At 40.4% G+C, this 72,089-nt stretch overlaps 2 protein-coding genes and 1 long non-coding RNA gene across 3 annotated transcripts; 1 reads left to right on the top strand and 2 right to left on the bottom strand.

The window, feature by feature from the left end:
- Positions 1-3,887: 3,887 nt before the first annotated feature.
- On the top strand, positions 3,888-8,092 carry LOC141013186 (uncharacterized). The gene is made up of 3 exons (XR_012180427.1): positions 3,888-3,988; positions 5,027-5,100; positions 5,219-8,092. It is a non-coding gene; the product is annotated as an uncharacterized lncRNA (long non-coding RNA).
- A 3,218-nt stretch (positions 8,093-11,310) lies between these two features.
- Positions 11,311-20,919, bottom strand: nod1 (nucleotide-binding oligomerization domain containing 1). Its single transcript, XM_073486793.1, has 12 exons — positions 20,866-20,919; positions 19,930-20,126; positions 19,617-19,791; positions 16,905-18,717; positions 16,698-16,781; positions 15,485-15,568; positions 15,296-15,379; positions 14,146-14,229; positions 13,978-14,061; positions 13,804-13,887; positions 13,627-13,710; positions 11,311-12,331 (listed from the first exon to the last, which is right to left on the bottom strand). Exons 2-12 carry the CDS (start codon positions 20,104-20,106, stop codon positions 12,259-12,261), a joined length of 2,826 nt encoding a protein of 941 aa, XP_073342894.1. The 5' UTR covers positions 20,107-20,126; positions 20,866-20,919; the 3' UTR covers positions 11,311-12,258.
- A 4,360-nt stretch (positions 20,920-25,279) lies between these two features.
- enpp2 (ectonucleotide pyrophosphatase/phosphodiesterase 2) lies at positions 25,280-66,727 on the bottom strand. The gene is made up of 25 exons (XM_073486457.1): positions 66,518-66,727; positions 65,492-65,597; positions 60,903-61,058; positions 59,359-59,484; positions 57,505-57,565; positions 57,265-57,362; positions 57,098-57,177; positions 55,433-55,552; positions 54,609-54,664; positions 49,957-50,022; positions 44,654-44,726; positions 44,365-44,473; positions 43,979-44,104; positions 43,558-43,589; positions 42,500-42,627; positions 34,040-34,115; positions 33,755-33,842; positions 33,446-33,615; positions 30,543-30,588; positions 29,981-30,120; positions 28,203-28,338; positions 27,644-27,721; positions 27,292-27,424; positions 26,620-26,773; positions 25,280-25,544 (listed from the first exon to the last, which is right to left on the bottom strand). Exons 1-25 carry the CDS (start codon positions 66,725-66,727, stop codon positions 25,374-25,376), a joined length of 2,739 nt encoding a protein of 912 aa, XP_073342558.1. The 3' UTR covers positions 25,280-25,373.
- Positions 66,728-72,089: the final 5,362 nt, after the last annotated feature.

Genomic DNA, 72,089 nt, shown 5'->3' with positions numbered 1-72,089 from the left:
GTCTACTCAAAGAAATAACTGACATGTTCATGCATGTGGATAAAGATGAATTCATCTCTAGCACTACTCTGAAATGGCTCACCTCATACTTATCTGACAGACACTTCAATGTTCACATTAACAACTACATGTCCTCCTCCACTCCCCTCCAATGTAGTGTCCCTCAAGGGTCAATATTGGGTCCAATCCTGTTCTCCATATACACCGATCAGGCATAACATTATGACCACCTGCCTAATATTCTGAAGGTTCCCCTTGTGCAGCCAAAACAGCTCTGACCTGTCAAGATATGGCCTTAAGACCTCTAAAGGTGTCCTGTGGTGTCTGGCACCAGGGCGTTTTATAGTGGATCCTCTGGGTCCTGTATGTTGGGGGGTGGGGCCTCCATGGATCAGACTTGCTCCAGCATGTCCTTCAGATGCTCGATCAGATTGGGATGTGGGGAATTTGGAGGCCCGGTCAACACCTCGGGCCCTTTATTGTGTTCCTCGAGCTGTTCCTGAGCAGTGTTTGCGGTGTGTCAGGGCACATTGTCCTTCTTGGGGGCCACTGCCATCGGGTAGTGTTGCTGTGATGAGGGGGTGTACTTGGTCCATAACAGTGTTTGGATGGGTGGTGCGTGTCAAGTGGCATTCACATGAATGCCAGCACCCAAGGTTTCCCAGCAGAACATCGCATTGTGATGAGATGATCAATATATTCACGTCACCTGTCGGTGGTTTTAATGCTGTGGCTGATCGGTGTATATGCTACCTCTGTGTGATCTGCTGAACTCTGCCTGTGATACATCTTATCATTGCTACGCAGACGATACGCAGCTGTACTTCTCGTTCAAACCAAATAACCTTAACAACCTTACCACAACTGTCTTGCTTCTGTTACAAATTGAGTGTCTCAAAACTTCCTCCATCTCAATTCCGATAAAACTGAGGTCCTTGTGACTGGCCCTGATTTTTTTAAGTGAGAAGGTCAGTCAATATAACCCCCGCCTTGCCAACAATATCAAGACCACCTCTTAGAATCTTGTTATACTGTTTGACTAACATTTGAACTTTGAGCCTCACATTACTAAATTTGTCCAGTCCTGCTTCTTTCATTTGAGAAACATTGCTAAAATCAAACCCATGCTAACAGCCAAACACATAGAACTTCTAGTACACACCTTAATCTTTTCTGGTTTAGGAGACTATAACTCCCTCTTCACAGGCATAACTCAGTCCTCGTTAACTCGACATCAGTTGGTCCAAAATTCAGCAGCTAGGTTGTTAGCAATTACTGTTATAAATATACATTATTAACTTTGTAGCTGTTTGTAAACAAATACAAAGTGTTGTAACTTTGTAACTGTGTTTTAAAACGTGCTATACAAATAAAGTTATTATTATTATACAGACTGTGTGTGAAGCCACAAACAGAGAAATAACACCTCCTGTCTCACTGTATCTCCCACTGTGTGTACTGAGGGGGTGTGGACAACAACAATAATGCTCTGCAACTAAATCAAACATTTTTAACAAAGCAAATATCTTGACCATTCATCAGTATTACTATCTTCACTGTCTGTCTGTCTGTCTGTGTGAATGAACGGCTGACCAGCACCGTCAGTACATTAAAGATGTTTTCCCCTCAGCTGAGCTGGATGCCATGTGCTGCAGCCCATAATAACTGGCTTTTCCAGGCCTATCTGGGTTAATCCACTGTTACATAAGGCCAGTTCTAATGACTCTCTGTGTGTTTTGCTGCAGGTGATGGGTTTAATGGTGCACACACTGACTTCCACTTTAGACCCAGACCAATTTTATGCATTGCAGGAAAATATGAATACTGCAGAGTGTACACACAAACACACACACACACACACACACACACACACACACACACACACACTCTGTTAGCACACAGACTGTATACATGGGCTGGCAGAGGTAGGGTTAGGCCATCCATACCAGACCATTGAAAGATTTAAAAGTGAGCTAACAATTGCTGCCTTCAGGGATCTTTTGGAAATTCCAAAATTACAACTTAAGCACAAAGCAATATAGAAAAGAGGGAAGTGGTGAAGACATACAGGATTTTCTTTTATCTTCATATACAACAACGCACCTGTACCTTATCCTCCATACCTTTATGTATTCTATTTACCATTCATAAAGACGCAGTAATGACATTTAATACATACACATTGCTTTATATAATTTATACCATATATAATTAGTAATATATAACAATACTATATAACTACCACATATTATGATAACATAGCATATGTAAAATTATTTTCAGTACCTATTACATGTATTTCATAGTATGTTATTATTACTGTATAATTGGGTATTGTGTATGTGTGTATATATATATATGTATATATATATATATATATATACATACACATATATATATACACGTATATATATATATATGTATGTATATGTATATATATGTATATATGTATGTATATGTATATATATATGTATATATATATATATGTATAGGCCTGTATAACACCATATACTTGCATGTATAAATTTATATTGTATTTATTCCTCATACTTATTTACAGTAGACTTAGACTTAGACTTAATTATCCGAAAGGGAAATTATTTTTCCCAAATAAATTGTACCTATACTTACATTTTTGAATTGTATTGTTATTGTTATTGAATATGTGCAATTCTCTTAAATAGTCTAAGGTTCTGTAATTTGCATATAGCTTTTTAATGTCATCACTCGTATTTACTTAACTTTTTTATTTGTATTTATACAAAGAGTTCTTTATGTGTTTCCCTCTTAGTCTGTCACTTGTGCTGCTGCTGCAGTTGAGTCTTACCTTAATCTGCCAGAATGTACATATCATTGTGTGCTAATCTTTTTCAAATTCTGATCTTTATTTCAAATAACTCAACAAAAAACAGTGGGTATCGTGAATAATTGAATCTCATATTTGTGTTAAATATAGTGTATAGTGGTTGAGTTTGAGTGACAGACATGCGTCTCTTCTGAAGTGCCCAGGTCAGCTTTTCAAGGACTATCATCCCCTGACCTGACCCATCAGTTTTATTCATTGCAACAAACTGAATCCAGACAACTGGCCAGATTCCCATAAATTTGACTGGTGTTAGTCATTGTCACCAGAGGAACTTCATTAGCTTTCCCCTAGCACCACCCCCAGGACAAAATGTGAACTTTACTATGAATTGCTGCATATAATGAACCTCCATGGCAAATATTATATTTTTAATAGAAGAAAAAAAGTAGAACCTGCTTGATACTGAATTTTTGAGACCAATGCCAATATTTACTAATATTTATTTTCCCAAATAAATCAAAATAAAAAATATTAAATATATGTTGGTTAATAAATTAAAGGCTGTAAGAAAAACATTTTAAGCTGGTGGCAAAAAATGTTGACAGTAATAGCAACTACAGTATAACCATGACTTTTAAGTAGTACCTCCATAGAAAGTATGATAGATAATAAAAAAATTTAAACACAAATTAAACTGAAGTGTGTTAAAGTTGATTTAAGAGAAATAAAAGTAAAATGTACATAAAATGTAAGGATATATAATGTTACGCAGGAGTTTACTCAGTTAAGTTCTTTCTATGTAACCAATTTCATTTTGTGAGAAGATGAAGCCTTTTGGGGACACCAGTTTAGAGTTTAAGTCTTGTTAACTAAAGACATTATATGTCCTGTACAGTACATCTGCAAATCGACATGCTGATCTTGTGTTTTTTTGGTAAGTAGAGCAGCAGCAGTAGTAGCAGCAGCAGTAGTAATGGCAGAGATCTTCATTTGTCTGTTTTTTTTAAGTGTCGTGTATTGAAGGTTCCTATAATCCTAACTCATGCCTATGGTGTGATGTGTCTGCTGTCTTATAGAGGACGTCCTGACCAAGGATGCAGGAGAATGTGCAATCTGCCTGGAGGAGCTGCTACAGGGAGACACCATAGCCCGCCTGCCCTGCCTCTGCATCTACCATAAAGGGTATGAAGCGCTGTTTAGAAAAAATACTGCATTACTTTACTTCTTTCCCTTAATATAAGGAAGATGTACTTGAGTGTTATTTCTGTAGTGGTAAAAAGAGAAATGTGTATAAATCCTTCCATTTACATCAGGGTAAATATGGTAGCATTATGTTAAGTAGGGTGTTCAGGAAAACTTTGTTTGATGACATGACTGGAGCCAGTGTTGCAGTCTTGTGTTTACCAAAGATTCAACATGAGTATTTGTTAAATCATGTCAATTTAGTTTTATTCATATAGCCAAAATCACAAATCATGTCGCCTCAGTGGGCTTTACAATTCCAAAGTGTACGGCATCCCCTGTCCTTTGATCACCTGTTGAAGATACTGTTCTTAATACATATATGAAGGTAATGTTTAAATGGTAGATCACATTTTTTACAAGTCTGTCTTTAAACAGTAATCAGGTGCCTATATGAACATTGGAACAGGTTTTGCTTGCTGTCCTCATTCCTCCTGTTTATACCGGTCATTCCTTCCATAAAGTACTTCTGATGTAAGTGATGGAAGACAAAATCCACAGTCCTTGTTCTGTGTGAAAATATTTTCCAAGTTTTTGTGAAGATGATATGAGGCTTCAACTGTCTGAGTTAAACAAATGTTTAGTGTATCTTGCAACGGTAGACTTGTTACTTTGTGTTCATTCCCTCCAACACACCTCGGCTCAGATGAACTGTCAGAGCATAAATGAAGAGGGAATTTTATACTGAACAGACTGTGACTTTGGATATGGATACTTGATTTGACCGAGCTTCTCCATTTTAAAATGAATGCAATTTTTTTTTTTTAAGTCTGAAACAGAGGTATTTACACTTGCAAGTTTACAGTAGTTTGACTTAGATCAGCTGTGACAAATTTAATATCAAACATTGTATGTATTATGACCACCCTTCACCACTAGGTCTCAAAACAAACATTTGTAGGACTTCATTCAGTCTTATTATCTATCATTCTGTTTCACACTTCTTACTCATCTCTTCTTCCTTGTTTTTTCTCCCAGCTGTATCGATGAGTGGTTCGAAGTGAACAGATCTTGTCCAGAGCATCCATCAGATTAAAGCTTTTTTTGCACAGGTAAAGTGTTTGCGGACATCCTAGATTGATAGATAGGTAGATAGGTAGATATTTAGTTTTCTCCTAGTCATTTGTGTATTGTTTTTGTTAATTTTCTCTGTTGGTTGTTTGATGACAGGTACTCTACAAGAAGAGTGATCTACTAAATGAAATGTGGATCCAGGGAGACTGCTGGACACTGTGACCACTGTGATGAGTTAACCCATCCCCCCACCCCCACCTACCCATTGATGTAGTACCACGGTGTGCCAAATCTCATTTAAGCAATCTTCAGGGATACAGATGTTTGAGTTGCACACTGTACGTCTGAGACTGGACCGACTGATCTCTCACCTCACATTCTCTCTAGCCCTGACACTGAGAGCCACACAGGACTTTATGATGGGCGGCCATTGGACAGCACGTTAGCTGATTCAGGAGGGGGGGGGGTTATCCCTCCCCATTTGACTCTGACTCCCCTTCCTTCAACATCAGTGTCTACCAGTGCCTTGTTGTTGTGATGCCCAGCCACAGCAGGGCGGGACAGAGGAGTCCAGACTGTGAGCTGAGTCAGTCCAGTCCAGGAGAAATGAGACAGAGACAGAGACATATCTGTCTGCATGAGCAGCTCGGACATATGCAGAAGTAAAGCTGCTGCTAAATTGGTGCCAATCAACTGTGAATATAATTTAAAAAACACACACACACACACACACACACACACACACACTCAATCATCAGTGCTTTTCAATCATATACCATGGAGGAGAGGTCCTCAGGTACAAAAACCTGCCCCCAATCTGAGAATGATCCCCTGTTCACCAACCTAAACCCCAAGAACAAAACAGTTTCTTGTTTAAACTAGATCCTTGTCATGTTATAAAAGATATGTGAATGAGCATATGGAAGGTTCTTATTATAACTACTTATCATGTTATGAGGAGAATTTTCTTCTTTTAAAGAAATACATTGAAATTGTGACATATCAAGATAGAGTGACATGTTGTACAACAAGAAACGTTTGTCTTAGAACTGAGTTGTTTGTGTGTAGGATTAACAAAACAGTATAACATGGAAAATCTAATTTTATAACATGAATAGGATCTCATAACAAGATACAACAAGGAAATTAGATTTGTTCTTTGTTGTCCAATTTGCTGTGGTTTGTGTTACTTCATGGAAAAATAAGTCTATTCAAGGCTGATATAACTTGAATAGGCTGCATTTCATCACACTTCAGATGCTATAGATATGATGAAACTGGTTCCCACTCGTGTTTTGAAGTTCACTTTTGCTGTATCTTTATTCTTTTGAAGAGCAGAAAAGTAACAAGCTTAAACCTCATAGCTCATCCTCCCCACAGTGATTATCACAGTCCACAGGTCAGCAGCATCACATCAGGAAACAAGGAAACCACATGGCTTTCATTGACTGAAATTAAAGTAAATTAATAAATAAAAGGAAAAAATATAATGCAATTTTCTATTTTCATTTCTTTTACTCTTTGTTTTTCCATAATCCCTTATTTAAATCTATTACAAAGAACTTTTAACTGGATATGAAACAGTCTGTATTTAATACTGATGCCTCTAAGTGACCTACACAAGCAAACTAGACCATCGGCGATCAGATTGGCTACTTTTGTATTGTTAGTATGGTTAGTCTTTTTTTCAATCTACTATTATTTATCAATTTTAATCTTGTGCAAACACACAGGGACACACATACAGTGATTTGATCCACAGTCCTGCCTATGGTTTCACACTCTAGTCTAGAGGTGGCAGTAATACACCAGGATATGCTGTAATGCACCAGCAAAGGCAGTGAAGAACAGCGCAAGCTAGCACACATATGAATGTAAGCAGCTCAGTTCAGCTCAAATATTTTTTAAAAAGAGGAACGAATGCAACACATCTGTTAGAGCTCACACAATATTGGCAAGTAAGACTGAATGCAAACAACTTTTTATAAATAACTCCTTTATAACATTGAAAAATAAAGCTACATATAACACCTTTAATGTGATCCCACATGGTTTTCTATGTGTCCCATTTGTGTCCTCCCAAGAGTTTTGACTGTGAAAATCACTGAGCTTTGTGCTTGTTACTTCTGTGCATAATGAAATAGTAAAGATAAAGCATACGTAAACTTTAAACACTGTTCTTTTAAATATTTGGGGATGAGATTTTATTCCTTTATAAAGAGTAGAGAGATGACGAAGCAAGAGACAGCAATGTGACATAACATGAATCAACAAACAAAAATCTTTAGTCAGCAGGGTGCATACCAGATAACTGTCATTTAAATGACAGGTTTTGCCGGTTTAAACACACCAGGTAAACTAGGGTGAGCGTAGTGATCCTTTATTGTAATGTTAAGTGCAACAAGCAACATTTGGTCCCCATGTGACCATTGGTTGCACTAAAACTCTTTAGTGACAGCAGGTAATGGGAGAGATATGTATGGCTGTTGTTATGCTGGAAGTCATTAACTTTCATGGCTAAAACTACAGCTGACTTGTCTCTGGTCCTGGTAGCTTTAATCAAAACTTAATTTAAGTGCTTTCCTTTACACAGACCCAGCATCAAGTAAAGTCAGCCCAGGCACTGGCCGAGGGGATGACTGGACCTGTTCCTTTGGTTTTCATGGGGTCAGGTTTGCCAGAAGACCTCTACCACGAGTGTACAGACTTCTATCAGAACTGTATCACAGTTAATTTCACTGACAAGCTCATCACCAATCAGAGAATATACATAAATTCATCAGTGAAATCAGAGTGTGGATGCAAAAGCTCCAATCGAACTTGTCACCTCATTCCTCCACAACCTTTTTCAAGCTTCAGAACCCAGTGCTTGTCCCACCACCCTGAAGACTATTTTTATACTGGAAAAACAAAAAAGCTGCTCACTGTTTCCATAATAGCAACTTTAAAAGCAATCTTATGTAATCCAAGCCTCATGTGGAGGGCATGATGAAGTTTTCATTCAAAAATGTTGGTTGCTCTCTTTTCTTACATTCAGTTCCTCTGTTTTTGTCTTTTAAACTACCTCCAGGTAGTGGTAGTGACAGTAAAGTGGTACTACTACTACCATTTTTTTATTCCTCCACTTCTGGAGTGTGTAAGGCTTCAAATCATGCTATACACATACACATTATTTGAAATCTAAATATCAGTCAATTCATGAATATTTAGGATAGAACATACAGTATATATCAGTGGTATCCAGCCACCCAGATGCATGTGTGTACAGATGTTTTTCTAGCCAATCAACAAAGCAGCTGATTTTCCAGGTCCTGTGAACTATGTGGGTTCATTATGGGACATTAGTACTCAGTCTACAACGTACACGCAGCGTCAAACTCCATTCTACATAAAGAAAGGTACTAGTAAACTGGAAGCTCTCATATATCAAACATTTTCCCTTTATATAGCTGAATGTCAATCAGTCACTCTATAATGTCAAAAAAGAGAGCTGCTAAATAAACAGTAAAATGGTAACTCCACCAATTTTACACATTAAAGTCTAATGGCTAAGTTGCGTTGTCGGTAATGTAGGCGCCACGTTTGGAAAAGCAGACCACAGCTCCAGCATTGCACTCCTATAACACTGTTGGACTCATTACAGACAGTTTAAAAACAAATGATTAAAATCGATACAGCACAACCAGAGATGTCACCGTTTAATCCATGCATTGTTCTTCCTTTTCAAAACCTGGAACCTACATTACCCACAATGCAAGTTAGCCACTGAGTGACATCAATGGAAGCCAATTATCAGATTATATGCAGATTCCTCTGGAGCCACAAAAGGCATGATACTACTTTTTTCACATAAGCAGTAGTACTCCCTAAGACTTGAAAACACACTTTAAAGTGTACAATTGGTGGAGTGACCCTTTAATACAGATATATAGTGAGTGAACCAGGAACAGTCGACAGGTCCATGGCTGCTGAGGGCACTATAATATTTTTACCCCACGTCAGATTTGAAATAATCAAAATAAATATGAATACATTTCGATCTTTTTGATGTAACTATTGTTTTACAATCAGCCTCACAGAGGAACAATGTAAAAGCCTCCCCTGCTCTCCCTGCTGAGATCCATTTCAGAGTTTGACTGAATGTAAAATCGGTTGCATGGACCATTGCTTTTCCCTTTTTTAAATCTGTCCTCCAACTTCATGGAAGTGCAATACTGAACGATTATCTGAGTATCCCTTTAAAAGATCTCCATCCTGTATGTATTTATACTTCACACTGTTTATATTTTTACAAGTGGTGTCATGCTCACGTTGGGATAACGGTGATGAATCTGTTTCTGGGTCACTGGAGGAAAAACTGGTGAACTTTGGAGTTTTTGCATCCACCAGCCACACAGAGATTAGTTGAGCCCTACAATACTATCCCACCACACGGTGGTGCTATAGAGTCATGTAGTTCTCATGTTGTTCTCTGCTGGTAGCAACAGTCTCAACATTTGGCTGATTGATGGACATCTCACAGGGCTGCTACTGTACCTCCATCTCTCACTTTAATCTGACAGCTATTATTACTGATCATCATTTTCATGACTGATCATACAGGTTATTTCTCTGAGCAGGTCTGACACTGACTAGTGATGTCTTTTCATTTCTATATGTGAATTTTAGAGGAAAGTGTAACAAATCCGGCCTTAATAGATATAATTATGACATTACACCTACAGTAGCAAAAGAGAAAAGATTAAACCGTTAAATTAAAGATAACAATGGAAAGGTATTGAGGAAAAGGCAGCTGTTAAATTAAACCATAACAAAAGAGGTGGAACTTTTGATGTAAGAACATTTTGGGGTGTCCATTTTCTTGAAAGCTTTTTGAAGCTTCCAGCCACATCACATCTCCTTCCTCAGTGGATAGAGATGCTTAGTTGTCATGGAAATATACTGTTCTTGAACCTGTCTCTCCAGGCTTTCACTGGACAATATCAGATTCCTCTGTTTCTACATGGTTTCGACACAAATGTCACATGATATTTTGCAACTACCACACATCAGGGCTTCCCCATTTGCACATACAGTAGGAAATCCCCTGTATACTGTGTTCTAGGTGTTTGAGCCACAGCAGTGATTTGAATGGAAGGCAGTGGTGTATTGCCTCAGTTCTGGGACAGACTGGTCTTTGAATTGTACTGGGTGTGCGAGAGACACTGAGGATACTGCCCTAAGAGAAGCCTTATATGAGCTACTTTAGAATCAGTCAAGCACTTTTTAGCATTGTTGTAATTTATTTGTTGCCAGTTCTGAGCCCCAGCAAACACCACCTAATGAAATGTAACAGAGAATGTGTGAATGTGACTGATACAGACAGAAAATCATAACAAATGTAAAACATGTTGAAATATTTCTTCTCTGTAAAACTATGTACAAAAAGCAATTAAGAGTGAATCCTTTGGATACCAATCATTCTCTTGTACTTGTTGCATTTTTATGTTATATTTTGTGTTTGAAGCTAATCCAAATTTTTTGAGTAAAAATCCAGCCGTCTAATCAGCCTTACAGTGTCATACTCTACTTATTTTTGCAAATACACATCTGTTAAACATGGAGCTTAGTGCAAGTTAAGTCAAGGCTGTTACTTTGTATATGAGCTCACTTTTTTTCAGTCAAGACAGGGTGATTTGTTGTAAGGACTGATAATGATTGTGATGGTGGTTCAATTATCTACACAAGGTAGGTGGATTATAGGAGCACTTCATTGGCTTTTACATGTAAAAGTCCGTTTGCCAGTCATTAGTAGTACTACACATCCTGTATGTGGGCATTTACCAGGGTGGAAGGTTCAAATAAATGATGCTATCAAGCATTATGGGAAATTGAAGGATCCAGTGTTTTTGGAGCCTGACCCATACTAGGGACTGTAACAGGGTGTCTACAGGTGTCGGACAGTTTTTATGCTATTAAAGACCTTTTCAAGATCATTTTCATCCAAATTCAAGACAGATTTTTGACAAATCATTTTCTCATTCAACCATTAAACTATGTGTGATCCCATGCAGAGGAAGGTCTTGTGTAGGAATAAGGTTTTTAAAATGATTTAGGTGAATCTACATTTTGCCAAAAAGTAAGTGCATTAGTTTCAGTGGGAGGTCCAAAAGAGCTTGATCCATTTAGAAAAAAAAGAAATAAAAAGTTGGATAAATAAAAAATTGATAAAAATATTTGTAGCAAATAAGACCTCACAAATTCAAATGTAAGACAATTTAGGGACTTTAATAAAACTGAATTTAAGACAATTTAAGGACCTGTATAAGTCAGGGTATCTTAGATCTGATATTTCTATTTTGATTTATTTATGTTGTCTGTCATAAGTCCCCTTACTTTATGGAAGTATGGGGACTTATGGCAATAGTTAAAAATAATAAACAACAAAAGTATGTTTCTGCAAAACCACAAATAAGTTGAAATTTTACATTTCTTCATTCTTCATTTTTCAATTTACACAGAATGACACAGATCAGGAGTACAAAGAGAGTATTGAATGGGAAAGTCTTCCTTATTGAACTAAGCTCAGTGTTTTGTTCGAGTAGAGTAAGTGTCACCGGAGGCCATCAGCCTTTTCACCACCATCAGGGGAAATGCATACACTGTCATTCAACAGAATACATTGTCATTGGGATTCACTGGCCAGAGGGTGTATATCTCTGCACAAACAGTAAATATTATAACAATGCTGTCTTCACACTGAAGTACATCACAAGACACATTCAGACAGCTATGTAAAAAACAGTACCTTGAGTAACAGTCATAATAAATAAAATAGTTAATATATATATATATATATATATTATTGTATTCAAACAAAAACAAAACTGGATACAAAGGTTCATGAAAAAGGAAGTCGTTTTCTTCCTCTGTTCATTGTTGCTCCCACTTCCTTTTCCCTTAACAGTCACGTAAACCTGTTCAACATTTTTCCACATTTCATGTAACACACAGGAACATGATACAGTTTCTTTTGTGTAAAAATGGCTTCATCAGCAATCAATGATGCAATCAATGTAAAGTGATTCCTGATAGTGTGACTTTGCGCAAGCAGACAAACACTTGTACACAGGTGAAACAATACATGCATACAGTGAACACACACTACACCTTTCTGCAATACTGAACACATGCACATTTCTCATTTGAGTGCCCAGTCAGTGGAACCGCAGCCTTTTCTCTGCCTCAAACTGTTGCTCTTCCTCTGTAGAGACCTGGTTTCCTTTCACGCTGCGGGAACAAGATCAGACATTCACATTCAAAACACATTTATACACTCAGAGGAAGAACACATGGAAATGGACTTGATCGATACTACCAATACACTCTGCCTTTTGAAGATCGAGTTTCTCTTTTCTACATTGTATCGACATATTTGTATTAACGAGTACTCTGATCGATAGAGCTGTCTAAAAATGTTCTGTTGTCTTGAACACATGCAAGCCTTCTTCTGTTCTGTTATCCTGTTGTGTGCACAACTCATGTACGCGCAGCTCACCCCGATGCACACCCTGACCACCAGTTCAATCCAACATCCGGCAATGATGGCTGAACAAAAGAGGAGCATCATTTGAAGCTTTTTTACAGCTGTAAATGAAAATGTTGCGCAATTTGATGCGTGTACAAGGCTGTTCACTACTGTGGCTACACCACAAACTTATTTAAAGGCATAAAAAAAACATGAGAAAGAGATCTTAGAGCTGCAGCAAAGAAGGGAGGAGAAAGAGGGAAATGCCTCATCAGCACCAAAGACTTTTCAGAGTCAGGAAATATCCAGGCATATACAGTGAAATAAATGTCGGCTGTGTGAAAGTTACAGAGGCGGAATGGGCGGACAGCCACTGGAGGTAGTATCAGGGCTGCAGCAGAGGCGAGACAGCGTCTGTGTGAATGGAAAAGCCGGCAGCGCAGGACAGGGGCGTGTCGGTCTGATGGTGTTCACAGTCTAACCGCTAAACAGATCCTTCACTCATCAAATTAAAGAGAAATGTCCCATACTTCAACCCACAGAGCAACGTTACAGGACCAAACAACAGTAATGTGGTAACTGGTAGTGTCTTTGGCAACTATGAGGAAAAAAAATATTGCAGTTATACTTGAAAAAGCCGAGAAAAACAGCGTCTGTCCCCAGCAGCAGAGCCAGGCTGACCGAGACTTCAGTGAGCTTTCCCCCAGAAAACAGCATCCCTCCTCATGAGAGTCAAAATGACTGAATGAATAGAATGACACACTGGAGCGACTTTAAGCCGGCGCTGCTTGGTTCAGTGTGAACAAACAAAGGTGGCATAATGGCGAGCCTTCTTTGTGGAAATAAAGCGGAATCTCTGTGTGACAAGGGCTATAGCCTCACTATAACTGCTAGGCTGAGAATTTTCTGTAATTTTCTGAAATGTACTAAAGACTGATAGAAATTAAGCACTGAAGGCTGCAAGACATCTGTATTTAAAGTTGCTCCACACCATTCAGAGGCCCCGAGAAACAAAGAAAATGCCTGAGAGTTGGTGTGAATTATAGCTGACCCTCACCATATCTCTTTGATTGTTGAGTTGTGAGTGAGAGCCTCAGCAAGCTGTCTGATCCCGTCCACAGTCAACTGGTTGTTGATTAACCTGCAGACAAACACAAAGCAGGGGAGTAACAATCGATGTCTGACTCGACAGGTCTCCTTCATGGTGATGTGGTCATGTGTGTGTTTTCCTTACCAGAGGTGGCTTAAACCTGTGTTCGCTTGGACCAACTCAGCCAAGTGTGGAGCTGCATCATCAGTCAACTCATTCTGCACCAGCCTACAACAGCACACGCATGTACTTATATGAAAAGAGTAGTACTGTTGGAACACTAAAAATCACTTGGCTCTAACAAAGTGACCTGCCTACCAGAATATCCTGAGGACGCTGTTCTCTTTCAGTGCTTCTGCCAGGCACTTTCCACCTTCCGAAGTGATGCAGTTGGCTGAGAGACTATAGACAGAAACCGAAAAGACTATTTAATCAATGAGTTTAAATCAGTATTTTTATTGCGTTTGTAGGTAGCTGCGGTCTCACCTGAGGTTGGTAAGCTTTGGGTGGTGCCTCAAAGCTCCTGCAAATGCTTCTGCTCCCTCATCGCTGATAGTGTTCCCCCACATTCTGCAAGAAAAAAACATCAAATCTGTCATCAGAGCTGCGTCAAGAAGCATACAAACACAGAGGGGTGGCCTTACTTGGGCCAGTGTTGTCCTCAAAGACACACACGTCAAAATTAAACAAGTCAAACAACTCCTCTCCAAAATACCCCACTTTAGCCACACATGTTTTTTTGGCTGTAGTCTGTAAAGTAAGCCAAAACGTGGACCTATTCTAATGTTTTGTCAAATTTGTACAGTCTAGTACAGTACAGTAAAGTACAGTCCAGTCCAGTACAGTACAGTACAGTCTAGTACAGTACAGAACAGTACAGCCTAGTACAGTACAGTCCAGTACAGTACAGTCTAGTACAGTACAGTCCAGTCCAGTACAGTCTAGTACAGTACAGTACAGTACAGTACAGTCCAGTACAGTACAGTCTAGTACAGTACAGTCCAGTCCAGTACAGTCTAGTACAGTACAGTACAGTACAGTACAGTCCAGTACAGTACAGTCTAGAACAGTACAGTCTAGTACAGTACAGTCCAGTACAGTACAGTCTAGAACAGTACAGTCTAGTACAGTACAGTCCAGTCCAGTCCAGTACAGTCTAGTACAGTCTAGTACAATACAGTACAGTACAGTCCAGTACAGTACAGTCTAGTACAGTACAGTACAGTACAGTCTAGTACAGTACAGTCTAGTACAGTACAGTCCAGTACAGTACAGTCTAGTACAGTACAGTACAGTCTAGTACAGTACAGTCCAGTCCAGTACAGTCTAGTACAGTACAGTACAGTACAGTCTAGTACAGTACAGTCCAGTACAGTACAGTCCAGTCCAGTACAGTACAGTACAGTCTAGTACAGTACAGTCTAGTACAGTCCAGTACAGTCTAGTACAGTACAGTCTAGTACAGTACAGTCCAGTCCAGTACAGTCTAGTACAGTACAGTACAGTACAGTCTAGTACAGTAAAGTCCAGTCCAGTACAGTCTAGTACAGTACAGTACAGTACAGTCTAGTACAGTACAGTCCAGTACAGTACAGTACAGTGTGATAAGAATAGTTTTACAGAAGCGACGTCTTACCCCACATCAAATATAGAAGTGCTCTTCTGAATTGCGCTGGCCAAATACTTCCCACCAACAGCAGTGATGTTGTTTTTACCAATCCTGAAGACAAAGTAATATCAACATCAATTTAAGAGACATAGGTCCATGATATATTACTTGTTTATAATTATCATAATTTTCGAATTTATCTTGTTAGTAACATACTTGACAACTCGCAGCTTTGGGCATTCCTCAATTATCTGAGCAACTAGCTTGGCTCCAACATCTGTGATGTTATTGCTGTATAGCCTGAGGGCAAAAAGATCAATTATGGTAATAAATATTCTGTTTTACTCTCAGAAAAACAAGAAAAATGAATTTTATGAAGCGCTGATGCTTTTTGTGTTAGCACTCTGCCTTTACTTGCTAGTGAATTTGATGTACCGCTAACATTTGCATAGAATAAAATCACATCAACTAAATACTGTATAATGATTACACTATAGAAAGCTCTATAGGAAACATTCCTCTTTTCAGGATGAAGGAGACAAAATCTCCACAGCAACTGAAGGCATTTATTTCACTAAAAACTACTGATATTAATACAACTTTCTAGTTGGATAAATAGCACTACAGGTAAAAGCAAAACTATACATTTTTTGATTTTGGGGTGAACTGTACCTTGCAATGTAAAATGTACAAGTGCAATTTAAGATATTCGTACTTTGCTTGAGTATTGCTATTTAATGCTAGATACCATGCCACTACATTTGTTTTACAGCAACAGTTAATAGTTACTTCTCAGATTAAGATAAAAAAAAAAAGGCAAATGTTAATCTTATAAAACACAAGGCATTTTTAAAGATATAACTAGTGGTTCCCAATGTTTCTAGCTTGTGATCAAATAGAAAAAGTTGAGGCAGCTAGTCACATTTCAGATGTCTAGAAGTTAGCAGTTTCCAAGACACATTTCCCAAAGATTAGAGAGAAGTTCATCAAATTAATCACATTGCAGAATCTTATTTTTTTTTTTTTATCCAATAATCCTCTCACAACAGATGTATCTCGTGACCATTCAGAGGGGCTCGTCCCTTAGGCTAGGAACCGGTGGACTAAACTGCATCTACAGCTCCACCTCAACCAGCTACAAAGGTAAAATGCTCTTGCACATTGATGCCTCATTGATGCATCAGTATTAACAATCAAATAACGCATATATAAGATACTACTTCAGGCACAGGAAACATGCACAAAAGTATGGGTGCTTTTCATACTTGTACTTTGATACTTGAATGTGTACATATTAGACTGTTACATTAGTTATTTTATTTGAGTAAACTATCTGAATACTTCTTCCACCACTGATGTATCTTGAAAATGAGTGGAATGCAAACTACCTAGTGTCAAGTACACTGTAACAATTAATATGTATACTCACCCCAAGACCTCCACAACTTTGTGCTTACATAGCTCCTCTGCAAGAACCTCAATGCTGCTGTCAGTCAGGCGATTAACACACAATCTGCAGAGGAGCAGTGTGATTAGTGTGATACATCAACTGTACTGTATACCTTATAAAATGTGTGTTAATATTCTTCAAAACAGATTAGAAGGTAGTTCAAACCATGTTTATATTTATACTTACCTCACTACTGTCATTTTACAGAAGGAGGGCTTAAGCTGCATCACCCCATAGTCACTAATGTTGTTGTTGTCCATGTCTAGCCCTAGGAGTTTCTGACGGTGCTGCAGAACAAAGTTGATGGCGGTGCAGTCACCTGAGAACACGTTACAGTAACCCAGCTTGATCAGGCCGGCTGTGATACCTCTGGCTGTCATCTGAGCAATATCTTTGCTCCCTGTCTCAAAGATGCACCTCAGCGTCCACAGGAAGTTAGGCATAACATGGACTTTCTTGCCCTCTCCACTGTCGTAGTGGGGTAAGCCACGGAGGCTGGACTTCACACTGGTGGAAAGGTAGGATTTCAGTAAGGCCTGTTTTTTCTTTAATAACACCGGAGGTACCAGATGCTCCATCAGGCTGCGTTGAGCCTTTGACAGCAGTCCACACAAGAACAGATTAGTGAACTGGAGGTGTTCGTTAGTTGCAAATGGCTGCTTTTCACTGGGCTTTGAAGAGTCACTGATACAAGAGTGAAAAGGCAGACAGGATGAGTCTCTTTTCCTGCTGCACTCTGTGAAGAACTTGAGGATGGAGCTGGCAGCAGCCTGCTCGTCCAACACAAGAGCAAACGCAGCCAGAAAAGACTGGAGGGTGATGTGGATGAACTCAAATGTAGCAGGGCTTTGACTGGCATCACACACGCTGACGGGTCTAAGAAAGCCCAGGGGCAGGTCCTCCTCTGTCAGGCCACACACAGTGACCTCCTCCTGGCTGCAAATGAAGCTACCTCTCTCCATACCCTGAAGTGCGAGTTTAGCGAAAGCTGCGAGAGGCTTGAGCCCCCGTTTAAATGTCTCTGAGGCACACCGAGTGCTTTTCTTCAGCAGAGAAGGTGCAGGTGAGGCTGAGCGGCTTAGGAACACCTCTGACAGCAGGAGGAAGATGTCTGTGAGTGTAATGGAAGTTTCAGGCAGATGGAAACTATCGTGCACAGTGTTCAGGTGCCTAAAGCTCTTGAATACAATCCAGCAAAACAGCGGGGTGGAGCACAGGCCGCACAGGTGGGGGTTAGCATCCAGCTGGACTGACAGCAGCTCTCTGTGCTCCTGCTCCTTAAAGTGCAGATCAACGTAGGTTTTCAGATGAGTGGGGGAGAAGCCCCGCAGAGCCACCTTTTTTTTGATCACTCTACTCTGGATCTCAATCCCTGTCCGGGCCGTCAGCACCTTCTGGGAGCCCTTCAGTAGTTTCCCACAGAGCAGGCTGATGAGCAGCTGGAGGGGGTGTGCCTTGTCTTCAGGTGACACCACCTCAGGTACATTCATCAGGTCCAGATCATCCTGGATCTCATCATAGCCATCAAATGTAAAAATAATCTTCTCAGGGAAGCGCAGGATGTAATCAAACACATCATTGTCTGGATCGTGATCTGGGTAGCAGTTGTATTTGAACAAAAGGTCTCTGAGGGAGACCTGCTCGGTGTCCTTGAAGATGCTGAACATCCTGCAGCGGAACTTAAAGAAGAAGATGGCGTCTGTCTGCAGCTCTTTCTTGGACCAGAGGTTCTGGAGCTTCTGAAGGAGGATGGATTTTCCCACACCTGCGTCCCCCATCACGTAGATGGTTTCCCCTTGGGGATTGAAGGCAGCATGGTCTCCCAGGAGCTGGTCCAGACTCTCCAAAAAGCCCAGACTTTCATTGGAGTCATTCAACAGTTCCATCAGTGTGTCAGTGTACAAGTCCTCCAGGCGGGTCTCCTCTCTCTGGCCGTATGACATGATGAAGTTGGTGTCCTGGCTCATCTCATGCCTCAACTTTGAACAATACCTGCTGACTTAGAGGAGGTACACAGAGAATTAGTGAAACTTACAGTAGAAGCTTTTAGACAATTAATCCCTCAGTCTACAAAATGCATCATAATTTCACAGAGCCCAAACTGATGTTATCAAATGCTTCTTTTTTCCCCAACAGTCCAAAACCCAATAATCTGACTATAATGTCAGGATTGCTCAGGAAGGCTATGCTGTGCAAATTTCCTATGTGTGTATTGTTTCACATATTGTGTCACATACACTGACACCTTGCCAAGAGTATTTCCCAGGCAACATTTATTATTTATTTTTAATGTACAGCTTAAGAATGACAAGACAGACTCTTTATGATCCCTATATGAAATACATTTAGCAGTGGTGGCAGGATTCCAGTTTTTAGTTGAATTGGGGAATGTGTAGATGTTGTGTTGTTGTGATGTGTAGCTGTATACCTATAAAATATATGTACGATACTATGTGCAGGTAAAAGTGCTGTAGAAGTTTAAAATGACTGATGACTGATGTTCATATTATTCCACCATAACTTCCTAGTCTCTACTTGAGCTGCAATTCTCAATGATGTAAATTGGCTGGACTGAAATGCAGAAGCACCTCTCATATCAAAACAGCCCCATTCAATCTACATGCATAATAAACTGGTAAGTGAGTGTATTTCCAAGCAGTTTGCAATCTCTAACCATTCTATCTAATATCACATTGTCAGCAAACCTGAGTCATGTTTTCCTCATTTGTCAACAGTTTTGATGGTACACAGTGTTGTTTATCTTACAATAGTCTAAGAGAGCAAAACTAAGACTGGCCTAACTCTTCTTAATGACACGAACACCCTCCCATTATATCTATGAAGCATAAAAAGAACATATTAGTGGCACAGAGCACCATTAGTGACTGTGATACTTACTGGGATCTGTGTTAACCACTTTCATCACCGCTGTTTCATTACTTGGGTTGTAGTTGATCTCTTTCAACCATGGCTGGAGGTCTATGTATGCATCACATACTTTATATATGATGTAAATAAAATATTCACAGGCCTCCTCCCCTTTGCACTGGACAAGCTCCAAGATTTTTCGCACCTAAAAAGATTGTAAAACAAAAAGTCAGTGTTGGTTAAATTTCCCAAACTTTCTACTTCATATTGGATATTCTGATGATTTTGCTGAATGACAGTGAAACACTGACCCCCAGTGTTTCACTGCCTTTTGTTTTCCTACCTGCTCTGTCTTTGTGGCAGTTCTCTGTATGATCTCAACATCCTCTTCACAGAGGAAGCCACAGGCCGACAGGTTGTCCAGGATGCACTGAATGCTCCTCAACCTGGACACCAGCAGCTCTCTGTGGTAGGTGAGGATGTCGAGGCACGACATCTTGGCTTCTTTGCTCTGACCCATATTTACTGCCCACCAGTCAGCTGTGTGGGATAACATGACAGGACAGGTACACTGTACTATGAGCCGTTAAAGCAAAAGATGATCTCACTTAACCCTATAAATAAGCTCATTTTAGACATCCAACAATGAGTCAATTACAATGAAAAACACATAATAACATCCAAAGATAATTGTGTTTTCGTGAGTAGAGACAATATGTTTAGATGTCTGAATAAGAGCCCTCATTAGGCAGGAGGCACATGACCGGAGCCTGAACATATCATATCACATGTCATATCAGCATACAGTAAATACACAAATACAGCGTGTGACAATAACTTAGTTTGACTTGACAGCAGTCCAAAGGTTGTTTACTTCTCTCTGACAGCCTAATGCTGCTAGTTAAGTCGTTAAGTAATAACCAGTATTTGACCACAGTTCTCCTTTTGTGCCACAGCAGTATCCTTAATCCCTTCATCGTACCTATTGTTACCAAATGACGCACCTCAGTAAAGAACCGGTTAGTAACGTGAATCAGACATCTGAAATCCTTTGTCATAATTTACTATGAACTGTCAATTGTCATAAATGTCTTTCTCCGAATTTAACTCCAACGACTTGCTGAAAGAACACCGGAAGTTTGCGGCGAACTGAAAGTTAGGCATAATAAAATAGCTTGTCGCGTCATTAGCCTCGGCTAACCTGTGTTTGTTTTGCGTGTTATAAAAGCGAAGTGAAGCGTCACAAACATAATGCTACGTAATAAAAAAGGACTTCTACCATGTGTGGAGTCCGCACCAAAGCCCCGTGAGCACTGACTTTCACATAAACAGGAACCAGCTATCGTTCAGTGGCATGAAAGCTCAGTGAGACACTTTCTGTTCACCACACCCACCTACCCGCTGACAGCCGTCCAGAGGAAGCTCTGCTGCAGCAGGGACAGTCTTCAGCAGCAGGGACAGTCTTCAGCAGCAGGGACAGTCTTCAGCAGCGGTGACAGTCTTCAGTAGCGGTGACAGTCTTCAGTAGCGGTGACAGTCTTCAGTAGCAGGGACAGTCTTCAGCAGCGGTGACAGTCTTCAGTAGCAGGGACAGTCTTCAGCAGCAGTGACAGTCTTCAGTAGCAGGGACAGTCTTCAGCAGCGGTGACAGTCTTCAGTAGCAGGGACAGTCTTCAGTAGCGGTGACAGTCTTCAGTAGCGGTGACAGTCTTCAGTAGCGGTGACAGTCTTCAGTAGCAGGGACAGTCTTCAGCAGCGGTGACAGTCTTCAGTAGCGGTGACAGTCTTCAGCAGCGGTGACAGTCTTCAGTAGCAGGGACAGTCTTCAGTAGCAGGGACAGTCTTCAGTAGCAGGGACAGTCTTCAGTAGCAGTGACAGTCTTCAGTAGCAGGGACAGTCTTCAGTAGCGGTGACAGTCTTCAGTAGCGGTGACAGTCTTCAGCAGCAGGGACAGTCTTCAGCAGCAGTGACAGTCTTCAGCAGCAGGGACAGTCTTCAGTAGCAGGGACAGTCTTCAGCAGCGGTGACAGTCTTCAGCAGCAGGGACAGTCTTCAGCAGCAGTGACAGTCTTCAGCAGCAGGGACAGTCTTCAGCAGCAGGGACAGTATTCAGTTCAGTATTCAGTAGCAGGGACAGTCTTCAGCAGCAGGGACAGTCTTCAGTAGCGGTGACAGTCTTCAGCAGCAGGGACAGTCTTCAGCAGCAGGGACAGTATTCAGTTCAGTATTCAGTATTTTCCACTATTTCACAATCTTCCCACGCTGCATTCACACCCCCACGGAAATATGTAAATTAAACTCCCACTAACAATTTCTCAGATTGTACAGCAACTTACAACTTTACAACTTTCACTTTTTTTTATGTATTTCACAGTGTTATGTAGGCCTATTGTTTCTTTTGTTATCATTTCCCCATATGATGCAACATATGATGTACTTTTATTCTTCTTATTAGTCTTCTTATTCTTGTTTTATAGGAATTTGATAAATCACCCAAGGTGGGTCCTGAATTACAGTTCTACAGTACCTTAAATTCATATTGGAATAAAAGTAAAGATATCATGTCAACATATTAATTCAGTAAAAGTGAAAGGCATGCACGGACCCCAATACAAATGATAATCAAGTACAAGTCTCAAAGTACCTGATATTAAATGTACTTCAGTATCAAAAATCATTTTCTGGCAATTAATTTACTTAAGTAGTAAAAAAACAAGTAAAGTTGAATTTTACGGTCGAATAAACATATGGGCTAGTGTATGGGTAAACTTTATACTATAAGTGGCCAATCTGATCTAAAATTCAGCATTTTTCTAAATGCCGAAATTAGTATTTTTGTTATCCAATTACTGATAAAATAAATCAATTTAAAAATGCACTACTTTGGATCTGATGCAATCTGCAAAGTAACTTGTAACTAATGTTATCAAATAGATAACATATACTGCAGAATTACACATAAAGGCTATAAAATAGGCCTACATTGATTGTAGTTAATCACAAATTAACAAGATCAAACCCATAAAAAATGTGTGAATTGATATGTGCAGGTAAAAGTGCTGTAGAAACACTGTAAAGGATACAAAACCATTTTTACACATATCCATATCCACTGATCTGTAATGAAGTCTTGTGCATGCAACCTCTCTGTGACTTTAATTGAAATTCACAGACAGATATGAATTATATAAATGAAAAATTCACTATCAGGAGGAGAAAAGTAGTCAGTCACCCACTTAGAGGCCTGTGCTGCGACCATGTATGCTCACACTTGCTTTACTGTAAGAAATATCAATAAATTAATTCACAAGACTAATGTATTAATGTATTTATTTACCTAATTTTAGTATTCAATGTTAAATGTAGGATCCCTATAAATTATGGAAATCATGAAGATGCTTTCTATGTATTTAAAAAATATCACAATTCATTTTTCATCACACAGGGTGAGAAATCTAAACAAGGATTTAAGATGGAAAATCATGAATAAGATTAAACTGGTGTGGGGATGTATTTACAACTTTACAACCTCTGACAGAATGCCTCTGCTACTGCATGACTGTCAATTGCTGCACATACTTTGACGCCTTCTCACACTAGTACACATTGTGAGTTTAAACAACCATACTGTATGTCCTGTTTTCTGCTCTAACAAATGAGGTGGAAAGTTAGCCACCATAGGGACCTACCTCTGGCCATTCCTATGTGACAGCTTCACAAGCAGTTAGGGATCTTAGCATTCACATATATTCTCTCCAGAAAACATGCTCGTATTGCTTAAGTCAATGAAACTGCAGCGAGTGAGATGTTTTTACATTGACAACAGGCTCTAGGAGTGTCCACATTGTGACAGTAGTGGGTAGTGAAACAGATCTTATTTTTTTTATACTATGTACTGGTTGAAGGATGTCTCATATGGAAGAATATGAAGCTGCTTTGTACTGTAACTAAGGTTTTATTTTAATATTTACTATTACATTTCCATTCACCATAGAATAATGTAGATGGACTGATCACGTTCATATTGCTCCACTTCGACGTCTCAGTCTCTGCTGTGTGCAGACTGACCTAAAAGCAGCTGGACCAGCTTAATATGCACCACACTTCATTTAATAAAAACACTTGTTTATTGTGATGAAATGTACATAAAGCATAAATAGGTCAGTCTCACAGGTAGTTTTGGAGAAAACATTAATAAATCATCATTATTGACATCATTGTTATTGTGCACAGAACAAAAAGTCAACATCACAACACACAGTCAGACAAACAGAAAATATCTTGAACTCAACATACACACACACTGTACACTCACAAACAACAACATTGCATTATCATTTCAATGGAAAAAAATAGAGGCAATTTCCTCCTCATCACTGAGTACAGAGAAACTGTTCAATGCAGACAGATAGTAATGAGTAAACTTAACATAAAACTGAGTGGGTAGGAAATGCACTCGTGCGCTCACCTTTAATAATTCATCCTCAATACTGTTATGAAGCTTTGACTGGGACAGATTCTGTTGACAGCTTTGTAGTGCAATTCAAGATTATTTTACATCTTTAAAACATCATCATTTTCACACACATGGGATACTGCTTTCTAGAAATTAATTTGAGTTTTTATGTACTAAACAAAAAAACACTCACAAATGTTCTTGGTTATCAAGGGTACAGCTTGTGTAAATGACTTTATGAAAGACCCATGTGTAATACTGCTAGCAGATAATAATTTAAATATTAGGTGATGTGATGAATGTAAAACACAATGTGTAGACAGGACAAGTGGACCAACAATATATAGTTACATTTTTGGAATGTGCACCACTAAATGTACTATCAACAAATCAGTCCTGCAGTACTATTTTACCTGGTAGCCCAGTCTTGCAGAGGGGCCCAACATGAAAAAAAAAGAATCTGGTTTCAAGACCAATTATTTCACTTTATATTGTGCTACCATGATGCATTTTCACAAATATAGCCATGTTTAATCAAAATTTAAAAAAAATGGTACCATAGGATAGCATAGGATTACTGTTGGTTTCTCGGGGGGCATTAATTCAGCCCCCATGTGTCTGCTGTGTGTTTTATTAGACAGGAACGTAAAATATACAATGCACATAGGGTCAGGGTTGAAGGGAGGGTGGCTGATTACAAGGCTCCATCAGCCCAGGGCCATGTAACAGGTTGAAACTTTTCTGCTCAATCACAAGATGAATCAAAGGAAACATGATATCTTACAGGACTGATGACAATTAATGGCCTCACTGATATTAACATATTAAGACACTAAATTACTAGTATGGATTCAATTGTAGCCCTTGACATATAGATATAATTTTGCTTGTGAAAACTGCATAGTAAAAGAAGACAAACTAAGCACTGAGTTTCAAATGGCACAATAATCCTGTATGTACGGTGGGTCCTATTCTTGATCTGGAGGCTTCTTTCAGTTTGATGTCATTATACTGAATTTGAGTGCAGACCATGGAATGTTAACACAGAGCACAGGAACAGAATAAAGAGAAGTGGGCAGTACCACAGCTAGTTGCTGTCAGTGCTGTATCTCAACAGATAGATGAAATGAATGAGGTGAAACCAGATACCCAGTGAAAGGGCCACAACATGGATACTGCAAAGCAGCTGCAGAGCAGCCATAGCTTCCAGTGCGAGCTAAAGCTGATGTAGGTCAGTGTAAAAGAGACGATCACATCTCTTCTTTGTACCACATACATCCACCACGGTTGAAAAAGATCGGTAACATAATGTAAACAGAGCCAGCAGAGATCAGATCTCACTCTCGTAGGTGTGCATGTAAGTCTTGAGCGAGAGGATTTCAGCGTAGCTCCGTGTGGTTCTGCGGTACAGGTCCAAGCCTGTCAGGATCTCCACATCTCTAACTCGAGCCGTGTGCATCTTCATCAGGTCCTCCACCCAGTGAGACTCCTCCTCTGAGTTCTGCAGGGAGACAGCAAGGAGCACAGAAGCATTAGCATGGGTTTCTCCTCCTTGAATATTTCAACATAGTTCACATTCTCAAGAATGTGATGAGAACATAGATACCAATCTCATGTTAAGTACAGAGCTGTATTCAAGATGTAGTTAGCATAGCTTAGCATAAAGCCTGGGAAGAGAGGAAAACAGCTAGTATGGCTCCGTCCAAAGTGAACACGTCTAAATCTTACTAATTAACAGAATGTATTTTTAAAAAATTTTTTATCCGCACACAAACAAAACAACTACGCTTACACACTTGAACTATTTTTTGGCAATCAGCCTGGCTGTTGTTTACAGTGACGATGGGTAACATGTTTTGCAGTGAGGTTGCCAGGTTTGGTACCATTGTGCCTATATGGAAACATGTACTTCTCAGGCCTGTGAGAGCTGATTGGGCTTTTCTGGTGAGGGATATTGCTTTCTAGAAAATAATTTGAGTTTCTATGTACTAAACAAAAAAACAAACAAAAAAAACCCTCACAAAATGTTCTTGGTTGTCATAGGGTACAGCTGGTGTAAATGACTTTATAGAAGACCTCTGTGTTATACTGCTAGCAGATAATAATTTAAATATTAGGAGATGAAATGAATGTAAAACATTATGTGTAGACAGGACAACTGGACCAAAGCCTGTGCTCACTGACTGTATCTAGTATATTAAGCATACTAAGCATACTAAGCCATGTACTGTGTCTGTTTAACTGTTGTTACAGTCCCATATTCTGCTCATTTTCAGGTTCATATTTTTACTTTGGGTGTCTACTAAAAAAGGGTTTACACACACACACACGCACACACACACACACACACACACACACACACACACACACATACATATGTGTGTATATATATATATATATATACATATATATATATATATATATATATATATATGGACTTACCGTTTTGATTCTTTTACAGTATGTTTATAGCACAGAGACCTGCTTTATAGTCATAAAACACATGGCAATCTCACTTTCAACAGTATGTGACCTTTAAAATGTGACAATTCATTGAAAGATGTCATGTTCCTTACTTTGCAGCTCTCATCGTTGCTGGGTCTGTGTGGCAGGATGAAGGCAGCGCTGCTGAGTGGGCCTCTACACGAGTCTGCAGCCTGTGTGAAGTCTAAGCAGCTGGTCAGGACCACAAAGTAGTGTGTGGGGATGGGGATTGTTCCACCTACATACCTGCAATGAAGGTCAAACAGAATGACTCAAACTTCATGTTTTTTATTTATAGCAACCTTTCCCCATGGGCAGGATTGTTTTTTTTTCTTTCTATAAAGCATTTATTTATTTATTTATAAACAATGGCCAAAGTCTGAAATTATTTTTGTGAAGAAAAAATAGTAGAAATTAAAACTTTCAGGAGGAAAGTACTAATACTCTGTTGGTGGTTATTAATGTGTTGAGTCCTCTAGTTGTGCATAGTGCCTTTATGTGTCAATGTTGGTGGTGTTAATATGAAAACAGGAATGGTCATGCATAGGTGAGCAAGCTAGGACTTATAGTTATGCTGAACTTGACACATACAGAATGTCAAACTGGAATGAACTGTATATTATCAAATTATTGTAAGCCCAGGAGAAGGGAAATATATTTGTTTCTTTTTAATTCAGACTAGAGCACCAAAAATTATAACTTTAACTTTATTTAAAACGGTGAATTGAAGCTGAATTGGAGTGAAGTAAAATGAATGTTCTTACTCTTTTATCTTCTCAGCTGTGTCCCTGACACCATCGTAGTTGTAGTCAAATATGGGTCCAATTAAAACATTCACCCCATTCCTCTCAGTGGCATATTTCTTCACCAGTACTCTCTGGAAGTAGCTCCATATTCCTGATAGAGAGGTGTATGAGAAACAGAGGGACGTGAGAATGAAACATGAAAAGTGGGATAGGCGGTGCTGGAAAAGCTGTGAAATATATTAGTGAACCTATCAGCAATGATTTGTCTGGATTCTTGTGCAGGTGACTGTCACAATCATAACATACAAGGTATCAACAGGACTCCATTCATTTAGCCCTTAATGAAAGTTCTAATCGCTGACCGACTTACTCTTGAATGCAGGATACATGGGGACAGTGTTGGTGATGAGGACACCATCATATTTTTTGTCTATGGTTGAGGAGAATTCTGTCAATAAAGAAAAAAAGAAACATGATTAAATCTATTTTAGGTGCAGTGTTGTGTTAGTAATGTTACTATAGCTGATAGGAATGATGAGCAACTATGAAAATAAGAACTAGGCTGTAAAAAACATGGATTTTCTGACACGAGACACCCAGCATGAGTTGTATAAGTTGCTTTACTAGTGAGGAGCCTTTGTTGAAACAGATAACAAAATAAGACAAGAAATCAAAGACTTGGTTGATTATTTTTTACAATCAATTAACAAATCTTTTATTTTTCTCAATGCATTGATGGATTATTTAAACTTTAATGTATAATGCCAAAATCCTGTTCAATCATCAGAGCTGAAATTGTGAATCTGACTGATCAGTAGTCCAGATATTCACTTCCAAATAAAAATTAAAAAGCTACTCAAATTTTTTGTGATTTGATTTTGTTATTGTATTTCAGTGTTTCATTGTTGGAGCTGCTATGGTAAACTTACGAGGGGGGTAGAGGAAGGCGTAGGTGATCTGTCTGTCTGCTCTGTAGTTTGTACAAGACTGACTGTAGGCTGGAGGGACTCTGGTATCAGGTCTCACACAGTTGAACAGCCCTTCAGGCAGAGGAGACACTTCTACCTGGGAGACCAAACGCACACAAAGAGAGGGCATATTGTGAACTGAAATCTAGTTTCAACTTGTGATGATTTTCAGTTGTTCAACAGGTGTATGTCTGTTCAGACCAGCCCAATCATCCTGGAGGTAAAAAAGGTGTCATATAAGGGTAGATCACAGAAGCACAAAAATTGCCAAATAAATCGCACTGGACGTGATAAGCATAGTCATCATTAGGAGAAACTATTTCATATGTTGCATTAAATTAGTAAAAAACAAACAAATATCAAATATTTCTGGATTTAAATAATTAACAGTAGTGTGATCAGATGTTCCAGAGGACAGAGGGCATGTGAGAGGGTACCTGATGTCACACATTCGTAACTTCTAGCCACAACCACTGCTCTCTTTTACTGAGAACTCTTCCGTAACAATTATAACGATAATGCTCCAAACACATTGTAGAAAAATGCTGAATCAGATAGCATTTTTTTAAAACAAGTACATTTAGTTTAGCATGAACAATGTAATCTTTAATAGTTTGGTAATTGACACACAGACGTGTTGATCACAACTTGAGACCATTTGGCCAATGGCTTTAAATTGGCTATGATATGTCAGTGATTAATATTTGTATTAAATAGTAGCAAATAATGAGTGTGGCCATTTCGTATTATTGGAAATTTTTGGAAATTTTAACATTTTCTAAAACCACATTCGGTGATGATTAGTAGTATGTTATGTAATGTATGAATAAATGAAGGACTGAGAGGTTGATATTCTTAGCAGCAACACATACAACACTTTTAAATATCAAAATAATATACTACAACTTTAGTGCAAATAATGACTTGCAAACATAACAGAATAGCCTACAATATTAGGTGCAGCAAGTCTGTCACTGGCTCCCTTCCCTCAAAACTGGAGGGCCAGCCAGGTGAGAAATAACACTGTAAAAAATGTAAATTAAAACTTAAAATACAGTCAGACTAGTTCCTCTCAGGTAAAGAATCACACAACTGTTGGATATTTGATATTGTGAAAAATATCGCATATGACGGCAAATATCGCGATATACGATAATATTTAATATCGGTGCAAGCCTACTTTAATGCTGCAGAGATATCATGGCCTACAAATCTTCTTCACCAGATGTAAGAAAACATTTGGTAGAGACCCCAATAACTATCACATCATCATGATTCATTACTTTTCGTCAGTTTTTTCAGTGAAAATGGAAACTGTGATGAAAAAAATGATCATTCCCACTACTCGTGAATCATATCGCAACATCTGTCAAAATGATTGCAACACTTTTTTTACCATTTCATGCAGCCCCTAGTTAGATATCTAATGAATAGCCCTGTATGTAACCCTAGTAATTGGTATTTATGTATTTCAGTGAGGGAGGACAATTGTGGGTCTTCCTGCATGTAGTCTTATTAAATATATTCTAGCTATGAACATATTAAGGACATAAAATGTTCGTAAGGTGATATTAGTTTTTTTTAGGTTTTGTCTGGCTCATATATTGCTCATAATAACAATTATCAGTTTCATATTTATGAGACTCTTTACACCATCTTGCATGCTGTTCTCTGATTGAGGTACCTTTGTGACTTTTTGCTGACAGCGGCACAGTAAATATTCACAGGATGAACAGTACCTGTCTGCTGACAGTGTATGATGTCCAGAGAGGCATAGAGAGAGCCTCACTGTAGCCACTGATGTAGTCACTGTGGTGGAGGATGGAGTATTTGGTGCGAAAGAGGACAGCAGGTCGACCGTGTGGCAAGTTCCTGTTATCTGAGAGAGTAGGAGCACAGAGGGACACAGCAGAGGAGACACAGGTGTGTAACAGGACAGAGCACTGCAGTTCACACTGAAGCCACTGAGCAAGAATCCGTCACAAAGAGGAATAATGCATCATCGTATGCATAGAATCATGATGCGGTCAACCTAAGACATGGTGGATGATTCACTGCATTTTACAACTTTAACATGTAAAGTTTACATATATACCTAACAACTTTTAAAATCTGTTTTGACCAACTTTACATAAAGTGAATGTTTGGCTAGATTAGATATGGCTGCTTGGCTCTAACAGTACTGTGAGGAAGAGGATTCATATGGTGTCGTTATTATACTTTGATAGTGAGTTCATCCTCAAAGGTTGATACACTGTAAAAAAAGACAGATCATAATCAGTAACATCATGAAACACTGACCATCCATAGCTTGCCTCAGTCGCTGGTTTAGCTCCTCCACTTTGTTCTGTAAGAGACAGAGCCAGAGTGACTCCAGGTTATAGCCTCGTACAAGGGTCACTTTCAAACCTCTCTGGCCCCTACTTTTTACACGCAACTGCAAAAAGATTGGAGATTGAAACAATCTCTTGCCAGAGATCTACATGGGAATCACAAACACAGTAAAGATGAAGTGCCATACTGCAGAGAAGGGCTGGGACCAACTCACTTTCAGTCCAAGCAATTCAGGACATTGATAATGTAGAGACTGAGAAGGCTGTCAAATGTGACCAGTAGAATAGACTGCCTTTTTGTTAGCAAATTAACTACAGATTTTTGTTAAATGCATTTCTTGACTTGAATGTGAATTGACTCCAGCTCTGCAGCAGAAAGCAAACAGACAACATGGTTATTTCTGTTTTAAAGGAAGCAGAATAGAAGAAGCAATCAGGTAATTCAATACATTTTTACAAGTCAAACAGGCTCATTCACATACAGACACACACAAGCGATCAAAAAATCATGGATTATAGGCCCATGCGGATGATTTTTTTTTTTTTACAGATTCACAAGTTTTAAGGTCCAGTCTGTAGGATTTAGTAGCCTCTAGCAGTGTGGTTGCAGATTGCTACCAACTGAACACCCCAAATCTAACCCTCCCAAACAGTTCCATTCTGAGCTACTGTAGAAGCATGGCTGTGAATCTTGGCAACTCCATGGAAGAGGACCTGCTCTCTCTGTAGATATGAACGGCTCATTCTAAGGTAACAAAACACAACTTTTCTTAATTTCACGTGATTATACACTTGACAATATAGCTCCCTAAATCCTACACACTGGACATTTAATTGCACTGCAAAAGCAAAAACGAGAATACAAAAAAGAAAACATCTGTATTCAAAAGCCCTTCAGCCACTTGCTGCACAATGTTTGGGATGTCTGATGGACAATGATGGCTTTTCCAAACCTGACAGAGCTACCACAGACACACTCTGCTCTACAGATTCCAAAGACCAACTAATTCCTGTATATCCAGCATTTGAAAACATTAGTTTGATCCATTAATGGTAACTGTTTCTGATAACAAATGGGAAGCTGCCAGTTGACAGTGGCCTGGGGCCAAGTCATATTTTCTTGTCAGATTGATTTGTGTAGGTCTTCTACCTACTGGCCCTCATGTGTGCTACAGCCACTGATCTTTTTGCTTTATGACTAAGAGGTTTGAAGTTAAGAAGCACTGAATGTGAATACTTCTGGCAACTACATTCTCAAGAAAAATATATACATAAAAATATATATAATGAGGGGATCTGCACTGATAACTAAGAGGGTCCAAAAGTGTTTGGTTGGCATTTTAAAGATTCTTTGTACAAATTCTTAACAATAGTTATAATCGTATCCCTGTAGGACCAGAGATCCAGTCCAGACTATCTCAGCTCAAATTGGAAGTAAGTGCTTTAGCACTTGTGAGAGGCTGGTAGAGAGTTTCATTCATCTCACAGGCAGTCAAGATCCGCTCTACCATCAACTGCTGGATCAACTGTAGACAGGCTTGGTCACATTTTTGAGTTCTTAGTTACATTTTTTTTTAAATAGAATAATTTAACAAAACTCTCTTCTGCGTTGACAGTAAAGTCTGTTGACATTTTGAGCTATACATCACTTTTAGCAGCCAAGAATGTCAACAGGTCACCTGAGCAATAGGATTGACTTATCCTATTGACCCACATGTTTCATCTCTCTCATCTCAGTCCAAAGTCTTTGGACTGAATGGGGATATGATCTACTTATTAAGTAGGGCAGTTCCTTGTAGCTCCCTCATATCTGTAAGTATGTTTTGTCAGTGGCAGCAGACAGAAATTTAACTTAGTAATATTTGGTGTAATGAATATACTGTGCATTGTCTCTATTAAATAAACAATAAAGTTAAAAAAAACCAACATAAATACAATGCTATTGATACAGCAAAAACACAAGGAAACTGGGCAGGGCTTCTTTTCAGAGATGTTAATTACTCTCATGGTGAAACAGTTATGAGTGTTGGCCTCTTGCCAGCTACAGAGCCAGGTTAGTCACACTTTGTTGAACTTTAAGGGCCTTATTTGCCCCGAGGGAATGAGTTCAGTGTAATATAAATCTTTTGACTGTGATTACAGAAGAGGGAGCTGTAACATAAGGTGCTACCCTGGACGTCATGATATACAGGAAACCTTTTGAAAACATGCTGACTGGCAGATTTACCAACATTTATGTGAACAGTATTTTATCATTTCCCTACACTGTGAGCTTAATACTGAAAACAACCACAGCTCATGACAACAAAACTGCATTATTGCATAGACCAGGGTTGTTCATGTGTATTATCACATTGTGTAATACATGATCATTTTTGGAGACTGGCTTGTTGATCAACTAACCTAAAAAGTGATGCAAACATACAATCCATACCAAAAGTGTCCATTTATCACTGTTAACTCCAGTGCTCCATGCCAACTATTTTTACTACACCATGTTAGGGACATTTATGACATTGTCCTCACTAAAGGGACTGAGTTTTTAGTAACTGAAACTGGCTTTTAATTATATGGCCTGAGGGTTTTTACTGTTAAATCAAGGAAATCTTATCAACTTCACAAAATATGGTGTCTATCAGCTGTAATAACATTGCAACTACAACAATCACAGCAATGGATTTACATACCATCACTTATTCATGGTAAAGTGTTAGCATGGAGTACAAGGGCAGGTGATGAAGACCAGGATGCCTTTGGTTTAACTGTTGGTATCACTATTCTAAGTGATAGACAAGCCAATCTCCTAAACAACAACATTCCTTTTTTGTAGGAGGCTGATCCCAGATCAGTCACTGATTCATCATGGCTGACCTTGTCATCACAGCTGCAGCCTAGGTCATCTGTTACTGCAGGAACCAGACCAGAGGCTGCTGGTCTGGAAACCTCCTCTGGCATGGTGGGTCTATATGGAGGGGATCTGAGCAGGTGGTTCAGACTGCCATGGGTTCCATTATTGGGAACTGGTTTCAGACCCAGAAGATCTGAGAGTAAATAAAAATCACTTTCATGTTAGTTAAAATAATAAATAGAAGTAGTCACACATGAAATGCCACTTATGTTGTGACTAGTCAACACACATATTGGTTAAAAACACACTTTGGACACAAAAATATGCCTTACCACACATGACATTGTAAAGCTCAATGTTTTCAAAGGCTGGAACTTTAGTCCTGAATTTAAATGTAGGTCCATACCCCAAGAAAATAGTCTGAAAATGAAAGTTGATAGCACATCATTTGATTTGTCACAGTAAATAACAGTTAGCATATTATATGTCACAATTTTCCAATACTACCAATGCTTTTATGTATAATACTATTATGGCCATTACAGCATTACCTTTGAATGTGTTGCTGCACTGGATATTAAAAGCCAGTCAGTTGTAGATTATTGAGAGTACTGTACCTGCATGCTGTTGATCTTATTGTCATACCCATGGTCACCAGAGAAGCCACAGTGCCTCTTCCCTTCAGGAACTTTCCTGTAATGAATAGTATGAGTCATACGTCAGTATTTACTTGATGCACATTGTGATTTGGGGCTGCAACTGCCAATTATTTTCATTATCAATTAATCTGCCAATTATTTTTACGATTAACAATCAATTGTTTGGACACATACGGATTGAATGATATTAACAAGCCAGCAGCCTTAACGTCAATACAGGTCATAGGCATTGCACCTGAAAAGAAGAGTAATTAGCCCATTCACCGGGTGTTGTGTTCACATCACAGCAGGGCAGAGCTGGAGGTGATAAATACCTGTGACCACTGCAGGGTTAATTGACACAACAGTAAATCCCAATTGTACACATTCACATTGCACACAAAAGCCAGATGTTAGTGGCTGCTGGTGGGTTTTTTGGCCAACACAGGAAGTTGCGCTGTGCTGCCCCTGGCAACTACTGTTGCGGCGAAGAAGAAGTTGATTTCTAGTGTGTAACGTTAAGCAGAGCTAATGGAGCTAACTGAGAAGTAGCAGGGTCCCTTTTCTAAATTATGTGGTACAAGAGTCAGACGGAGCTAGCGACATGTCAGCTATTTGGCAATACTTTTCTCTGGATAACCCCACCAGTAAATCAGCAACATGTTCACTACGCAAGGCTGTAATTTAGAGGGGTGGCACGAGTGTTGCCAATTTCAACACCAGCAACCTTATAAAGCATTTGAAGATGCATCACGCAAAAGAGTACGGCAAAACTGCTCTCCCAAAACTTTATGAGACAGTGAGGGAACACATTCCATGTAGGTTGAAAGATATGCAGGCAATCAGCTTTACTACTGACATTTGGACATCTGACATGTGCCCCATGTGTCTGCTGAGTCTGCACACTGGATGGACACAGTATCGCGAGTTCTGACTCATCTGACCACCAAGGATCATCATAGGTTAAAGGCATCATGGGTTGGCCAAGCCATTCATTCCAATTTTAGAAGTAAGGCAAGGGGTACAGCTATTTTAACACATACAAAAAATACAGTTTAACCCAACTAATGTCATTGCTGACCCTCAAGCCGGTTTTGTAATAGTTTCAGGTTCCCTCAATAATGTCGCTGTTGTTCTTGTCAATCTTTATGCACCCAACTGGGATGGTAATCTCATTACTACCTGATTTAAACTCCCACCATTTAATTTTGGGCGGTGACTTTAACTGTGCAATGGACCCATTGTTAGAGAAGTCTTGTCTAAAACGGTCTGCTGGCAATAGCATGGCATACTTAACTATCATGATATCTGATCACACTCCATTGTTACTTGAGTTTTGTTCATACTTTTACAAAAAAAATGCCCCCCTTGGAGATTTAATTGCACACTGTTAAGTCATGATAGATTCCATGAGACAATTTCCAAAGTGATGATTTCCTTATTACTAATGACTACTAATGACTTAAAGATGGTAGTCCAAGGAGAGATTATATCTTACTCTGCAAGGCAAAACAAATTGAAAAAACAAGAACAGGAACAGTTTATGGAAAGTATAATGAATTTGGACAGCAAGCTGTCAGTGTTTCCATCTCCTGAATTAGATAAAGAAAGGCAAAATCTCCAGATGAATTATAATTTACTCTCAAGAGAGTAAGAGATTGAGAAGTTATTCTTGCGATCGCACAGATTTCTTTATGAGCACGGTGAGAAGGCAGGACGTGTTTTGTCACACAAAATTTAGAGTCAGTTGACATCCCAGCAAATTAAACAAATAAGGACCCTCTCAGGCGAATGGCCAGTGATCCCATCTGTCATTAATGAAGCATTTAAAGCCTTCTACTCTGAGTTATATACCTCACAATCCCCTGCTGATGACGCAGACATGATAAGTTTCCATCCATAACTCTAACTCATGTGACTGAGATGGATCAGCTTCTAAAATCTAGTGAAGTTGCAGACTCAATTAAACTAATGCAAGTGGCAAGGCCCCTGGTCCAGATGGCTATCCTGTAGAGTTTTATAGTAAATGTATTGATAAATGAACCCCCCTCCTTTTAAAAGTGGTCAATGACTCTCTTGGCAAGGGAGCCTTGCATCATACTCTCACTGAGGCCTCAATAACTTTACTATTAAAACCAGGTAAAGAAAATTCTGATCGCAGTTCCTATCGACCCATCTCTCTTTTAAATGTTAGCTAAAGCATTAGTCTTACTGCTTGAAACGGTCATGCCAAACATTATATCACCAGACCAAAACCAGTTTAATTAAAGCCAACACTCCTTCTCTAATATTCGCCACCTTCTCAATATTCTTTTCTCTCCAGCATCCACTGAGACACCAGAAGTGGTGGTCTCTTTGGATGCAGAGAAAGCGTTCGATAGGTTGGAGTGGGGGTATTTTAATTGAGGTCCTTAAGAGGTTTTGCATTGGTTCCAAATTTTTATCCTGGATAACACTTTGATATTCTTCACCTAAGGCCGAATGTATTAATGGGATGAAGTCTCAATATTTCACACTTGGTAGAGGACCTTGCCAGGGGTGCCCTTTGAGCCCACTGTTATTTGCTTTGGTGATCGAACCATTGTCTATTGCACTTAAATCTGCCAGTTTTAATCATGGAATTCTCAGATGTGGTACACAACATACACTTTCTTTATATGCAGACGATTTATTATTGTTTATTTCTGACCCAATATATACCATCCCCTAGATAATTGAACCACTGAACAGGTTTGGAACCTTTTCAGCTTATACATTGAATTAGTACTTCCCCTTTAAGATGTCATGAAGCAATTTCAAGTATGCAAGTGTGACTATTTGTCGACAATTATCAGACCTTTACAAAAATAATATCCCTAATTGACAAGCTTAAATTGGACCTGGAAAGGTGGAATAGTTTACATACATTGCTGGGAGGGTGAACTGCATTAAAATGAATGTGCTTCCATGTTTTTTGTATCTTTTCCAATGTCTGCCAGTCTTTTAACCCAAATCCTTTTTTCGTACAATAAACAAACTAATTTCCTCTTTTGTATGGAAAGACAGGACCCCCAGGATCAGGAGTGAGTTTTAACAATGACATAGATCTGTAGGTAGATTGGTGCTTCCTAACCTAAGGAACTATTATTGGGCAGCCAATATACACAAAATGACCCTCTTGATCTAGGAACTGGTGTGAATTTGAAACGAAATCCTGCCCTTCTACTTCACTTTTCGGCCAACCCAATTTTCATGCAACTCAATTGTTGTCTCCACTTTAAGAATCTAGTCTGAATTTAGACTTGCTTTTGGACTCCAGGGATTATCTAACCACAGCCCCATTCACAATAACAATCTCTTTCTCCCTCCTGGCATTGATATGGTCTTTTCTCTATGGCAGAGATCAGGCCTTATCAGGCTGAGGGACCTTTACATTGACAATGTCAGTGAACTGTGTGGAAAATTTGACCTCCCAAAATCACATGTTTTGATACTTCCAGGTTCAGAATCAGAATCAGCTTTATTGGCCAAGTATGTGTACACATACAACGAAATTTGACTCTGGTTAAGTTTGCTACCAATGTACAGGGAATAGTATAATAAACATTAAATCTAAAAGAAATATAAATAATTGAAAAATTTAGACCAATATGTACAAGATAGTGCAATTGATGGAAGTGTAGAATTTTCAACAGTATTTACATAGAGAATAATAAAAAAAAACAACAACAAAAACAACAACAAAAAAAAACAGTGGCAGAATTTCAGTCCACTGTCATCTCCACGGTCTTGAGAGAGTTCAGCTCCAGATGGTTCTGACTACCACACCAGAGGACCAGCTGTTCCACCTCCTTGCTTAGGTCCCTGGGGAGTTGAGGTGATGCAGGATGTAGAGCAGTCCCATGTATACTGCATCATCCACCGACCTGTTTGTTTTCGGTAGTCAAACTTCAGGGGGTCCAGCCCGGCCTGTGATGTCCTTCAGGTGGCTCAACACCAGTCTCTCGAAGGATTTCATGACCACAGACATCAGGGCGACAGGCCTGTAATCATTTAATCCTGTGATTGATGTTTTTGGGGGACTGGGATGACAGTGGAGCATTTGAAGCAGGAAGGCAACTCATCTTGGTGAAGATGGGTGCCAGTTGGTCAGCACAGACTCTCAGGCAGGAGGGACACACACCATCAGGTCCTTGGGCCTTCCTGATCTTCTTTCTCTGGAAGAGCTGACACACATCCTTCTTCACAGATCTTTAGTGCAGGTGGGGGGTCAGAGGGGTGTGAAAGAGTTCCTTTCAAACCTGGTGTAGAAGGTGTTATGCTCGTCTGCCAGTTGGGGGTTTTCCACAGGCTGGGGGGATGGTCTCCTGTGTACACTGATGCAGGGTCGTTGGCTGAGAAGCTGTTTCTTAGCTTCTCAGTGTAGCTCCTCTTAGCTACCCTGATCTCCTTTGTCAGTGAGTTTCTGGCCTGCTTGTACAGGGCCCAATCCCCACTACTGTAGGCCTCCTCGTTGGCCTGATGCAGTTGCCTGAGTTTAGGTGTAAACCAGGTGTTTACTGTTGTTGTATGTGCAGAAGGTCTTGGTCTGCACACACATATCCTCACAAAAAATGATGTAAGATGTCACAGTGTCAGTGAGTTCATTAAGGTCTGAGGCTGCACCTTCAAAAACACTCCAATCAGCGCAGTGCAAAGCAGGCCCGTAACTCCAGTTTTGACTCATCTGTCCATTTCCTCGTTGTCCTCACTACAGGCTTAGAAGTTTTTACTTTCTGCCTGTAGGTTGGGATGAGCTGAGTGTTGATCAGAGAGTCCTAAAGCTGTACGGGGAACAGAGCGAAAAGCATCCTTTAAACTGTATAGCAATGGTCCAATGTGTTGGTGTCCCTGGTGGGGCACTTTATATGCTGTCTATTAGGGGTGTGCATCTCTCCCTTATAAGACAATTTGATACGTACCTAGATATATGGGCTACGATACGATTCAGGGACATGTTGGTTTTGTTTCCTTGGCAACGCTATGCTAACAATTCTGTGTCACATCTCGTGAGTGTCTCACACTGACCTTTGAACTTTTAAGAGAGTTTGAAGACGCTGTGAGGTAGTAGCAGCATAGCAGCTTCACTCAACTGATTAATAACTTTAAAATCAGGCCATTGACCCGTTGACAGTACATTTAGATCGATCCAGAGGTCCACATATTGTTGTAATCATATCTTTAACTTTCAAACCGATTTCCAATTCATATCAGTTAATTTTTACAGCCCTACTGTATATATTTTGGTAGTTCGTGAATGAGATTTGCTCTGTTAAAATCCCCAAGAATGATGAGCGGGGATACTGGGTGTTTTTTCTCCACGTCTGTTATCTGGTCAGCCAGGTGCTGTAATGCCTCTGTTACACAGGCTTGAGGTGGGATGTAAAACACCGACCAGAATAAACGAGGAGTACTCAATCAGAGAATAAAAAGGTTAACAGTTTACGGAAACTCACTCTAAGCGAGGGCTGCACGACTTCTTCAACACTGTGACATCTGTACACCAACCTTTGTTTATGTAGAGGCAGGTTCTGCCTCCCCTGGTCTTCCCCGAGAGCTGTGGTCCGATCGGAAAAGCTGGAATGCTGGCAACTGTCTGGGATGTGTTCGCTGATCCAGGTTTCAGTGAATCACAGGGCAGTGGATCTGTGAAAGTCCCGACCTTATTTGCCAGGGAGCGGAGATTCGCCAGGTGTATTGACAGGAGAGCAGAGGCCTTGATAACTTTGTTAAATGAAACTTCCCTGATATTCCTCCGAACTCGGTAATTGACTCAATTTTGTACATTCCCACGAATCAGAAAAGGGCTTGTTTCAAACGTTGTAGCAGTTTGACAGTGCCAGGGTGCCAGCCAGAGTATAAATCTGACAAGAATAATTTTTTTTTAGTTATAAGTCAACCCCACAAAAAGGACCCATGTATTTCAGTGCATGGCCCCTTACTTAACAACCAGGAATCAGCAGGCAATAAGAAACAGTGTATTTATACATTCAGTGCCCCAAAACCACAGTTCAAATACCCTAAAAGAGTTTGAGTCTTGGTATAAGTTTGTCAACAAAACAAAACCAAGTGACGTCTCGTGCGTCAAATAGGCAATCTTAGATATCCTCCTGTATTCCAGTCAGTGCGCTGTAGCTCCAGGGAATGCTCAGCCTGGGAGCTGGGTGACTTTCCGGTGACTTTATGGCGTAGAGGTTGGAGAAGAGAAGTAATCCACTAATGCCGAACGGGTAAACGGTGTCACAGATACTTGTAATAGACATCACATGTCACCAGCAAATATGACACACGTTTTGGTCTTGTCCTCATTTACAAGATTACTGGACAGCTAAAAATTTGAGTCTGTTATGGGGCCCTATGATTACTTAGGCAGCTAAATTTAAGATACTGCAGGACAAATGAGGCACTCACCTTTGATATACACTTTGTCAATACATGTCAATATATTTCCCGACCCCGGACAGGAAGACTGACAGCGGGTGTGTAAAACCGGCCAGAAAATCATTGGTACCCATCTACAGAGCATCAGGGACATCCAGTGAGGTGTGGTGTCTGCACAGAGCCCAAAGAATACAAAAAGACAACACCCACCCCGGCCACAGTCTGTTCACCCGGCTGTCGTCTCACAAAAGATACAGAAGTATGAGCTGCAATACCACCAGACAGAGTAGCTACTTCCCTCAGGCTGGGAGACAACTCACTTCATCCTCAACACTCCACTGTATAAAACATAGTTTTTTGCTTTATGTAGCATGTAGGAACTTTATGCTACATAACTTAAACTTCAGGAACTCAAATTTCATCCTACAACCCTGGTGTTGTAAAATGACCATTAAATGAACCTTTAACCTTTTTTAAGGTTAGAAAGGCCCGATGCACGATGCCATCAGGTTCACACAGGTTTTATGGATTAAACTCTGGTGTTAAATACAGTTGAACTGCAATGTGTTGTCAGTATTCACCTACTTTAGCCCTCAGCCCAGGACAACCTCCCCTTCATACAACTCAAGCCACAGTCCTCTAATTGAAAAACAGCCACTTCTTATTAAGTGTCCATTAAAACACTGCTTCCAGTTATACACCTCAATATGTGTGTGTGTAGGTGTCTGTGTGTGTAAAATGTGTGCATGTCTAGGGAGAAGAAGCCACAAGCATGTTAAAAATGTAAATGACTAGCTGATGGGGAAATGAGACAAACTCAGTGTTTCATTTGGTGTGAACAGTTAGTTGGTTTGGGATTTACGCAGACATTGACTAATGTATATGTGCCTGTGTGTGTGTGTGTGAGAGTGTTAACGCTCCAACACTCCGCTCACAGCTCCAATGCTAATGATTAGCCCGTCCGTCTATCTGAGCTGTACAGAAACCTCAAAGATCTCTTTCATTCAGCAGCTCTGTGTGTGTGTATGTGTTTTGACACAGAATATGGCTCTCCCACGGTTCACCAAACAGTATGACAGCTCTGTGCAAGGAGACCGTTACTGACATGAATGTGAAAATACGTACACACACACACGCCATCATTAGCTGGTTAGGTGTTTGTTTTCAATCTGAGTCCTGATGACTTCATGGTTGCTTTGTCACTGAATCACTGCAGTGAGGCTTGTCAGTGCTTTACATCAAACTTTTCTTTTTTCACGTGTGTGGCTCCTGACAGCACGACTTAAAACTTTTCACCACGGCATGTGTTAATGATGTGTTGATAGCAGCCATGTTGACACAAAATGTGTTTTTAATTAAAGCAAGATGTGCAGTGAAAAGCTTGACTGATGGGTGGGCTGTATGCCACAGAACATACAGAACATTAGAGCATGTTCCTGGTAGCAGATGCAGCAACAAATTGAAACTAAATTGGTTAAAACTTCTTCGCTGGTCGACTGGTTTGGATTTAACTATTTGAACTGTTGGCACCATTTGGTTTTACCTCCATTTATTTACAGTAAACTGACACTTGTCTGTGGCACTTGACACCATCTGTGTGACTAGTTGTCTTAGCTAGGGATTTTATTTATTTGTTTAATTCAGGGTAAGTCAAGCCGTTTATGAAAAATGTGTGCACAATTTAAAACTCTGTATTTTCTGCCTGTATTTCCACAGGTTTGTTGTCCAAAGGAACAGCAAGGAAGGAAAATGTAAATGTTCCAACAATAAAAGTGAAAAAATAAGTTTAACATGCTTTCACATGGAACTGACAGCCTGTCCAGTGCTCTGAGAATAGGGCATTCTAGTATCTTACTATAAAGCAAGATGTCTGTCTGTCTGTCTGTCTGTCCTCTTTTTTTCTTTCTTTCTTGCTTCTTTATACTGTTTCCATTTGACACAAAAAGTGTCTGTTTTTGGAGCTGTCCACAGTAGCTTCAAAACATTACATGTTTAATTCATATGTAATAGTACTTTGTGTTGTAGTGGTTGGCACTGTACCTGGCAATGTGCCACTTCCTCTCCACCAGCAGGTGAATGTCTTCGATGCGTCGGCTGTTGGCGTAGTGCAGTCTCTTAGGCAGATGCTGCTTCATGTATGGCTTAAAGTGCTGGTCTGCCTTCTTACACTGGAACAAAGAAACAATTACTGGCATTTTGATATCAGAAGGGCCAATAAGAGAGGTGACAGATACTATATCAATACCCAGTATTGCAGGTTCTACCATTTCTGTGCTGCAATAATAAAATTCTGTTCTTATAAAATTTTACATAAGTCTCAATTTTTTTTTTTAGGTTAGGTTTGTAGGTTTTTTAGGCAATCAAAGATAAGGCTATTGATCAGTGTCTGCATATTTGTTGTCTGTTATGCACCAATATGAAAGCTTTTTTTTTTTTACAGGGTGGGAGGGAGGATGAGTACAGGGATCTGGTTGGCAATTTTGTTAAGTGATGTGAGTGTGTGTGTGTGTGTGTGTGTGTGTGTGTCCCTCAGGTTGTGGCATGTTGACAGATATTGGGCAGCAGATATGCCCTGTCTCCTTCTCCCAGGAGTATTTTAATGTTGATATGTCGTTCAGCTCTTTGAACTCTGAGATTACAGAGATGAACTTGTTAAAATAAATGTTCCTGGTTTCGTTGTAGGAGAAAGTGCATCTCTGTCTCAGCCTCACCTGTCGAGCAGTGACCACATGTTCTGTTTTCTTTTGGTTGCCATGATTGTTTGTGTCTTCCTGTTTGGATTGTCAGTTTGTGGTCACTGAGCCTGTACTTGGTGAGGATCTGTCTCTGCTGTCTATCTCTGACAGTAGAGAGATATTCTGCTAATTCATAATCTCATTTTAGGGCTAGATAACAGTCTGATCTACTTTGGCTTTTAGTTTCTTCTTTCCAATGTTCCAGGTAGGTTTCTTTACATTGTGTTATCATTTGCTTTACTCTGATGTTGTTTTACTCCCTTGTAACTTTAACAGCATCAACCCAAAACAAACATCACTCAGGCTCTATTTTTCAGTTAACACACAAGTTCTCAGATTTTTTTATTCAAGCTGAATACTTACTGTTAGATTTGCAACAACAGCTTTGGGGTCATCTGAAGAAAAAAAAATGATCAGAGCAGTGAAAACTGTTGCAATTTCAAATGAATGTAGACAAAATGACTATATTACAGGAACAAGACAAGACAAGGTCAAGTTGTACCAACACTTTGGAGAGACAGTGCACACGTAGAAAAATGTTTCCAGTTGTAGCCACTGAAGGTACTGTACATGCTGCCAATGATCAGATAGTTATTGTGTCATGTTGACTATAAAGGTCTTAAGCTAAAAGCTGTGAATACAGTGAAGTCTGTAAGAATAAGAGGGCAGAATTCTGAAAATTAACAAGGAAAAAAAACAAAGAAACTAAAGATACAAAAAGGAAGCTAGAAAGAATAACAGCATGAAATATCTCAGAAAAGGTCAACATCTATCACTCTCTCACATTTAGGATTGTTGGGGTATCTTGAGCGTATTCTGCCTAGAGACCCAGGGATGAGGATGATGTCATCAATGTTGGTCAAGTAGTTGCTGAGGAACTCAGTGCGATCACAGTGGGCCTCCTCCATACCTGGGAACACACAAGAGAGTGAGTGAGTGTGTGTGTGTGATTGACTGGTGAAACCTAAAATTCAGTGAATGAGCAGTGCTCTTCAGTGCCTCTGTATCTACTGCGAGTGTACCTCTGAGCATTGCACTTCTACCTAAGTTACTTCAATTCTTCAGCTGCTGTATAACAACTTACCGGAATGATGTGTTTAATTACAGTTATCCTCTAGCATGATGATATGGTAGCACAGTGTGTGTTTGTGTCAGTGAGTGTATCTGTACCATGATCCCCCACCAGGATGATGTTGACACAGCGGTGCAGTTTCATCTGTTTAAGTCCATTCATCAATTGGCCAACAATCCTGTCAATTACCCTCAGTGGGTTGTTCAACTGAAGCATACAAAAAGAGTCACTGAGTGTGTGTTTTGATGATATACAACAAACACAATAATCTAAATGAATGTATGTGTATCTTTGTTACTGGTTTGTACTTTGTGTGTACCAAGTGCTTTCCATACATTCTCAAACATCCCTGGTACACATAAAATCACAGATGCACATCGTACTCACTTCTATGCTCATGGGCCCCATTTTGTGTCCATATGTGTCTGGTTGTTCAGAATGCATGGCGTAAATGTAGGGCCTGAAACAACACACGTCACGTTGGTGATTTGTTTGTGGTAGTTGTAGCAAAATTACAACCCTGATTTTAAAAATTCTGGACGCTGTATAAAACATAAATACATTATGCAATCATTTGCAAACAAATTGTATTTACAGTCAACAGTTTTATGTTCCTGAGCCCAAGTTGTAGTATTCTTTCTACAATCCTGTGTTTCACAAAGTGGTGAACCTCGCCCCATACTTACTGGTGAACGACAGAGCCTTTCGAGGATGCCCCTTTCATAACCCCTTCAAAGTAACTAATTTGTTATTTATTTGACATTTATTTCCATTTCACCCTTCCTAACTGCCAGAGGCAGTGCTAATCACTGAATATCTTATGTCTTGCGCATGCGCAGGTCGAGTATTAATATAAACAAAGTCACGTGTGACCTCGGGCTATATCAGTGACTCCCTCTCTCACCTCATGCTTGCCCTCTTGGCTTCGTTGCAGCAGATTGCAGTTGACGCATGCTTCATAAGCCTGATGCGTCATTGCAGGCCTATGTTGTCATTTCGAGCGAACTTGGTCTTCTAATGTCCACTCTGATTCAGACTCGCCATCAGGTTTGGCTCACACAGCCGCCCTTGTCTGATGTCGGAGGATGCTCCGTACTGTCCAAGTGGAGCCAGGACAGGTCTTTGGCTCATCCACTCTGCAGGTGCTGGAGCGTGCGGTTCAGGCTCACCAGAAGAGACAGCTGCCCCCCTGTGCCTCGGAGCTTAACCGTATACCAGGTGCGTTGTGGCAGCCCTCTCTCCCCTGCAGTCCCAGGGAATGAAAGTCATCCGTATCTAGACGAATGGTTAATTTGTGCTCCGTCCCGGCTTTGAGCAACACAGGACACGGATTGCCTTCTTTGGCATGCGGCCCAGTTGGGCCTCAAGGTTAACTTGGGGAAGAGCTCTCTGGACCCCTCAGAGCATAACGTTCATTGGTGTGGCTCTTAACACCATCACTATGGGGGCCTGCCCGTCGCTTCACCTCCTTCCCCTCTTCTGACAGGGCTAGGATATTCTTTGGCCAGGGAGAGGTCAATCTCTTTGCCTCAGAGACATCAACCTATTGCCCCCTCTGGTTCTCCCTGACAGAGAACACCAGCCCTCTGGGCCAGGATGCTCTGGCTCATGAGTGGCCAGAGTTTCTTCTCTACGCCTTTCCTATGTTGGCGCCTCCCCAGCATTCCGACCTTTGTTGCCTTCAGCTAGGGGTGTGACCGCTTGAGGGCCCGACCCGCTGCTGAGCAGGTGTATGCCTGGAGGATGTTCTCTGACTGGTGTACAGTTCATAAAGAAGACCCAGTACATTGCTTTGTGCCTATGATCCTTGAGTTTCTGCAATCTCTCCTGGACCAAGGCTGTTCTCCCTCTACCCTGAGGGTGTATGTGGCTGCCATTTCTTCGCAGCATGTTAAGGCTGATAATGAGACAATAGGGAGCCACAAGTTGGTTTCCCTCTTTTTGAAGGGGGCCCTGAAATGACATCCCCCAAGTGCCCCAACAGCTCCTATGGGACCTGCCCCTGGTGTTCGACGCCCTATGCCTGCCTTCCTTTGAACCCTTAGCACAGTCAAAGCTCAAACATTTGTCAAAACAGCATTTCTTTCAGCAAAGCATGTTGGAGATACATGCTTTGTCAGTGAGCGATTCCTGTCTGCCTGTGGCCAAATACAGCATTGCTCCCTAAGGTGCTGGCACGCTCACACCTCAATCAGACAAAGGTGACGATCAGCTATGCATATGGTGGTCAGAACAGCTCTTTGTCGGTTACGGTAGTGCTAAGAAAGGTTGTGCTCTCTCCAAACAGCGCCCGTCCCATTGGGCATTGTAATGCCATCGCTAACAATCACAGCGCGATGGGCCGTGCTGTGCCATCTGGGGTAAAGTGTCACTCTACCAAGAGTGTCTCCACATCATGGGCAATCCTGACATTTTCCAGATACTACAGAATGAATGTGGCCAACCCCCATCCACTGGGTGTGGTTCTTCAGCCGAGCTCCTCTGCTTCATCCTTATGAGGTGAGTACTCAAATTCCTTGTGACTCTGTTGCCATAAGTCATCCAGTGATAAGCACTGCCTTTGGCAGTCAGAAAGGGTGAAATAGAATGAAAGTTACGAATTTAACCACAGTTCTATGAACAGTGGATGACTGCACAGTTCTCATTCACTCGGAATCTTGTGAGCTGCGAGAAGACTCCGTGGGGTTGATTGCCCAGATGACACTGATAGTTATACCTGGTCAGGGATCATCCAAGGTCACATGTGATCTTGTTGATATAAATACTTGACCTGCGCATGCACAAGACGGAAGATATCCAGTGATAAGCAGTGTTGGGGGTAACTTGTTACAAAAGTTCTTTGTTCAGTCTCTGTTTCATAGGCCTAATGATGACGCCTAATCCTCAGAGCGCTCTTTAATTTACATTTTTGAATCACATATGTCCATGTATTCCTTGTTCTTTGGACTAAAATAAATAGATTTTTGTCTTGTCATGTCATTATAGGCTACATTATAGAAGGTATACGTCTATTTGTATTACTTTAAAATGAAGGTAACTAGTAATATACTGCATTTTGAATGTAACTTGCCCAACACTGGTGATAAGCACATAATCAGTGGTTCATGACCTTGTGGACCTTACAGACAGCAGTGTCTATTTGGGGCCCTGGTCATATTTTAGATGCCCCTTCATCTAGGGGGAGATACATGGGCTACAGACCAAACACACTACAGCAGTAATTACTGTGGGAATATCAAACTATTAAACACTTGTTTTAATAAAAATATCACTTACAGCAGCTTTTAACTTGTGAAATGAAAATGATCTGCATAGTTGTATATTTTTACATTTAAAATCAGGATGAAAGAATAGGTGCCTTTTTATGGATTTTAATGTGGTCTATTCTATTTTTTTGTACACCTTAATACATGTGTGGAGACAATCTTTAAAATTGTTCTTTATAAATTTGTTTATTAGAACTTTGTTTTTTCCTCTTTCCTCTCCCAATAATCACTACCCGTCAGATTTAGCTCTTGGTCATTTGAAGGGGCCTGGCCCCTTGGTTTGGAACCACTGAACTAAACTAATTAACTGTATATACAATGCATTCAGAAACTATTCAGACCCCTTCACTTTTTTCACACTTTATTATTTTTCAGCCTTATGCTAACCCACTCCTGCATTGTCTTTGCTGTGTGCTTAGGGTCGTTGTCCTGTTGGAACAGCCCAGTCTGAGGTCCTGAGCGCTCTGGACCAGGTTTTCATCAAGGATATCTCTGTACATTGCTCTGTTCAGCTTTCCCTCAACCCTCACCAGTTGCTCATACCCTGCCGCTGAAAAGCACCCCCAAAGCATGATGGTGACGGTATTGGGCAGGTGATGAGTGCTGCCTGGTTTCTTCCAGGCATGACGCTTAGAATGAGGCTAAACAGTTCAATCTTGGTTTCATCAGACCAGAGTGTTCTTTTGGTACTTCTCTGCAAACTCCAAGCAGGCTTTCATTTGTCTTTCACTGAGGAGAGGCTTCTGTCCGGCCACACTGCCATAAAGCCCAGATCTGTGGAGTGTTGCAGTGATGGTTGTCCTTCTGGAAATTTCTCTCATCTCCACACATTATCTCTGGAGCTCAGCCACAGTGACCATAGGGTTCTTGGTCACCTCTCTTAACAAGGCCCTTCTCCCTCGTTTGCTTAGTTTGGCTGGGTGGCCATCTCTAGGAAGACTCCTGGTTGTTCCAACTTCTTCCATTTAAGAATTATGGAGGCCACTGTGGCCTTGTGGCTGTGCGCTTTTTTGTAGCCTTCCCCAGATCTGTGCCTTGACACAATCCTGTCTCTGAGCCCTGCAGGCAGTTCTTTCAACCTCATGGGTTGGTTTATGCTCTGATGTGCATTGTAGGCTGTGAGACCTTATATACATAGACAGGTGTGTGCCTTTCCAAATCATGGCCAATCAATTGAATTTACCACAGGTGGACTCCAGTCAAGGTGGAGAAACGGGGAAAGAAATGGGAGGCACCGGAGCTACATTTCAAGTGTCATAGCAAAGGCTCTGAATACTTATGTCAATGTGATATTTCAGTTTTCTTCCTTCCCTTTTTAATACATTTGCACAAATTTCTAAAATTCTGTTTCTGCTTTGCCATTATGGTGTATTGAGTGTAGATTGATGATAGGAAAAATTCATTCAAATGATTTTAGCATAAGGCTGCAACATAACAAAATGTGAAAAAAGTGACGGGTCTGAATACTTTCTGAATGCACTGTAAAGTGGACAAAACCAGCTCCACCATGACAACAATAAAATGCACTCCAAACTCCAAACTGATGCTATAAAGCTATTGTAAGCTTTATCCTCATTTTAGCTACCTTATTTTCTGTTTTACAGTTAGCAATCCCCTCCCTCCTTCTCTGTCCTGACTGGATAAAGTGGGTAGGGACACCTCATTTTTTTTTTTCTCTCTTTTACTGCATAAACTGGGAGAGGATAAACATGGGTTACTGACCAAACCTTCTATCACAGTGATTACTTGAATATACTTTTGTGTGCAATGGGAATGTGTAAACTTGCCATTTACACCCGGGTCAACTGACCCTGCAGTAGACATGGTTTTCATCACCTCGGCTCGGCTCGGCTTTGATCTAAACGTAAGACCTGAGTGAACACACTAAATTCTGCCAGGTCACTGCAAACCAATACAAAGTTGTTCTGAGTGATCACCTTAATCCTATGATGAAACATTTCTATCCTGATGGGACAGTGCCCCATCCATAGGGCATGAGGGATCGCTGAATGGTTTGAGTATGAAAATGATGTGAATGATATGCTATGGCCTCTGTCGTTTTGGACCATTGTGTTAGACAGCGCTCTCCACCACCATCACCAAAACACAATATCAGGAAATATCTTTTGAAAGAAAATGTGTTCCATCCCTCCAGCAGAGTTCGATAGACTTGTAGAATCAAAACCAAAGTGCACTGAGCTGTTTTGGTGGCACATAGACATACTAAGACATTTAATGCTTGTTTTCCCTTTAATTTGTCATCCATTTATATATTTTCATTCTGAAAATCATTTTTTTGATGTGGATCATTAACTCCAAACAACTAATGGGATATGGTGATCCCACTCTTGCTAGTTAAAAAGTTAAAAATAAAGAATGAGAAAAGAGGATGATGAAAGACAAAAAAGGAAAAACTGATTTCACCTCTCTCCTTCGGGAAGGTGGAGCCACTGCAGCATGGTCAGTATCCGCCTCTCCAATGGGATAGAACTGGAACACACATTAAAGGGTAATACTGGTTAACATTTGAAAACCATAGCTGCAAGTGAGAAACAAGAGAAAAACATTAACACAGACTTACAATTATAGACTCTGATTCTGGCACCCTGTCGCCGTCTTGAACCATTAAACCAATAAACTTCAAACTGTTGTTTTAATTCTCAAAGAGCCATATAAAGCTGAGGCGTGTGGAGTACAACACATTTAAATCCCCCTGACTGTTTTAAGTGTCTGAAAGCCAAAGTCTGCCCGTATGCTGCAGCCTGTGTTGTGATGAGGCCACCAACCACGCTGCTGGCTGTCAAACAGTCCACACCTGTCAACCATCAAGCCAAGGACTGAGGCCCTGAATGGGGCTTGATGTATGGGGCAGTGGGGGGCAGGATGGAGGATCAAGAAGGTGTGGTACACAGTATTAACAGTTCCCTCTCCATGAGTTCCCCCTTTCTTAAGTGATGTTCACTTTTTCAACTAAAAGTTCTCTCATCTTGCTGTCTGTTGTCTTTTCTTTCTTCTTCTCTTCTCTTCTTCCTGTCTTCCTTTGTTCTCTGTTTGTGGTTTGGGGGGGACCTCCCAGAAAGCTGAACCCATCACAGACCTTCAACCAGTCAGCCATTTAGCAACAATCCCTAGTCCCCATTAATATGCCAATCCCACAGCGCTACAATAACACTTCACTATAACACTAAACTCTGACGAAAAGAAGGCCCTGGCGTCACTCAAAAGAGAACGCAACATCACCATCATGCTGGCAGATAAAGGGAGATGCACTGAAGTGTTAAACACAGTGGACTACCACACCAAAGTCACTGATCTGCTTAGTGATATTAACACCTACGAGACACTGAGGCGAGATCCTACCAGTAGCTACAAAAAGATGGCTATAGAATATCTGCAAAAACTGGAAAAGGACAAAGTCATTGACAGGCCATTATATTACCGACTGTACCCCAGGGAAAATCTTTCCTTTATGGACATCAATGTACACATCTTGGCCAGAGAAGACAGATGGGTTGAAAGAGAAGTAAACAATGGAACGACCATCTTTGAACAGAGGAGATGGCGTACGACACTACTCATTACCCACCTACAATGCAGTACTGAGTTCTCTCCTTAGACAGCTTAACAATCATTCACACCTGGGCTCACCTAGCCCTAGAAACCCACATGAAGGCCGGTTGGGTCAACAACCCACAAGTGGCCCTAATGACTCTGTAAGGACACTCCCACACATAATTTAAAAGCCTGCAACCTCTTGGATGAGAGATGAGACGTCTTCAACAAACTGAAACAAGTCCAGTTGCCTACAATAGAGAACCTCCAATAACATATAAACAATGTGGTGTGTTGTATCAGAAGGCTTTTTCAGAAATGTCAGCCCACACTTCTTCTGCTGTATGCACAATCCTGTCTCCTTCTCCTTACTCTCTCTGTCTCTCTCACACACCTCTGTCAGTGCCAAGTGCGAGAAAAGCTCTGTAAACCAAACTCTGGCCCTCTTGGTTCTATGGAGTCTGAGACCCAGGTTCACAGAGGAATCCTGTATAGTATAAACAGGCCCAATTGCACAAATTGCTGTAAAAACAGCCCAACACCATCCCTCTGCTGAGATCTGCCTCACACTCCATCAAGGCCTTCTCTGTGCTGACAGATGTGGGCTCCTTTGTGTTCCACAGGTTATAGGTTTAGCGCAGAGTGAGCAGGAAGAACATGAATGGGCATGATCTGATGTCCTCAACCACAAAGTAATTTACAGGACCCCAATTATCAGTGATAAGACGAGGTATCTCCATGGGTCTTTTAAGGTGTAATTAAAGAGATGGCCAGAATTCGAAGGCAGCTACAAAACTATAGGGGGCAGCATAAATGCTTACTGTGGCTAAGTATTCACTTGGCTCTTGTGACTAGCTGCCATTAGCAGCTGATTGGGGAAGTCACTGTGGTCAACGGGGCTCAGCTCGACCGGGGCTCAGTATCCTCCCAGTGAACACAGCTGGACACCAAAGTACAACTAAACACAGTCTCCGAGACAGACAGATGCCAGTTTGAAGACGGGGGATACAGTACAGAGGTGATTTGCAGTGGCTCTGACCAGGACTATGAATGTGTGGGATATGAAGACACAACAAACGGGGGACACAAGAGACATGACGAGTCAGAAGAGAAAGAGCGAGTCGGAAATCAGCAGCTGGTGAAAACGGCATGTAAAGCCAGAATATTTTCAAATCTTACACTGTGATTTATTTTGACAAAACCAGAGGTGATTTTGGAAAGATAAACTGCGAGACTGTTTTGGTGAGTGTTTTTACGATCAGTTAATGAGGCAGTTAAGCTCGTCTTACAGGCTGGCCACGCTGGATGCTTTTATAATGCTGCTGTTTACTTGCTGCTCCTGCAGTGCTGCTCCTGCCTGCCCTATCTTTTTACATGGAGTTCGCCATTGATAATTATCAGTAAATATGATGACGTGATTTTCTTTTACCCCTGTTGAAAGAGCGAGAAAGCGTGATGAGAGGGAGGGAGAGAAAGAAAAAGAGTGCACAGGAAAAAAACTGGCCTTCACCTGTTGTGTGTATTCTCTTCATGTCTACAACATATTCTACAGATACCAACATCAAAACCGTAGTTAAACGCTGGTATGATGTCGATATGATTGTCCAAAGGTCATTTTCAGGTCTATTTTTGCTGAGAACCACACGCGTGTCGCAGTAAAAATAGGCAAGACTCCTAATTTCTAGCTGAAGAGCCGCTGAAGCCTTGCCTGACCCGCGCCAGAGAAGCAGGCAGCCATTGTAGCTGTTCTGTTCATGTTCAGTTAACATGAGCCCTTTTTACACAGAGAATCCGCATTATCGCCGCAGAGAAGGCTCGCCTTTACGACGCCTTTATTTGTTCACACTGAACCAAGCAGCGCCGGCTTAAAGCCGCTCTAGTGTGTTTTATACATCATGCTGGCATTGGGAACCAAAAGAGGGGTGATGGTACACATCATAACATTGAGAGTTTTTTTTTTACACATTTCCCCCGGTTTCCACCTGTTAATATAAACATGTATCTGCCGACCCACCATGCATCCTGGAAAATTACAAAGTTACATTTTTTCCTCTAAAATTACATAATTTCAAAGTCACCATCAGTAAGTAGTGGACCCTGTCTGGCTCTCACTCACGAGGAGGGATGATGTTTTTTTCTGGGGGAAAGTTCACTGAAGTCTCTGTTGAAGTCTCCGATTCCGCCTCTGTAACTTTCACACAGACGGCGAGGCGGAATATCGGCGCAAGATTCCCACCTTGAAAGAATGCCTTGTGAACGGGGCTATGGACGCCAAATTAAAAAGCAAGATTTAACACCACACACAGGCGCACAAGCATTCAGTGTGGCCAGCCTGTTAGTTCAGTAAAAGTGACAGACATTAGAAGGTGTACGGTTGTATTTTTTCTGTTTATTATTTTGTGTGTTTATTTTGTTTACTTACTAGTACATAACTTGTCACTTTTTCATCTCCCAGCTCAAACTAAGGGGGTTATCAGACTATCCCCTCTTGCAGTACAAAGTGGTACTAGAAGACAGGACAGGCCAGGGATTGCTGGTTAGCATGATTACTTCAGTAGACGTATCTTTCTAATGTTTGGAACCAACATTCCCGCTATGTCTTACAAACTGCTCCTTCAAGGCACATTAGCATCAAACATGTTTATTTAAACTCTGGAGAGTTTACTTTTTTTGTTTAGTGGTTTTGGGCAGATGAGAACAGTACCATGTGGGCTCAGGTGGCACTACATCAGGTCTCTGTAATGCGACCAGGCTCCAAGTAACCTGCAGTGCAGTTCAGTTAGTAGTGTGGACATAATCCAAACCAAAAACAGGAAACAGCCCCATAACACAAGGTCTAGTAGGTGTGAAGATATTGATGTTGCCATCTGATTGGCAGACAATTACTCCTGGGTGTAAAGCCTCCAATATCAATGTCGGTCAGAGTGCTCATTTTTGACAACTTATGAACGTGTTATTTCCAGAGAATTGAAAACAAATAGTGCATTCAGTGTATTAAACAAGCTACAGCTGACTCCCTGAGTGAGTTTTGTGAGTTTTGTGAGTTTTGTTTACAATTTGTGATTTGCTTATCGGGCAACATGAGCAAATATTTAAATGCCAAAGGAAACTACTCCAGACCAGCTCAGACCAAATAAAACACAGTTTAGAAGTGTATCAGCTTCTTGAAATTGTGCTGCCTAAACAGAAAGGTGGCAAAGTCAGGAGAGGCAGCCAGTGGAAAGCAGCAAAAATTTCAATAATTTAATAATCTAACACATTCACCACTATTGGCTATAGTGGTGAATGTGTTAGATTATTAAATTATTGAAATTTTTGGGAAATCTTCAATAAATACAGCCAAAGCATTAATAAAGAAAACGTAAAAAAAAAAAGTAAAATGATGACATTGACTGTCAGTTTGTAAAATATATTATTTTTTGGACATCCAAGGCTTATGCAGAGCACCAACTATCAGCACTAAAAGGCTGTGGAATGTATTTAGGAAACTATTTTGTGACAGACGGCTGCACGTGTAGACTTACACAGGCCAGAAGAAGGATGCAGCCTTCACTCCCTGTTTGAGCGCTGTGATCCAGATCTAGGAGACAAACAGTACAGTCTCATTATTTTATCAGTTTGACGGCATTTAGTTGGATGCTATTGAAGTGTTACCCTGGACAAAAACAATAACATAACACACGAGAAAACCAAAGTCAGGGTGTACAGTACGCTGCAGTACAGTACATGCATGATGGGTGTTATAGGTTATAGAGCAACTTCTGTTACTCCAATTCATACAAAAAACATACAGCAGGTTGGATTTGTTTGTGTTCTTCAAATCTTTTCTAAGACACTGCTAAAGCCTTGTTAGTTAGCAGTGCATCCTGACTCGATATTCTTTTAGCAAAAAATACAATCCTTGCACAGCTTTGTTCTGTAAGTAAATTCACAAAACATGAAGCTCTAAACAGTTCCATACCACTTAATGTCAGGCTTTGGTCTTACAAGAACTAAAAGTGTTTCCAACCAAGATTTCATAATCACATATTAACATCTGTTGTTCATCAACACATATTAAAGCCCATCAGGCTCTTGGTTTGTTAGATCTGCCATTGTTTCTGTAGTAGGCTTCAAAAGAAAAGTCTTTCATGCCTCTGTTGGCCTCTGGCATGTTAGATAAATTAAAAACAACACTAACGTTCATTGTCATCCATAAAAGTTATCCATTGTCAAAGCAAGAAGAAAAACAGAAGACAATACCTGATAGCTCACAGATACATTTACAATAACAGCGTTGATGAACTACAGCTAGTGAAAAGAAAGACTACAAAAGGGAAGGGAAGGGAAGGGAAGAGACAATACTTACTGGCTGTCCTCCCCACCAGCGATGATTGAGTTTCTCTCTGCTTCTCAGGGTGAAGGTGGCATCAAACACTGGGTCATACATGGAGTTGCCAATGATCCCATGAGACTCTGGGTAAAGACCCTGAGAGAGATACACACTGAGATTATGCTTAGGCCAATAATATGTGTCACTCTTGTTTTCTCTGTGTCTCATTTTCAGTGGTGGACTGTACCATCACATTTATTCAATATTCAATTCAATTCAATTTAATTTACTTGTGTGTTTATTCTCTGCTACTTTCCACTTAACTACATTTTGGAGGGAAGCATTCTACTTTCGTCTCCACTACATTTAATTGACAGCTAAATACAAATGTTAGCATGCTGTAGGCCTATTCGCTTATGTTGCCCCAATCAGAGTTTTTCCGATTCCGATACCAGTGTCGGAAATGTCGCCAAAATACTGCAGAAAAAAAAGCTGCTAGCCCTGCTTAACGTTACACACCGCAAATTTATTCTTCTGCGCTGCTCTAAAAGCCAACACAGGAAGTTGCACTGTGCCCCTGGCAACTACTTTTTAGAGTGGCTGCGATGAAGAAGTTCATTTCACATGAGTCAGATGGAGCTAGCGACATGTCAGCTATTTGGCAATACTTTTCTCTGGATAACCCCACCAGTAAAACGGCAACATGTTCAGTACGCAAGGCTGTAATTTCGAGGGTTGGCAAGAGTGTTGCCAGTTTCAACACCAGCAACCTTATAAAGCATTTGAAGATGCATCACGCAAAAGAGTACGACAAAACTGCTCTCCCCAAACTTTTTTTTTCTGCCTTACAAAGACAGAGAGCAGTAACTTACAGAAACAGTGAACTGAACATGGTTTGGAAGTTTGAAGGCTTTTAAGTCACACTGTATAACAGATAAAAGCGTGATAATAAAACACCTTAATTTTAATAATGAATTCTACTTGAGTCAGGGGTTACAGAGATGCCACTTAGGGCGCACTCACACTTGGCCCGGTTGCTCCGTACTGTGGTGAAGCAGGATTGTCCCTCCTCCCCAGTCTCCCGCTGGCTTGCACTTAAATTGCTCCAGCCCCAACTGGGCCTGAGCATTGTTACCTCTTGTACATACGTGTTCATGTTGCATACCTGTGCTTGTGCACACCTCTGCCAACCATGCCAGGGCCAAGAAAGTTTACCATGCTTGAGCACGGTACGGAGTGCTCACACCAGTCAAACAAACTGGACTTTGGGGGTCAAACGTGCTTGGGCACGGTACGGATTGCCTAGTGTGAATGCGCCCTTAGGCTACCACTGCTACTACTTTGTCAGGCTTGTTAGTTTTAAGCAGGACTTTTTTTGGTGTTACTTTTTTTCTCCTTTAGATTCAGCAACGGCCTTAATAAACAAATGTGGTACAATATACAGCAAACTCTAAATACTGGAGCATCAAAATTGATGTTTCAGTCACAGGAAAGGAAACGGGCAACAGTGGGTAATGTTAAACTTCAGCTATAGGAGCCTCAGCTGTACTTTGAGCTTAACACTAAAGTTAGCAGTTCTATTCTGAGACACAGCTGAGAGTAACAACCGTGAAGACTGTGGTTTAATATTTTTATGACATGACACTAACAACAACTGACAATCTGATTGTTGAATACAACATCAATGCTCCTGTGCCATACCGTAGCCAGTGAGTAGAGGTTGGGAAAAGTTTTGGAGGGATAAACAGGCCTCATGTATGGAGCATGGGTTCCACATGTTCCTGAAAATGGAAAACATAGCAAAGAAACTCCTGTATTAGCACAGAGACACCCACTAAATCTTTCTCAAAATCCCATCCAGGTCTTACTCAGTTTCTCGATGTTGGGTATGACAGTGTTTCCTCTCTTCACATACGAAGCTCTAAATCCATCTACTGAGAGCATGATCAGAGGCGGGCGAACAAAGCTGGACACACACACAAAATATGAAGGGTTTAAACAAGGAAAAAAACAGCACATTGCTGAACAGAGCTACACCAAGGCTTTTTTTTACATCACTTGTTTGATGAATCACTTTATTCTCTTTGAATGCTCAGATGTAAACATACCCAGCAGGACATTCAGCTGTCTTGATCTCCTCACACTCATCCTGCAGCCATAAAGTGTCTCCTAAAAGAAAAAGATGAGAGGAGGGAGATAGAGATATGGAATGATGTATAAAAACCTAGCTGGTCCATGGCTGGTTTGAAACTGTGAAAACAGCAAAAATGTAAGTCCTGGTTTGCAAATGTATTGTTAATGCAGTATTTTTTGGTTTAAACAAATGAAGCAAAAGTCTTCAAAGATATTCAGAAATGCTGCTTTAGCCTCTGAACCTCTGGTTGAGCCACCACAGACAATCAGTGTGTTTACATGAACATAAGGAACTAGCTTAGTCTGTGAAGCTGGGCTATGTGGGTGTGTTCCCATGCACTGTAGTAACCTGGCTACTGTTGGAGGTATGGCTTTCTTATTTTAACTGTAGTAGTGACAGATCACTGCTTCCTGACGTGACAGACCAGACAGACAGTAAGGACAGCTGCCAGCATAAATGCATCTGAATTGAGGAAATAATCAAATGATTAGTGGTGCAAACTGACCTATTTTGACTATAGAGACTACTTTGTCTTCAATTTTAGTCATACTGGATGGAATTATTTTGGTAACACTTTTGATTAGGGAACTAATCTTAGTTATTAATTGGCATGCATATTGGCTCTTCTAGGTGCTGTATTGTAGGCAACTGGACGTGTTTCAGTTTGTTGAAGATGTTTCACCTCTCATCCAATAGGCTTCTTCAGTTCTAACTAACTGGAGGGGAGTTGCAGGCTTTTAAACTCTGTGTGGGAGTGTCCTTACAGAGTCATTAAGGCCACCTGCGGGTCGTTGACCCAACTGGCCTTCATGTCGGTTGCTAGGGCTAGGTGAGCCCAGGTGTGAATGGTCGGACTTTTGATTTTTTTAAAAAGAACAATGACAGTGGGGCCGGTGGGCAAGTAATTTAATTGGTGTACGCCTGATCACCGTGTAACACCGGCTACCAGGTAAAGCCTAGTGCAAGGTTTAAATAAATTATCTATAAGGAAAAAACATTGCACTGTTAAAAACTGATGTGCATACAGATAAATACTTCTGTTTGATTTTTTTTGATTTTTTGTGAGGGAAATTGCAGCCAGGTGTCTGGCAAAGAAAAAAAGTACAAATGTATTTCATTTGTTAGTTCAGTGAAAAGTTTTAATAAGTTATTTAAGAGTCAGTATAAAAGATTTGCACTAACTGTTAAAAAATATGAAATATAAAGATGCATACAGACTGCTGTGTATTATTGTATTAATAATCCAACTAAAAACGGAAATATTTTGCTTTCTTGTAGTGCTGTAACGCTGAATTGGTCCTGCTATGAGATGGCAATACCAGCAGTGACCCCAACCTAATTTGAGTTTGAGACCCCCAAATCAGCTTCTTCAGGAGAATCTGGTGTCTCATTCATGTGATGTTTAAGAAGTCAGCTTATTGTGGAAAACTGGCCAGAATTTGGTTACTTAAACACATTAAACACATTGATTGTAAAGAAACTTGGGCCGTTAACTGATGCAAGCCAAGTACAGACAGTGTTCATATTTATATCAAAGAAAAACACTATAAACATAGCATTTAGCGTCTAAAGTGACTGATAATTGGGTATACATTTTTAAACTGTTCAAAGTAGCAGCTCACTAGGTATTGCATTCACTATAATTTAGTTAGTTAGCTAATGGTAGATTTTTGTTTCCAGACATGCTCAGAGAGGTGCAAAATATGACATGTCCTGGAAACTTCTGATCTATATAGCAAGCCTTTCCAATATGCAGATCGTTGTATGTACTCTACTGCATGTCATTTTAAACATACATACTGCATATAGGAGGTTTAAAGCTGCAAACCTTTACACAGTGTCTTGTAGTTGGTACAACAGTCTCCTCTGGTCAGACAGTCATCAGAGCAGTGGCAGGCATGTTGTTCATTACGAGGCTCCCCACACCGATCTTTACTGCACTCATAACCTCCCTCTGTACACGGGAACACGAGACAGACGTCAGTTTAAAAAACATAAAAAGCAGCAGGGAATAAACATGCAGACTTCAAAACCTTGATATATTTATACCCAATTTGGTAAATCAGTGCTGGAACCACCATCAATGACAAATGAAAGTTGATATATTAATATAAGAGTGGTTTGGCTGCATACTGTACTGCTGAGCACTCAAGGGACAAACACAGAAAAAAATGAATGTATTCTGGCCAAATTCCCATGATGAGAACACCAGATGACAGCTGTAGTTCAAAGTAGGATCTGCCAGCATAAGGGTAAAGACCAGAGCACAAACAAGTATATCATCATTTTCCGGCGGGTTACGGGGTTAGGCAGTGGTAAGCCAGAGACCACCAGGCTGAAGGAGAGAACATCAAATCAGACCACCAACACTGGAAGTAGCAGGGGGAAATGTTGACAGACCAACAGACGAAACAAGGAACAGGGAGGAATAGCAACAAACAAGTACGGCTTGGAGTAAGACACATAAGAAATGTGTTCAGACCCACATCAAGTCCATGCAAAGTCCACAGCTCATTTCCAGCTCATATTAATAAATCGACAGCTGGACAATCAGTTTAAAAATGTCTTCATTAAAAGGCTCAGCCAAAGTATTTTTCAAAAGAAAACAATAATTATCATCATTGAGCCTCGTCAGTCATTTTCTAGGTAAATCAGGGCAGAAATATACATTTAGATCCAAAATAATCAGGGTCTGTCTACATGGCTTTAGAGCATCGCAACATACTGCAAAGTACAGTTATAACCAACACTGAAGTTCATTATTAAAGGTGCTAGTTGTAAGAAAAGTAGATTTTTGAGTCTCATTCCTAACGCGTCAAATACTGATGCATTAGGATTGTAGGTCGGGCCAGCCACCATCCCAATGCCCAATCCTGAAAGCAACTTTTCAGCAATTATAAAATGGAGTGTATATGTGTGGACTTCAAGTGGTTGTTCTGCTTCCTGTTCAACATTTAGAGAATTCTTCTAAAGTCCATGTATGTGTGATCTGTTCTGAGCCTGTTTTATGTGGTCGCTCTGACCTGACCTGCACCATTAAGAGCAACCCTGATCAAACACACTGAAGAAGAAGAATCATTTTTGTTTTTTAAACCACAGCAAAATGTCCATTCCTGTTTTCCTCTACTTTAGGGGTATCTATAAAATGTGAGTGAGTTTCAATTATGATACCTTTCTTTTTAATTATTAATTAACTTCTCGAAATAAAAGTACACATCATAACACCAATACATGCACAGTGCTGTTTGGTGAGTCTAAAGTCTAATTTGATCAGATACATTTTGCTAAAAAAAATATTAAGACAGAGGGGATTAAAGGCTACATAGTAAGAACAAAACAATTTGCAGAGAAAAAGGGAGGATCATTAAGTACCTGTCCTCAGGCAGAGCTGATCAAAGTCCGAGCAGCAGCCGTTGTACGTCTTACACAGGTTGTCACAGCGGCAGTTTGGTGGCTCCAGCTCGACTAGCTCAAAACACCTGTTCCTACAGGAGCCGGAGGTCGGCACGTAGTAAGATGCAGAGCGAGCTGAGGACCAAAGACACAGAGTGTTTACACGAATACACTTTTATTGTATTTGTACTGCTGTATGATGTGGAGGCTCTGCACAGCTTTCTCCAAGGTGTCTCCAAACAATGCTGAGCACTGTTTGAACTTCAATATGCAGAAAAGTTTCCCTGCATCAGTAAGTTTAAAATATCAGCAGCATTTTAATTAAATGTATCTCTTGAAATATGATCTGTGACAACCAGTTAACCCCTTTAATCACATATAGGCCAGTGTTGACAGGTTGAAGACAGTTAAATTACCTGTATAATAACCTCTATAATAATGTCTTATTAACCTATTTAAACAATGGCATGTGTTTGACATTCTTTTTGCATTCTTTACAAACTATTGACTAGAAGTTTGTGCAAGATTTTGTAGATTTATGATTGTGCAGTCTATTCATATGAACCCTAACCCTTCTTTTAACAATGATATCTTGATACATGTAAAATGATTTTAGGATTATTAGGGCTGCACAATGAATCAATATACTTTTGAAATTGCAATTGAAGTGTGAAGCTAAACTTTGTAGTTAATATTCAGTTTTACTCAGAAATAAAAGCTTTCACTGTGACTTTAAACTACGATCTCTAATTCTACCCCTACAGTGGTGCCAACAAATGTCATTGTTGATGAACTCAACAACTTTTACATGCGACTGGGAGGACATTTTGGCATTCGGCCAGTTGGTGCAATAACAAAATCAGAAAAGGCATTTTTAAAGAGACTACAGTATATTGTAATCTTTTTTAGTATTTGTAAGTCTACTTGTTTAATGTCCCTTGTACCTATTGTATGTCTGTCTACCTGCTACTGTCACAAGTGAATTTCCCCAATGTGGGATGAATAAAAGTCTAAAGTCTAAAGTTTATACTCAAAAATGGCACTTCAACCTGTTCATACAGTAAAACTTGCTTGTAATGTTGCCTATCTTGTTTTTAGAATAAAAATTGTAATCTGCAAAAAATGTTTTTGAAAAGATTATCGCAATCTTGCTTTGGATTTATGCTGATTTCTTTAGTCTTCTATACTCATTGATGGACTATAAAGAAACTGTAAACTGTACCACCCTGGTGAAAACAAGATGGCCGAAAACCTTGTGAATAAAGCATGGAATAAGAGTTGTACAACATGTATATTTTTTTTGCAAATTAACACTCAAACAAATTCACACATAATTGTTTTCTTCTCATGTAAAAGTGTAGCAAAATAAACAGCTAGCAAACTCCCTGGCCTGTTGCTATGACAATCTACAACACAGTGTAGCAAACCTCTACCTTGTTATGCCAACAGGGTTTGAGAATCTGCAGCAAAAAATGAGCTCCAGTCCTCTCTTAATATTGACTCAAGGTAGAGCAACACAAACACACTCTCTCTCCTCACAGGGTCACAGTAATCCGTTGTAACCACCCCACAACCACCACATACTGCTGCTCGCTCATTTCATATGCACTGGAAGCACTTCATATAGAAAATAACCCAGCAAATAAACTGAGCAGGACAAATTCTTCCGGAGCTGCAGTTGTGGAAAGTTGTTCTCATCTAACTACATGCTGTTTATGTTTGGAGGAGGGATCTTGGAGGCAGCCGGTGGTGGACGTGTGTCACTCTGGTTGACGTTGGGGTGACTGATTGCACTTGAAGCTCACATAGGATTCAAGATTTACTCAGCTCTGAAAAAAACTCAGAAGTTGTTTTTTTGCGTATGTCTTGGACCTGGAGCGAAGCTTTAGGCATGTCCTGCCCACACTTGGCCCAGACACATGAATGCAGTTCCAAAACACACTTCACATGGTCTGCAGTCAGACACTTTGGCAACTAAATTAAACTGTGTGAATTTTTTCTCAGGTTTGCATTACTGAACACATGTGTGTTGTTAACGTGTGATGAACACAGTTCTGAGAAGCTTTTACATAAGCTTAATGCCCTTTTATATTGTTCTCATGCATTTTACAGCAGAAAACCACACAATATTTGGAGTGTGGTGACGTAGGGCTGCAACTAACAATTATTTCCATGACTGATTAATTGTCAATCAATTCAATGTTTTTTCAGTTAGTCTTTTAGCATAAAAAATGTCAGAAAATTGTCCAAAATAGCCATCACCATTTCTCAGAGGTCAATGCGACAACTTTTTTGCATAATATGATTTATTGTGTCAGCACCACTGTTGGGGGTAATAACGCATTACAGTAATAAATTATTTTAACCAGTAACCAAGTAATATGACACGTTTCCAATTGGATTTCAATAATATTATTACAGCTACTGTTGTCCAGTAACGCTTTACCATCTGAAATTAAGTATTGAATGACACCACACCACTTTCGCCAGTGTGCCACCAGAGAAAGTATCCCCTGAAGAAGAACTGTGTTGGCGAAATGCTGGAAAGGCTGCAGAGTCAGACTGTACGCGTTTTAAATGTGTATAGTCGCATTACTATGAGTTTATCAGAAACTTTTATGTATTGGTAAGCTGAGGGAATTCTCTACAGCCAGAAATAGCACAAAGTTTTAAAATACTCATAATTTATCAGACTTTGATCCTTTGTCTGCCGGCCCATCTCTGTGTCCAAGGCTATTCATTTATTTAAACAGGTTGAGGCTGTTTAAGTGTTCTATATCATCATCACATTATTGTGATATATGCTGCTGACTCTAATCCATAGTAGTGACCACTGCATGTGGATGACTGAATGGGCCAAATCTGCGCTCTGGAGGAGAGCCTTCATTAGGCTCTACAATATCGCCCCCAATGGACGAGTGACAAGCTGCAATAAACTTGAACTTCTGTGCTTTAACTACCCTCTATGAAAACAAAATGAACCTTTTGATTTTGATAACACAAAAGTAGTGTTATTAGAAATACATTACTTTACATATACAGTAATACTGTAAAGTTACTTATTTCTTTCAAATGAAAATTAGTAATTCTAAGTAATTCATTACATTTAGGAAGTAACTTGCCCAGCACTGGTCAGCACAAGTATGATGTATTTCATAAAGTTAAAGGTCTAGTATGTAGAATTTAGGGTGGTCTCTTGGCAGAAATGGAATAAATTATTCTTAATTGTGTTATTATTAGTGCAGTGTTTTAAATCCTGCTCCTGGGGGCCCCATGTCCTGCATGTTTTAGGTGTTTCCCCCCTTAACTTAAATGATGGTTATCAGGCTTCAGCAGAGCTTGATGACGAGCGGATCATTTGAATCAGGTGTGTTGCAGCAGGGAAATATCTCAAACATGGGGCACAGGGGCCCCCAGGAACAGGGTTGAAAAACTCTGCATTAGTGTACAATAAGCTGAAACTAAGAACTGCTGTGTTTTTGTTACCCTGGACTGAGCCTTCTCTGCTCTTCCTCTATAGAGGGAGCAGATCATCTTCCACGGAGTCCACCCTGTTGCACTGCCATGTTTTTACAGTAGCCCAGAAGAGATGAATCAAATACTGGCTCTAGAGAGAGCTTCACATTTTTAGCTGCCACTGTTGGGGAGGGTGAGTTGAGCGGTACTTCATTGTTTGCAAACTGTAACCTCACTGCAAGATGCAACCAAATCCAACACACTGGACCTTTAAATATTGTATAATGCAGAGCAATAAGCTGATTCATTTATTTGTCTTATGTGATAGTAAACTGAATCTCTTTTATTTTTTGGACTATTTTGGACTATAACAAAACAAGTCATTTGAACACATCAACTTGGATTATGGTAAACTGGGATGGGCTCTCTTCCTACCAAATTTAAATTCGTAGACCAAATGTTTAGTTGATAAAACAAGAAGAAAATAATCAATAATTAAAATAATCTTCAGTTGCAGCCCTACTATAACGGATCCAAAAGGTCACAAGATAAGTAACAGGGTTGGAAACAGGTAAAACAAACAAACAAACAAACAAACAAAAAAACAACAACACATTTTCTACTCAAAATTGTGCCTTTGTTCAGACTTTTCTCAAATCTTTGCTTTTCTTTTGTGGAATGCGAGACTCACAACCCTTCACAGCTCTAGAAATGATTCCATGTTAAAGTCTGTGAAGGGCAGTGCTCACAACTCAGACACACACAACCTGCGAGGAAGAGTCTCAAGCACACATTTCTTTGCTTTAAGGGTATGGGCCCCATCATCACATCACATCATTTCAAGCAGAATGAAGAGAAAGCTACTTTTTCGGAAATTGCATCACACCAAAGGAGACAGAAGGGATTCCTTGGTACTCTTCTAACATTTGACTCAGTGGACTGCTTTTATTTGACAGACAATCCAGGCCTACTGCCTACTATCCACAAGGAAGTGGGTGAGGGTAGGACAGATTTCTCAAGCCCAACTCAGTTGTGTGAATGTTTGCCGGCTCGGGGTCAAGCAGTTCAAAGATGTTCTCTATGATTCCTAGTAACAAGACGAGTGTACTCACACTCTGTCCTGGCTGAAGTCCCGTCCTCTCCTGAGCGTTTGGGCCGGTTGTAGACAAATCCCCAACACACATCAGTGCCACACAGGACAGACAGGATCCAAACAAACTGAGACAGCAACAACACATGACGTTACAGTCATTTACAGAACTGCTGCATAGGCTTTTCAAAGGTCATGAGGTTTATTCTCTGTTAGACAGTTGACACAGGAGAAACAAAAGCTAAGTATGAGACGCTATACTCTCAGGTAAAAGACTACCAGGTCCTTCCATAGGAAAGTCTGGAAGTATCTGATATTAAATGTAGAAAGTATTAAGTATCAAAAGTAGAAAAACATACATGTACATATATATATATATACTATATACTATATACTATGGGTCTGGCTGACTTGTTTTTTTCATCCGGTTGCCCAAAACAAATCCCCCCAAATTAAAAATGGCTCTGATTCAGCAAGTAATCTGCAAAGTACTTTTTAACTAAAGTTATCTATATATCTGCCGAGAATAAAGTAAAGGAGTGGAGGTATGAAGTAGCAGAAAATGGAAATCCTCACGTGCAGTCACATTTTGTTGACTGTACAGAGTATATGCTGTTATCATCGCATAATGCTTGAAAATGTGTTTTAAAGTTTGCTACATTGAATAAGTGACAGCAGGAACAACTCTGGTCCATAGAGCTCCTCCTGCAGTCATGCTGACTGGACTGAGTCGATGACCTGACGGGACTGAGCTGGGACCACCCGCATCCGCAGAACAACCGCCTTTGATAGCTTGAGTCGTTCGCCACTTGGAAAATGACAGACACATCTACAATTGTTCTGCAAATGCTTAGCAGCAGGAAGGGAGGAGCAGGAGGGGTGTTCCGGGAAAAGAGCTAAGAAGAGCTGGAAAATGTCCCTTCGGCCACAATGAAAGCGCTAACTACCAGAGCAGACGTTTAATGCGTAACTCCAAACGCTTTTACGCACAGCGATGCCTGTATTCTGAGCTGACCTCAACTTACAGCTTACCCTTGCAGACTCTTACCGTACCAGTTTCTGCAGCAACATGTTCCTCTGTCGGGCTGAGCTCGGTCCTGTGCTGTAGGTCGGAGAGTGACTGATGCTGACTCCGAACCGAAGAACCACCGGAGAGGGGCACCGCTGAGGAGGGCAGGAGGGAGGAGGGGAGGTGGCTCAGTGTGCGCACCAGAGTCTTATTGGTGGTGGGTTGGAGGAGGGCTGCTGTCTCCGCCATGGTTTAGGAGTGCAGGGAGAACAAGAGAGAAAGATGAGGTGGGGCGCAGCAATATAACTTCACTGCAGCACTTATGCATAGCTTAAAAAAGGTAAGGTTCATTTATTGTCATTTTACAACACCTGCTGTAAAACTGTAGTCCCTTTATAAACTACATGACAGAGAAAACAAAGCGCGGATGATGAACTGATGAGTCTCCAAGCCTGAGGAAAGAAGCTGCTCTGTTGTTGTTACAAAGTAAGCTATGAAAGAATTGGTTCTATTAAAATAAATATTCAAAGATCGAACAGTAATAAAAACATTAAAGGTTATTTATTAATCATGTCCTGACCCTGAGCTCCCCGGAGAAATTCGTCTAGCTCCAAGCAACAGAGTTTCTTGGAAAACAGTTAAGTGTAGTTAATGCTAGTTCCCTTGGTGGGGAGGTTTACTTCTTCATCTCCTTTGGTCATTGTGAATATCGACTAACTGACTAGAGGCAGACTAGGCCTGCTGCAAGTCTCTTGTGCTTTGCTGCAGAGCACAAACTAAACCACCACCTTTTTCATTTTTTTTTTTTACTGAATTTGTGCCTAGCCTGTGGCAGCCCTGCATCAATGTTCAAGGCTTCAAACGTCAAAGTTTCTTTGCTACACAATTAAATGCAAATACGTCTTGTGACCTATATGGAATTGATTATTTAAAGTAATAATCTGGAAGATTTTCATGTAAATAAATATCTGTTAAGTCACTATCTATCGCCGAATGAGGTAACACAATGATGACTGAGCCTACGGCCCACTGATGAAAGCCCTTACATTTGCTGTAATACCAAAGATGTGTGGCGACTTTCCCGGAAAATATCACAAGCAGCGCACAGCTAGTGTCGCGTTCACCTGTCTCTGCTGGCATTGAATAGTCATGGCAAACAAACAAATAAAAAAACGATAACAACGGATGATGAAATTTTAACGGTGCAACTCCAAAGAAAAAGAAACAGTACGATGTTCAGAAGAAGGCAAACAGTCTAAAAAGGAAGGTGACCATCGGCAAGGAAGAACCAGAGTTTGTATCAGCGTTGCCTTGCCAAGGTGGAGAGCACTAAAAGAAAAGGGACTGAGGGGAGGTACAGATGTGGCTCTCTTTCTCTTGGACTGGTAGGTACTGCAAAAGTTTATCATGTCAAATATAAAATCTACTCTACCTAAATTGTGGGCCTTGTTTTGGGGTAATGTTAGTCACCACACAGATTGAGTTTGTTACCTCTGCCAAGGAGGTTATATTTTCGGTGCCGTTTGTCAGCAGGATTATGGATCTGGCCCAATTTTCATGAGACTTTGTGGAAGTCATTAGGTTTGCAAACAACGAATGGGACCATTTCAGGGTAATTTATTTTCTGCTAGCAAGCTAGCTATGATCAAATTACCTCAGAAAATATGCAAGCTAATGTTGGACCCTATCAGACTAGTTGACTATCTTGTTATTTAGCACGGACGAATTTGACTCAAGCAGCCTGCATTGTATGTGTGGCATAGCTGTCAGGTAACATTTAGCTAGCTAATGCTGATGTTACAGTATGCATGGTTCTTGAGTAAAGCCATATAATAAGGTTGGTGGTAAATATAATTTTCACCTGCAATTGCTGCTTATCGCCATCAGTGTCGCCAAAGAGAATGAAATGGAAATCTTCGAGATTACCAATAAAGGTACAGTGTGTAATATGTAGTGGCGTCTAGCAGAACAGAATTGGCAGAAATGTAATATAAAATTCATAAGTTTGTTTTAATTACTGTATAATCACCTGAAAATAAGAGTTGTTGTGTTTTCATTACCTTAGAACGAGCCGTTCCTATCTACATAGGGAGCAGGTCTCCCTCCGCGTATGATGCCATGTTGCACCACCATGTTTCTACAGTAGCCCAGAACAGACAAACCTGGCACTAGTGAGGGCCTTTCATGTTTTTAAATTTAGTGGGTGGCTGCCTGAAATGCACCGGTTGGAAGACGAAGAAGAGCGAGTGGCTGCTGTTTCCTGCCAAACTATCTGTATTGTGAGCAGTTTGAAAGCACAGTCTGATAAAGGATGGCAGATCATATTTGTTTTGTACAAGAAAATCACAGGAATCGTTGTCGAAGAAACGGAAACTCCAAGACGCTAAACAAGAGCGGGACCAACGACGGCATAAAGCAATAACAAACACTGGAGTGTCCTTTTCAAGATGGAAATCTCTGATGATGGAGAAATGTTTGCAGATTAACCTGAAGTTGCCTGCTCTCTGCTGGACAGGTAAGAGTAATGTTAAAGATTACAACCATGTCTGTACAGCTCCACCACTTTTTATCTCCAAGCGTGGAAATAAAATGTTCACAGTTTGTATAATTGCTTAAATGTTACAGTATTAAAGTGATGAATTCCAAAAACGTAGTTGTATGCCATGTTTTGAACAAAGGTTGGCAGCTTCTCATCAGCAAAGCTGAACAGCTCTGCATGCACAACTCGTTACATTATGTGATGTATACTGTATGTAACGAGCTGGGCTTTCTTTCACTCTGTGTGCGGGGGGCTGCGTTTCACCGACCTACACACTCAAAACAAGTAACTAAGAGTCACAGCACAGGAACAGAAGCAGCAACTGCTTTTAGGACCTACCTGCTGCAGTCAGGCTGTCTGTTGTCACCCACTCCAAAAGTGTACCGGGCCAGGCTTTGTGCAAGCCTCACGGTGATAAATATGGAAACCCATTTCTACAAATTTAAGAAAAGGATAAGTTGAAAACTAAGCCTGATTAAAAAATATTCCCATGGTTAGTCTTGCACGTGTACACATGCATGAGCGCATCTTCAGTGCGCTCCAGTACTGAAACAAATAGCACTATACCCCTGATTACAATGGACCCCTTTTCATTGGTTGACCTTTCTAGCACACCCAACGCCTGACTCCATTAGCTTCCTTCATTAGCCAATAGTATCTTTTCTAAAAAAATGCACTGTAAGCACTTGTGGCTAGTGTGATCAATCTCAGAAGGACGTGCTCACCCAGGAGTAGGAGCAGTAAACTCAAGGCCTGGGAGATGGAGAGGCTCATGCTGAAGCAGGAGAGAGAGTAACATGAGAACTCAGTATTTTGTGAAAAGCGCTAGTGAAGTTATTTGACTGGAATCGCTCAAAAGTGCTTTACAACACTGGTCACATTCTCCAACACATTCATACACTGATGGCAGAGGCTCTAATGCAAGGTGCCACGGGTTGGGGCTAGTGAAGCTAGAGGGGTTAGTGAAATAGAGTCATAAAACTATTTTCCCAATGTTCCTGATGCAATTATGGAGGAAAAGCAAAGCTTTAAATGGAGGTTTCAGAAGACGCTTAAGTTTTGGAGGAAGAAGAAGAAGGCTATCCAGCCAATCAAGATCGTTGAGCCCATCAAAGGAGCTGATGAGCTGAAAACAACAATCTGTGAGGCAGAGAAGAACTTGCTCATGGACTTGGATAACTTAAGAAACAGGGTTTTGACTATGTCTGATATGTTAGAGAAGTGTATGGTTGTGTAGGAGATAGAGAGGTGGGCCTCGAACACTAGTAAGCAAGCCATTCCACAAGAAAATGAGCGAAACACAGTGAAGCAAAGATGAGGACTTTGTGCCTTTCATAGTTCATATACAAGGGCCATCATTAAGTCAGTGAGCCTGAGGGTAAAACACAGTCCAAATCTCAATAGGTGCAAGCCAGAGGACAACAAAATCTGACAAAGTCAAGACAGAGCAAGAAGCTCTCACAGTGGAGTAGATTCTAAAGCATCTTCTCCAGAAAGGCATAATGCAACTTCAGCTGCGCTCACTGCTGGGTTCAGCTGTTCATCAGTGAGCTTCCACCCAAAGTTCAAGTTGTATTCTGAGCTGCATGCACTGCTTTGCTCAACACAGCCAAAAAACATTGTTGCACCCTGCAAGAAATAATATTGAATAGGTTTCAGAGCTCATTGGTGCTGTTCTCGTGTCTGAAAGGGACATGAGACATTTTCACACCACTCACCACACTGCTCTGGAACACACAGCTCAAATCACGATGACTGAACACTGTTGGAATCTCAACTCCAAGTATCTTTGCAGTTAATGTCAAGATGACTTAATCAGGCTATTAAGACTGGCAGCTTCCATTATGATCAATAACAGCTATAGGCTATGCTATGTTTATGGCTACGGTTGTCACTATGGATAGGGGAGTTGTGGTTCAACTACTCCTGTACTCCTGTGGTGTATACTGGTAACACATCTGTATATGCAGTGGAAGTACTGTGTTTGAATCCTGATGGTATCTTAGGTGCTGTAAAGAGCACCACTGGGGAAACTGAGCAGTACAAAGTGCTACGGGGATATTTTCTCTATTCTTTCTCTGGTGGTATATTTATACTTAAAGTGAAACTCTCGCCAAAATGCAACCTAGGCTTTTTTTGTGAAGGAACCCGAGTCAAACCTTCGTGTAAAAGCACAATTACGACAAAAAAGCCACTTTTAAGATTTACTGTACTTTTGTTTTCGGGTTTTCGGGTTTGACGCTTTAGGAGCTTTCCACCTTTACTCTCCTCCATGGTACGTCGCACTCGGGGATCGACGCTTCTCGACTGGCAGGACGGTGGCGAGCGGAGCAAGCTACTGCTAACGTGAGTTGTTCAAAAACCTTCTTTTTAGTAAACTCTGTACACAAACAATGTTCTCAATGCTCGTGTTCATGTGTAGAGACCCTGGTGATACTACGAGCGAAGTTTCATGTTGTGTCGAGTCTTCTTAGTGTTTTAAAAATAGCGATTTTGATGCTACCGTAATGTTTCCCCTAGCAAGCAATTGAAAATGATTTTGACCCGAAAACAAAAGTATGGTAAATCTTAAAAGTGGCTTTTTCGTCGTAATTATGCTTTTATACGAAGGTTTGACTCGGGTTCCTTCACAAAAAAAGCCTAGGTTGCATTTTGGCGAGAGTTTCACTTTAAGTGACGGGTTCAAACTGGTTAAATGAGACAAAAAGCAACACATTCTTCAAATGTCAAGAATCTTTCTGCAACCATTTTCCACAAAGGCATCAATACGCTTTGCCTTCTACCCAAATATTTGAGATAATTTTATTCAATTAATTTTAAACATAATAAAATCAATAGATCTGAAACAAAATTGACAATATAAAAAAGGTAAAATGACCCAGGCTCTTAAGTAATGCTGCACCCTTTTTTTTTTTCTTCATAAAACTTGTGAATCCTACTTTAAACTGAAAACTAAGGATGGGCAATCCGATCAATCTTGAAGGCGTCCACAATCCATTTTTCAGGTGAATCGTAGCTATCACTGTGTTCAGTGATGTGTTCAGCGTCTTCTTATGTTTCCAAATTTTACAT

This window comes from Pagrus major, chromosome 18 (genome assembly GCF_040436345.1).
Source record: "Pagrus major chromosome 18, Pma_NU_1.0".
NCBI classification, from domain to species: Eukaryota; Metazoa; Chordata; class Actinopteri; order Spariformes; family Sparidae; genus Pagrus; species Pagrus major.
Note: the sequence above shows the minus strand (reverse complement) of the source record. Positions and strands in the feature narration are given on the sequence as shown.

What these genes read in the sequence shown, in the direction of transcription:
- enpp2 (XM_073486457.1), bottom strand. Translation starts at nt 66,727, where the DNA reads ATGGCGGAGACAGCAGCCCTCCTCCAACCCACCACCAATAAGACTCTG. An exon ending in ATACCCCAACAATCCTAAAT is followed by an intron (nt 43,590 to 43,978) that starts GTGAGAGAGTGA and finishes TTTTTTCTTCAG; the next exon opens with ATGACCCCAAAGCTGTTGTT. An exon ending in GCAACGATGAGAGCTGCAAA is followed by an intron (nt 25,545 to 26,619) that starts GTAAGGAACATG and finishes GTCTCCCTGCAG; the next exon opens with AACTCAGAGGAGGAGTCTCA.
- nod1 (XM_073486793.1), bottom strand. Translation starts at nt 20,106, where the DNA reads ATGGGTCAGAGCAAAGAAGCCAAGATGTCGTGCCTCGACATCCTCACC. An exon ending in CTGCCACAAAGACAGAGCAG is followed by an intron (nt 19,792 to 19,929) that starts GTAGGAAAACAA and finishes CAATCTTTTTAG; the next exon opens with GTGCGAAAAATCTTGGAGCT. An exon ending in TCAACAATCAAAGAGATATG is followed by an intron (nt 12,332 to 13,626) that starts GTGAGGGTCAGC and finishes TTGTTCCCGCAG; the next exon opens with CGTGAAAGGAAACCAGGTCT.